The 72,089-nt window shown below is 36.2% G+C and overlaps 1 protein-coding gene across 1 annotated transcript; it reads right to left on the reverse strand.

The window, feature by feature from the left end:
• Nucleotides 1-9,011: 9,011 nt before the first annotated feature.
• Nucleotides 9,012-11,675, reverse strand: LOC149175135 (pectinesterase-like). Its single transcript, XM_089422773.1, has 2 exons — nucleotides 10,624-11,675; nucleotides 9,012-9,861 (listed from the first exon to the last, which is right to left on the reverse strand). The coding sequence occupies exons 1-2, from the start codon at nucleotides 11,636-11,638 to the stop codon at nucleotides 9,176-9,178; spliced, it is 1,701 nt and encodes a 566-aa protein (XP_089278899.1). The 5' UTR covers nucleotides 11,639-11,675; the 3' UTR covers nucleotides 9,012-9,175.
• Between the last annotated feature and the right edge of the window lie 60,414 nt (nucleotides 11,676-72,089).

Genomic DNA, 72,089 nt, shown 5'->3' on the forward strand with positions numbered 1-72,089 from the left:
CTGTCTCTTTCCATTGTTTTTTTGTGGCTATGAACAACTATGGTTTTATATGGACAATGATGGGATAGGGTGGAGGAATGAAATGAATAGGGTGAAGACGAAGGAATATGTGTGAGTATGATGTGTGAACAGGTTTTTAGGGATGAGTACGGTTTTAGGGAGAGTCGGTAGGGTTTGGAGGGTTGATGGAGAGTGTAAGTAGGAATTTAGGGAAAATTTATGAGGGGAATGGGATTTAGGAAATATGATATGTGGGAATGGGGTTTAGAGAATAATTACAAGTAGATAGGGTAAATAAAACACTAGTGAAATGAGGAAATCTAGGGTTTCACCCTAGAAGCTAGGGTTTTAAATTTAAGAATGCAAAACACCAAAATTGGCAAACAAAACCCTAAAACATAAGATATGATAAATGTGCTTACTTGTAAGAGAGAGAAATTGAAGGTTTTGAGGTGAATTTGGCAGCTTTGGAACGATTTTGGCGATTTGGGGCTTGGTTGGGCAGAAGCATAGCGCCTCACATACGTGCGCAATGCCACTCTGAAAGCGCAGCACCCTCCTCAAAATCGCAGCGCTGCTCAAATTTTATCAAAAACGCAACGACTCACTTGTATTTGCCCAATAATGCTTGAAATCGATCCTCAGCTCTCCTTTTGGCACTTAGAACTTCAACATTAACACAATGAAATGATAAATAGAAGGATGGCTTTATACTTTCACTTTTTGATTTATTTTTTTTGTGAAAACCCACTTTTATAATGTTTATCTGCTTTTTCCAATACTTTGTTTTTTGATGCTTGGTTTCTTTGCTTTGATAGGTGGACTAATGCTCAAATTCTTTTGTTTTTTTGCAATGGAAGTATTTAGGCAACATCACCTGATTTCCAGGAGCAGCATGGAACCATTACTACATATGAGAATATTAAAATTACATCAAATTTAAAGATAAAATACAACTTCATTAAGCTTACAAATCAACTAATTATGACTTTTCTTATCATTATTGAACTCCTCATGTCTTTGCTGACCATTATTAGCAATAATCACTGAATTTTGACCATGGCGGAAACCCTAAGACCTAATGAGACCAAACCCTAGGACTTAATAAAATGAACTGCAAAAATGAACATAAACCATGACTGAAAAAGTATGAAAGGAGGTCAGCAGGTATATATCATGAGGGAAAAACTGAAGTAAACCCTATCATCTGTGAATCCATGACTTAATGGAATGCAACCTCATCAGAATGAGACTCCTATTATGAAATGTAAAAGCGCAGATTTTGATCACTGATGGTAGTGTGAAGACACTGACACTAACAGGAATAATGCTTACTCCATCTAGAATGGTTGTACAAAATCACTTATTATGATTTTATCAAAAGTACATCATATGAAGCTATCATGGCTTGAAACATTTACTAGTATATTTATAGTTACCAAGAACTTTTAAGGTTCATGTAGTGGATCACATACTTCCCACTAGAGAAGACAATACATGCATACTTAAGGACAATTTAGTTGTAGCTAAAAGTAGGATGAAGCAACAAGTGAACGAACATCATCTAGATGATTCTATTTTAGAAGAGGATATCGTGTTTCTTCACCTTCAATATTATAAGATAAAGATACCTTCAAGAAAAAACCACCAAAAAATTGCACCAAATTTATATGGACCCTATAACATCATCTAACACATTGGAGAAGTTGTCTACTAACTAACTCTTCAAACCAACTCCAAGATAAATTCAATGTTTTTTGTTCCTTGCCTTAAGAAGGTAGTTCAATTGACTTACAAGGCACAACTTATCCTACCTAAACTTAATGAAGAAGTGGCTATTATCTCTAACTAGAATTAGTATTGGTTAGTAGATATTATTAATTCACATGCCAATGCACAATATGAGAGGTATTAATATAGTGGAAAGCAATACATCTAAAGGACGCCACACTAGAACTAGTAGCAATTTTACAACAATTTTGATGCCTCAAGCCTTGAAGATGATATGTTGGTTTGGGTGGGGCATGTTAGGGCCCTTCCCTCACCTCCCCAGTTTAGGGTGCTTATAAGTTATTCAATTAATGCATGCTACTATCTTCTTTGAATAAGTCCGATCATATAGTTAGTGGATAGTTATTTAATATAAACATGTCTTCCTTATCAAATAAGGTCCATAAGCTATTTGCTACTCATTAATGGTGGGACCATAATTAGTTAGGGTTTTTCTATTGAGAATATATATATTGAGATGAAAGATTATTGAATGTTTTTGTCTTGTGATGTTGTAATTTGACACGGAAAGGTATGTAAACCCTAAGATAAATATTATAAACCCTAAAATAAACATGGTTGATCATGGTTGACCATGGTTCATTTTCATATTGAGACAGTCTTTGTCTTAAAGAAATGTTGGACCGTGGTTGGTCATGGTTGAGCATGATTGATTGTCATATCGAGACAATCTTTGTGACATTGCTATGTCAGACCATGGTTGATTTTGATATTAGAAAATCTATCACAATGTCACATTGAACCATAGTTGACCATGATTATAAACCCAAGGTATTTATATTAAATACAAGGATTTGTATTATAAACCCTATGAATAATATTACATCCTAAGAATATGAGCCCTTAAGATAATAAACCCAACATATTGATATTATAAACCAAATGGAAGAATAAACCCAGGGGAATAATATTAAACCCAAGGGATTAATATAATAAACCCAAGGTATATAAACTCTAAGATAAATATTATAAACCTTAAAATAAACATGGCTGACCATGGTTGATTTTCATATTGAGATGATCTTTGTCATAATGCAGCGTTGGACCATGGATGACCATCGTTGCCACAATGTGATGTTGGACCAGGACGCAATCTTTTTCACAATGTGATCATGATTATTGACCATGCTTGATTTTCATATTAAGACAATATTTGTCACAATGTGAAGTTCAATCGTGCTTGTCCATGGCTAACCATGGCTAACCATGGTTGATTTTCATATCGAGATAATGTTTGTCACAATGAGATGTTAGACGATGGTCAACCATGGTTGACCATGGCTAACCATGATCAAACATGGTTCATCATGATTGACCATAGTTCATCATGATTGGCCATGGTTGAGCATCCATGACCATGGTTGATTTTCATATAGAGACAATATATGTCCCGATGTCACGTTGGACCATGAATGACCATAACTAACCATGGTTAGGGATGGTTGATTTTCATATTGATATCATCTTTGTCACAAACCCAAGGGATTTATACTATAAACCCAAATGATTTAAACCCTAAGAAAAATATCATAAACCCTAAAATTCACATTAAACCCTAATTATTGACCATGACTCACCAAAAATGACTACGATTGACCATGATTGATCATTGCTGATTTTAATATTGAGAAAATCATTTACACAATGTGACATTGGACCATGGTTGAGCATGATTGAACATGGTTGACAATGGTTAATTTTCATATTGAGACAATAGTTGTCACAAACCCCAGGGATCAATATTATAAACCCAAACAATATAAACCCTAAGATAAATATTATAATCCCTAAAATAAATATGAAATTCCAACATTAATTTGATATACCTTAGGATTATTATTATAAAGCAAATGGATTAATAAACCCACAAATTAAACCCTACGGTTAATACTACAAACCGAAAGGGCTAATAAAATTAAGGGACTAATAAACCCTAGGATTAATGCTATAAACTCTTATATTAATCTTATAAACAGTAGGATTAATATTGTAAACCCCTTGACAAATAAACCCTAAGATTAACATTATAAACCTTATGAATAATATTACACCCTAGGAATATGAACTCTTAGATTAATAGAGCCAAGGGATTGCTATTATAAACCAAAAGGACTAATGAACCCAAAGGATTAATACTAAAAACCGAAGGGATTATAAACCCAAGGGAATAATATTAAAACTAAGCGATTAATATTATAAACCCAATGTATATAAGCCATAAGGTAAATATTATAAACACTAAAATATACATTAAACCCTAGGATTAATTTTATAAACCTAAGGGATAAATATTATAAACTACAGGGGTTATAAACCCAAGAGAATAATAATAAACCCTAGGATTAATATTGAAAACCCAATGGATGAATATTAAAAACCCAGGGATTAAGCCCTGGGATTAATATAATAAACCCTATGAATAATATTATACAACAAAAATATGAACCCTTAAATTAATAAGACAAGTGATTGATATTATAAACCCAAAAAACTAAAAACCCAAGGGATTAATATTATACATCCAAGGGATATAAACTGTAAGATAAATATTATAAACCCTAAAATAAACATTAAACCATAAGATTATTTTATAAACCCTAGTACTAATATTATAAACCCAAAGGATAAATAAAATCAAGGGATTAATATTAAAATTCCAAGGGATTATAAACACAATGGGATAACATTAAACCCTAGGATTAATATTAACCTTAAGATTTATGAAACCAAGGGATTATAAAATCAAGGGATTAATATGAAACCTTGCAATTAATATTATAAACTTGTTACTTAATATTAAACCCTAGGAATATAAGCCCTTCAATTAATGTTATTCCCTTGTGTTTGTAATCCCCCGGGTTTTAATATTAATCCCTTGGGTTTATAATATTAATCTAAAGGTTCATATTCCTACGATATAATATTATTCACAGGGTTTATAGATATTTTCATATCAATTTCCTTTGAAAATAGTCCACTTGTTTAGAATCGTAAAATATAAATCATCCACTCTGCTTAATCGAAATGATATGATATTTCATCTTCTATATAGTAAGTAATTATTTTTCTTAAAACATTATAATTCTCACCTTTATTTTATGAAAAAAAAAAAATATTTAATTGTTTAACATAAAAATTAAATTCAAAAAGATTAAATTTATACCAATTTCCTAGTTGTAATTGTAGGGAAATTGAATAATAGATGAATAATATTTTTTAGGAGAAACGATGGCGGGTATTCGAGTATCTAGGGTTTCAGAAGGATCGTTCTATGCCATCGCCGTCCCCAGAGATCAGCTATGTTCGGGATCTGCTTGGCGCTTGACTGCTGGGATCTCAGAATTTGACTCATCAGTTTGGTTTTTTCCCGATTCCTTTGCTGGAAAGGAACCACATGAATCGAATCAAAGTATTCAGGGGCAGGAGGAAATATCTCCCTTTCTGGCGCAGGTTGGCTTTCTCACGACGGATCTGGGCTCCATTCCTCAAAACCCTTGGCGTTTCGCTTCAAATCAACTTGATCCTACCTTGTTCTGGGTATCTGCGTTATCCTGCGCGGGTGTTCCAGCCTGGCTAGGCAGCAATGTCTATGCCTTTTGGAAAGAGATGCAGCTGATGTTTCCTCTTCACCCCTTCGGTCTGCTAAGGGAAGTCTGAATCGCCGCTATATGGATTTCTTTTACAGGTATGGTTGACGCTAAAGCATGGGGAGGGAGATTGGGACCGGGTTTAATGCGGACTGAGGCTCCCCTGTTCACATCCGGGCAGATGTGGATGGCTGACATCTCGGCAGAGAAGACAATTATGCCGTGGACATCCCTCTCGGATACAGAGCTGGATGGCTAAGAACTGACAAGAACCGAGCCACCCTAGATAGCCAGGTCCGGTTTCCAAATTTTTGTAAAGACGCCAAAAGGAAACACAATTGTGATCTGGACTCATGACAGCGACATGGTTTCAGTTTTGAAGAACAATATCACCGATCAGACTGGCTACCCGGCTGAGGAACAACACCTGTTAAATAAGGGCAGATCACTGCAGGAATGCAGAACCCTGCAAGAATACAACATCAAGCTAGGCTCTACAATCATTCTCAATATGAGATTAGGAGGAAGAGCCGAAAATGCTGGAACTAGCTCGCAAAGCAAAGGGTCTTTTAAGGAAGTAGTGAAGGGCAAAGGGAAAAACCCCACAACTGTCACTGAACCTCTGGGGCAGTACATTGTAGATCAAATGTCGGAGAGCCCATCTATCTCCATCAAAATACCAGAGGTAAATAATATATACTCAGATCTACAAAAAAATGCAGTTATTTGTAGATTTAATGGCTTTTGGCCTAGAACTAACGCATTGTATCGATGGATCCACTCGGTTTGGACAAAAAATTGCCAAATTTACCTATACCCTAAGGGGTTTTTTATAGTATGTTTTCACACAGAAGAAGAAAAGGAAACAGTTCTCAACCAAGGGCCATGGTTCTGCGGCAGTGCTGGACTATTTATCACCTCATGGTTTCCTGATTTTGATGCCAACACTATGGTGGTATCAAGGATGCCAGTATGGGTTAGAATGCATAATCTTTCGTTACATTTTTGGCATTTAAAGGAACTAATAGCAATTGGAAATACCTTGGGGAGAATGGTAAAGATATACGTGGAGAGACATATAAAAGGAATATTTACTTTTGCTAGAATATGTGTCAAGGTAGATCTCAGCCAAGGACTACCTGAAAGCATCATCTTGAATTTCAATAATAGACAGTGGAAACAACCTTTGGACTATGAGAATACAGCTTTCAGATGCTGGGAATGTCAACAAACAGGTCATCTGTACAATGCATGTCTAAGCCTCAACAAGAGCAAGCAACAACAAAGGAAGCCGAAAGGATGGCAGAACATAGACGCTGCATATAAGAAGTCAACTACAGCAAAGAAAGAAGAACAAAAGACAACAAAGGATAAAGCTCAGGAAAATAAGGATAAGGAGAATAATGAGGAAAAGGAACAAGAGCTCCAGCTGGAAATAAGTGGTAATAAACGCAGTCACAGTCCAGAAGGATCGGATTCAGATAAGGAGCAACCAATGAATACAATGGAAAACCAGCTAGCCGTTATTGACTCCACTCCCAACAAGGATGGTTGGCGAAAAGTGGAGAAGAAGAAGCGCATGAAGACTTAGGTTAGTTGGGGTTCTTTTTTGGGCGGCACTCCGGATAATAGGAGCAGCACTTTCTTTTTATGCTTTTAGACAAGGCTGTATACTGCGGGCTGCATGATCATCTTTCACACAACCAAATTGAATGCTTAATGCATATACTATGTAACTCTTTATTTTAATAAAAAGTTCGATTTTTTCTTCGAAAAAAAATAAAAAATAAAAAATTAATTAATTAATTAATTAAATTCAAAAAAAATAAAACTTACAAAATCATTATAGATCTATTTTGTTTTATTTTAATATATTTCGAAATATAATAACAAATGATAACAAATGTTTTTAGATGCTTTATATATATATATATAACTTATCTATTATTTTGTTTTATAATTAATAGTATTAATAGTAATAATAATTTAAAATAAAATTATAGCATAATTGACATTTATAAAAAAAATATTATTACGTGAAATGCCAAATTTATTACAAGTTTTTTATTGATAAAAATGATCACCAACAATTTAATTTATATATCTAACATAATAAAATAAATCTAATAAAAAAACCATACTTAAAAATTATTTTCCCCTCGTATAAAAAGATATAATTTAACTTGTTTAAATTAAATTTTGATCTATTTAGATTTAATTCTTATTATAATATTGAAAAAATAACCTTATACATAAAATTTTAATTTAATTATTTAACTTTATTTTTATTCCATTTTCTTAACTAGTTAATTTTGTATATTTCTTCCCAAATTAGTGCCAGAAAGTATATGCTGTAATTCATTATGGGCATTCATATCCAAGAAATTGGCAATGAAATAAATAGGCTTGCCTTATACATCATTGATAAAAACAAGTTAATATATAAACTTTGGAAGGATTTAAGTTAGAAAAAAAGTATTCTAACCATCATATCTTTCTCCTTGCACAGTCATAACGACATTGGAGGAGAAAAGAAACCTACTATGCGAGGCACTTCTTTCATACTTGCCATGCGTTGAAGACCGTATGGGTGTCCGATGTGTGCAATTTTTCATTCTAAAATAGCAGAAAAGAAGCCTATTGGGCCAGGCACTTCTTTCATAATTGCCATGCGTGGAAGACCCTATGAGTATTCTGCCCATTTTTCATTCTAAAATAAAAAGGGATGAATTTAAATTAAATTCTGATCGATTTAAATTAGATTCTCATTGTAATACTGAAAAAGAATGACCTTGTATATGAAAATTTAAATGATTTTTTAGCTGTTTTTTTATCAGACAACAATAGCAATTTTCTAAAAACACCATCAAAATATGAATACATTAACTTCAACGAATGTGTCTTCCAGAACTTTCACTTATCTAGGGCATCGGACAAACACTTTCCCTAGGGCTATGTTAATGTAAATTTATTCACCCTATATCACAGCGTTGAATGCCCTAGATATAGCGTTGAATGTAAAAATTACACATTTATGAAATGAAATGCTCTAAATTTATAAATTTTAATGTGTAACACTAGTAAATGTGTTAAACTTCAGTTTATTTAGGGCATTGTATGTGAGTGGGAGTAAATAAATGTGCTCTAATTTAGAATCACTCTGAAATTGTAAACCCTATTGAGCGGATGTGCTCCTTATCTTTTGTCATCCACACCAACACCTCCTTATGCTCTTCAATCTGCCATTCATCTTCACATGCTCCAATAGAGTTGAATTTCCTTCCTGTAAAAACCGAATAAAGCACAGAATACAGATAATACTAACCTCATGCATGTTATGAAAACACAAGGGCTAACCAAACAGAATAGTAACGTGATTGGTGCACGCACAATGAAGCCTAACTAGTTATCCGTGGAAACAAAGCCAAGCGATTGTTTGGGGGTGCCTTAACGCGTCAGCCGTCGATATCGACTAGACGAAAGATGTACCTTCCTTCGATATGGACATATTCCTTCTAGGATTTATCTGGACCGTCGATTAAAATAAAAAGTAAAAGTCACCGCTTACTTTAATGAATTGGTACGAAAGTCATCGCTTACCTATAATAATACTTATCAAACAAATGCATAACATTACGAGGAAACTTATTATTTACGGTTGCATCGCACTAGAATGGTACATTGAAATCAATAAATAATTCTAAAGAATGCTACACTTGAAATTAAGAAACAATGAACGGAGATAATTCGAATGCTCAGGAATTAGTGACGAATACAACAGGATATTGTCATTCTTGTTAATCTAAGGCTGCATCAAAGGGCACGTCTTCTATCCATGCATCACCAGAAATGAAATTAGCCACTGTGAAATTTTGAGCATCAGAAATATTCATGGTGTGATATCCAGGCCATTGAACTCGCTCTGTAGTTCCTGCTCCGGGTCCCGAATTCATATATTCGCCGTAATAGAGCGTCGTCAAAGCAAAGTCCCCCGACCATTCCAGCCAACCCGCAGGATCGACGACATCATCTATATATGATTCGATATAAACCGTACGAGAGTAATTTTTCCATGGCCTTCCCAAGAATGTTTGGAAAGAGCTATTCACCGGAGCGAGATCAGGCGCAGCAGAGACGTTGCACTTTTGAATAGAGATTCCAGTGTTTTGATTTGGATCATCTCTTCCTTGAGCCGTAAAACAATTCTTTTGGCTATCCATCGGTTTTCTAGCCAATAGATTGCAGTTTTGAAACACGACTGCAGCGTTGCCAAAGATAAAATCAACTGTGCCATAAATGTTGCATTCCCTGTAGAACTGTCGAAGAGAGTGTGCGTAGAGAGTATCTTGGTAGCCTTTAAAGCTGCAGCGGTAGAATGCTGATAGATCCGAACCAACTCGGAGGGCGACAGCCTGATGCTTCTCTGGTCCCGCAGTGTTCTCGAAAGTGATATCCCGAGCGATAAAGCCTTGCCCCACGACAGCTGCGATCACAAATATTTCACAAATGAGCGCGACCATAAAAGAAAACTCCAGCCAAAGGGTCTGTATAGTAATTGATGAAGACAGCGAAGTTGTAATAAATAAAGAAGAAGCTACACTAAGAATGTTTACAAAAGTGGCATATCCTTCTTAATTCCATGATACACAAATTCAAAAATTCCTAACTTTCAACGGATTATGGGAATATTTTAGAATTTGAGAATTTGAAGTTGAGGATAGGTTAATTGTTTGACCCCTAGCGTGCCTATCAAATTCTAGGATATTCATCGAATCTGCAATCTACATATAAATACCCAACTTATCTAGCTTTAAGTGTTTAGACAATTTTTAGGAAAAGACCTCGTTAAACAATTATGACCTCGGAAAATATTCTGGAATCTGAGAGAGGTCAATTGTTTGACCTTTCCAGACTATAAAATTCTAAGAATATCCCAAATTCTAAAAATATCCCAGAATCTGAAATCCACAATTGACCTCTCTAGGCAGTCAGATTCTGAATTATTCTGGGTATCTGCAAGGATGTCCATGATGTTATTGAACATAAGCCAGGTAATTCTCAGAGTGATTAATAAAAAATAGTCAGAACAGAAAACGAGGAAATATAAGCAGGGATTTGTTGGATTCATGCAATATGTACATAACAGATTTGTCAAAATTAGCAATACCTCAACCTCACACGAGGCCTTCATCGCGACAAAGGAAGAACTAAAAACATAACCAGAGAAACGAGTAAAACAACTTACCGACTGTTGCAGAGCGAAATGTTGTCCATCCATCCACAACGCTCCTATTTCCAGTGATCACAGTGGAGTTTATACCATCTCCCACCAACATAATATTTGTTTTGTATTTGGGCACCTCAATGTATTCCTGGTAGACACCCTCTGTAACATGTATCACATATCTATCTGAGCTTTTGTTTGGAGCAGCATTGAGTGCGTCAGTAATTGTGGTATAATTACCACTGCCGTCCTGAGCCACGGTAACGAAATTCTCGTCTAAAGCACCGTCATCTTCTTCAGAGGTTTGAAGAAGGCTCCTTCGGTCTGAAGCGGACAACCATGAAGGGAATCCATCATTGACGACTCCATAATGTGAAAGAAATTCATCATCATCGACTACATCAACTTGATCATGACTCGTTGGATTGGATAACAGGCGTCGGCTGTGCGCAGGAGGACTCTTGGAATCTTTACCAACGACAGAAATGTTTTTGACAAGAGCCAAAGCATTGCTCACAACTCGCGACATATTAAGCACCCACTTAGTCAAAATATTTTGCAGGCTTCCGCTAGCCTCCTCAAGACTTTGGAGGCAGGTGGCCTGATTAGTAAGAGCTGCACTAAGCCAAGTCTGAATGTCAACTGCCTGCCTCCACTTCAAAGAATTGGCAGTAACATTCGACAAGGATTTACTCAGGCCGTCCAACGTTAGATCGTACAACTGCATGCAATCTTCAATAGCATCCAGTTGCCTTCCTTGGAATGCCGAACGTGGCACATGAGAAATTATTTGAAACACTTTTTGTCCTTCGGTAATGCCCAGCCTGAGAGCCATCCTGCCGACATCTATGGAATTTGCTTGCAGTGATCCAGTAAACAGGCTCGACATTGTCGAAACACAGAATTTCGGATCCAATGTCACGTCGCAAGCAGATTTTAGAGAACCTCGATGAGGCAGTTCATCGCTTTCAATCTGGACAAACCTGAGACATATGATAAAGAAAACCAAAGCCTTCAACCTAAATCTAAAAGCCATTGCAGAATGCAGTACTTTTCTTTTAACTGCAATGTAATGTATCAACAAACTGTAGTCTCTCTCTCACAAAACATATATATATATATATATGAGGAGGAGGTGATGTTGGAACAAATAACCTATACCACTTTCACCAACTCCGGATCACTGCACAGATCGATTACCGATACCATATCCAGTGAGGCGGCTGTGTGGTCTTCCACGGCCACATCCATGGCCTCCAGAGAGGGCCCCTCCAAGGGACAGAAATTGCCCCTGCACGCGACAGAATATTTGCTCTTAACGTAGAAGATTGTGACCATATCTATGGCCTCCACACAGGTCCCTCCACGCGCCAGACGCAAGTTGATGGACGTAACTTGCAGCCTGTGGGGAGTATCTTCCACCTCATCCAGTTGATTTCTTTTAACGCTATTCTAGCTCCTTTGAGGTCGTACACTCATAAGTTGATCTTTTAACGCGGCATGGCCAATAGAAATTTCGTGCCTAACGAATTCAATTCAGTACATGTTTTAGAAGGCAGAAATTGCCAAAACCAGACATGAAAATGCAGGGAAGGGAAAGGGTATCTGTGCAAGTAGTCGCCAACCTACTTTGAAATCTGGCGTTCCCCAAAGCACTCTCTAAAGCGACATTAGCCTACCATTTTTCACCAAATACTTTTATAATAACATGTTGACCACCGTTTTAACCCACCCACGAAAGGGGCCACCGAAACATCCGGGAACGATAATGAAAAGTCAAAGAACGCGGAATTGGCGATCACTACCGGTAGATACTGGCTCACATGTTAGTCTTTGATCCTACCTTGCCATAAGCATTTTCAAAGATACGAAGATCTAAGTAATGGAAATAAATTAAGTAATAGTAGTTTGGTGCTTACACAAAACTACAAAAAGATATTTTGTGCTTTTTTCTTATTTTCACATATATCTTGTATTTGAAAATATATTTTCTTTGAGATTTGTTTTCGCATTAATCACTTCAAATAATGTTATGCTTAATATTTTGAGCTTACAAATGACATTCATATTTAGGACCAATATTTCGAACTTACCAGTGAGGTTCATTTCAAATATCATTATGGATCACAAAAGTCAGAGATCAAAAATATATTTTGTATTTCATGTTCCACAAACGATAAATTTCATATCCATCTTATATATGATTATTTTATTATATTTTGTGTTTCAAGTTTGGCAAATGATAGATTTCATATAGATGTTATATGTGATTATTTTACTTGTATTTGCGCCAAAAGGTATGTCAATAGTGTTTTTGGCTGGGTTATTTTGACCCTAGGAATATATATACAATAGAATTTGAAATAGAGGCAGAATATATATGAACTCTCGACTTGATATGAGATGAATGGTTGAGTTCATCCTTGAAATTGCATGTTGATTTCCAATCTATTGTATTGATTTTAGAAACATCTACTCCTGCAACATTTTTTCCTCTGTAACTATGGATATGGAATCGGAAAACAGAAAGCCTTATCTTGCCATTTATAGACTTTACTCCAATGAAACCACCCACTCATTAAGCAAAATGATTTTCCATGTTCAATCCCAAACCAAAATATCCATGGTTCAAATCTTGCCCTCATGTTAATGAGTACGAATCAAACCACTTTCACTGATTCTGCAAAAAGGTTCCTGAAATTGTAGTATTTCATTAAAACTTGGTAATGCATCATGAAACTAAAAGCTAGAGATAGGGCATTGCGGATGATCTTCATGGATAATATAATCACAAACTTTCCATGTGTAATACTAAAATCTATTAAAGCTTATTACTTTGGCAAATGAAATGCTTCAAGAATTCTTTGCATGTTCCTTTATTATTAGCTTACCTATGGAAAATTCCTTCATAGTAAGCATAATTTTGGCAACTTTATGTTTCATGCCAACACCATTATTAGGAAACATCAAAGAGTGTTGCAAAATTTGCAATGGCGCTGCTAGTTGGAAGCATGACTAGTGTCATAAATCAGTGGTTGCAATCTCCACAATCTCTTTACACTTTACTCCAAGCTCTATCCTTCCCCCAGTTGGAGTAAATTGTGCAACATTGCTTAGAAATATTCATGTGTAACATATGCCATGAAACCCTTCAACAAATTTCACTCAAGCTAAACATTGCAATTATGCCAATCAAGATAGAAAACGTCAATAAGAAAAGATGGCATTCTAATAGTACCTAATCTTTGAACAACCTTGTGCTTCTCCCCAATTACGTGGTATGTCATAAGAAGGTTCTCAACTGTATGTTCAATATTCATGTTAAACGAGATTTTATTGTGGAATAAGAGATCCTTCAAATTCCATACCCAAAAATTCACAACTTGTAGTAAATCAAAATCTTACATATGGAGTTGCAATGACCCATCTTCCCCTTCACCTACAATCATTCACAAGTGCATCAAATCATCAAGAAAAATTTTAACACTTCCTCCTCCAAATTATTTTACATGTCATTGCACAATTTTTCTAAGATGATATCGTCTAATTGGCCCATCAATTAGCCACTTGGAATGGGTATTTGACTATGGATGTTAATGGATCACCTCTATTACACATTTTTTCTTATAATTTCTCAAAAATAGGTGACATGATCTTATATATTATGTCAATAATTCTCTGTATCTCTTAATCATGGGAGTGGCACTAATAAGAGGGAAATTTTTTGAATACAATCTCAATCAACATGTTCATGGCCTTAAATTTATCTCAGCATTAGGGCAACCAAATGTTTGTTTGCATGAATTCTTGAGTTAGTTAGAATCTATGGTAATTGTCACTAATGCTCACTCCAAAACCCTATAGTATGTATAGATGTTTGGCCCTTTACATGAAGGGGACCTCCCATCTCCACTCTCCCTCTCTCTTGATGCAAAGTGGGCCATATATCATCACTATTGTATTTCAAGAGCAAGATTTAAAGTTATTTACTTGTTTATACTTTTGTTGAAACTTTAGCAGAGTACATGACCACAAAGGAGCGAAATGGTATAATTAAAAGAAATAAAAATAAATATATAATTAAAAAATTGTTAATGAATATGTGTTAAATAAAATGCATTCTATAATAAAAGATACAATGGGACAAGAAGGAAAATATATATTTCCTATCATTTAGCTTTTTCCTTTTCTTGAATTTTGCAATGTAAAACATTGAAAAAGAAATGATAGACCCCCATAAGAACTTTGTGGTAATGAGAATTATGATGTGGAAGCATTTTAACAATATTACTTAATCAACCTACGGAAAACAATAATCTCTAGCACAGAAGTGACACTAAGAATTATGTTTTATGAACTTAGCTTATATTCCAAGAATTGTGATTTCCCAAAATGTCTACTGGGGAGTTCAAAGGTTACTGACGCCTTTTACCAATGCCTTTAATGCGATAATATATATATATATATATATATATATATATATAGTAAATGAATATTTAATATAATTGTGTCATTACTGATCAGAACTATTCAAAAGCATGAAAACACTCCATGAGAGATTCAAATTTTGGCGGGAAACCCCATGTATTTAGAAGGTACATGCCTTAATCACTTGACCAAAACGACCGTGACATGTTCATGTTAGATAAATAATTTCTATCATGACACCCCTCATATACTTCCTAAATTAATTTGAAAAAAGAGATAGTAGAGTCTTTTAATGCTAATAATAAATCATTAATGCTCATTAATGTGTTTTTTACACATCATGTGGCACATGAAAGTGAAATTCATGTGAATTAATATGTATGTGCTCATAATAAAACATTTATACACTATACAAATAAAAAACTTCCTAGATCACTTTGGAAGAAAGGTATAGTAGAATCTTCTAATGCTAATAAGTAAATCGTTAATGCTCGTTAATGTGTTTTTTACAGATCATGTGGCACATGAAAGTGAAGTTCATATGAATTAATATCTATGTGCTCATAATAAAACATTTATATAATATACAAATCAGAAAGGAATGTGAGAAGAAGGGAAGAAAAGTTATTTCACACTAGCAAAATTATTTATGTGCTTCCATTTCTACGTTGTATGTTAAATCTGTTGTATATATTCCATACGCATACATGTTGAGATATAAGTTAAACTTAGATCTGCCATGTGATGTTATTATTTTAATCAATTCTTTAACTAACACATTGATTACGAGATCTGAGGATTGTAATTTCATCCCATATCACACGTGAACTGATATCATTGCGAGGTAGTTTCAATCTAACAAAGTAAAATAAATCCTATTTGGTTCATCAATCTTAACCTATTTCATGACATTTCTCTAAAAGTTTATCATTTAAATGAGTGAAATAGCCTTCCTCATTGCAAATTTCTCTTGAAATTTCAACGGAACTACGTGTCTATGGTTCCTGTCGTTGTGAAGATATGATTGCATTGGATTAATTTATTTAACAATGTATGAAAATTTGTGAACATTCATCAACTCCTTTAATGTCGTCAAAGTATAGGAAATTCCTGAACGGCAGAAGGTTTTTATTATTTGATTTGGGTTTGCGAATACATTAAATGTTTATGGGATAAATTGTTGGCCAGAATGGTTGCGGTGGACTTCTTGCATGGTTGGGCTTTGCGTGAGGCCCACATGCCTCTCGCTCACTTAACCAACCCTAATTGAGCCAACAACCAACTTTTGAACACCATTTCAATTCTTTGCAGACATATATTGCTCCTTGCGGACACTAGAGAATTTCGGTTATGGTATATCTCTTAGGTGTTAATGTTGGGATGTTACTCCGTAGTTCTATGCATGGGTTGAGTTCCTCCAAAAATAATATTTGTTTGGACCACCGGTATTGGATTTTGTTCATAAATACTTCAGCCCACCAATATTTTTTTCATTCATAAATACTCCAATATTTCCACAAGAGCAACTCATATAAATTTGTCTGTGGAGCATGCATAATGGAGAAGACAGAGGTAGTATTTAGTTTCTTTTTTATTGATATCAACTATTGATACCAACCATGTTGTTTTGAAAATGCCATGATTATTTGAATTAAAATCCAGTGTGAATATGTATTATAGGTTTCAAATCTCAGCATAGTTGCAACAAAAGAGAATGGAGAACTATATGGCTTTACACACCCTTACCCTTATGTGTACGTTTTTGTTTTTATTTTGTGGTGATTATCTCTACAAGCATATATGGTATGGATTATTTGCCAATTCTTGTGGATGGGCTCTCATGAGCACTTTACAAATATACTTTCCCTCACTTGGAGTCCATAGTTATCATGACACTTCAAGAGGTGCTAGAGGACCATATAACTCAAGTTGCAGGCTTTCTGAGGCTGCATTTTCACGATTGTTTTGTGCAGTTATGGAGATATTTAGTTTCGTGCCAAACTCGGGTGCTTTTGAGGCTTTCACCTAGAGATTTTGGTTACATCGTGTCCCTTTTGTTTAGGTTACGAACCTTGCTTTTGTTTAAAAACAAGATGAACAAAAATTCAGATGGTGAGAGTGTTTGAAGAATACTATTGTATTCATTGTTTTAGTAATGAGGCACAAAGTTGCACTTGAAAATTGTTATCACCGATAAATGATCACCTAGCCATTTCTAACTAGGAGGATTGAAATGCACCATGTAGGATTAATTTTACCATTGTAAAATCACTTTCACTCTGAAAAATAGTTTAGTAAACCACTTTTATTAAATTATTTTCTGATTTAAATAAAAAAGCAATGAGAAGAAATAGATAAATCATTATTTATTTGATTTTTTGTAAGAATAATTATTAAATCATTATTTAAACGATTATTCCTTGTTAGATTTTGACTAAATCCCTTAGGAATAATCAAATAGATCACTATTTATTTAATATTCCTTATTTCTATTATTGTAATAATTATTAAATCACAATTTAATAATTATTTTGATTTCACGCAATTCTTAGTTCTTGCAAAATAATTAATAAATAATTTTATTTGTTAATTATTTCTAAATAAAGATATGTAACCATTTTATATATCTTTTGCCTCTCCATTAAATATAATAATGTATTCCAAATAGTTAGATCTTGATTTGATTAATATTATTTTATTATTCTCCATTTTCGAGATTAGCTCAATACTTTGTTATAAATAGGAGGGTTTTTCAATTCATTCTTCACCATGATCATAATCATCATCATCATTATCATCTTTTTTCACATATTTAAAGAGAAGGTCCTTTTCTGAAACATCAAGGACATCAAACGATCCATCTCGTGGAGGGGGACTTACAGACCCTTTTTTAGATCTCCTTCACGAGGCGTTTTTAATAAAGATTTTATTTAGTTAAAGTATTTCCATTTGGGTTATTGCATTAGATAACTTTACTCTTGCTTTCTATTCTCAATTGTCTATACTTTCGTTGCAAGTCTTTCATTTTTATTGCAGAACTGAATCACAAGCAGCCATCAACTTGTTGTTAGGGACACTTGTCACCTAGTGACTTAAGTGAAGTAGTTTTGGTACACCTTCCAAGAAGTTTCACAATAAAAAATGATGACTCCATTAGGTTTTTAACTACATTTGTTGTCAAAAAATGGACTCCATTGGTATAATAAAAACGTTCTTCGGCGACTCAAGTTTAAAAAAAAAATCAGGGTTTTCTACAACTAGTTTTGGCCTCTCAATTTATATTTATATTATTTTTCCCCTTTTTGTCAAATTTTTATATTTTGCTGGTCTTTTGGTTCTTTTCGCAAATCACAGGTACCAGCCGAGTAGACGATGACAAATTTGTGCACAATATGCCAACCAAGAGTCACAGGAGAAAAAATCACCTCTCATCCCCTAACGTGTGTTCCCAAGCACACTATTTGGGCCAAAAACTATGTTTTTTCCACCATTCCAGGTCCAATACCTGCGTTTTGGAATTTTTCCCGAAAATTTTCAGAATTGCCGAGAGTGTTGTCTGTAGACTGGATTGGGTACTTCACCTTTGTTTTCAGTCTCCACTAGGAATAGATACACTTGATTTGTCTCTTTGAGGAAGGAAATACCCCCCTAGGGTTTAGAGTACACCTCCACATTGTTAGGAATAGATTTGTTAAGTGCGTAGTCTAGGGTTTTCAACAATTTCAGCCACTGGTTTTCAGAGCCTGATCCTTTACTTTTCAACTATTTTGGATAGTTTTTTTTTACCTTTTCTCCCTTTAGATTTTTTGTTTTCCTTTCCCCCTTAGGACCCCCATGAGCATGCTACATTTTAGAGCTTCACACCCATCTTTTGCAACATTTTTTAGCTCCGATTTTTGTTGGTTGTTTGCAACATTTATAGCAGATTAGTGCCTTTAGATATCAGTCCCTTGAAATTAGATCGTTTAGCCATTTTTATGTGTCTTTGAGTAGTTTTTTTTCCCTCTCTTTCTTAGTTTCTTATAGCCTTTGTAGGTGGGGTTTTGTGTGCTTGATTAACTATTTATTTTCTGTGAATTTTCTATTTGTTTATAGTATTTTAGCAATTTACTTTCAGCAACACATGGCATCATGAAACATGATTAATTAACTATTCCACTTGACACATTATGTTCACACACTCACACGCTAAGCGAACGTGAGCTTGGTTAACACCACCAAGCCAAGACTTGAAACACTACACCTTAATAAATCAACACACATAGATTAAGCCCACTTGGGCACCAGGTACAAACATTATTTGTAGTGTAGGTGTAGGGTCAGATGGATAGGCTTCCAATAACACCCATTGACTGAATTCAAAGAGACATAGAAGTTGGCATATTGGGTATCTTAAAATCTTTCACCATCCCACAGTCCATAGTCGAAGTGTGTGAGAAACCAGATTCAGAGTGGGTTAGGCTAGGTCATTGTGCGAGTAGTTCTCCTCGGGGCTATCCAACCCATGGTAGGGAGTCTCATGCATTGGATGACTATTAAGAAGATCAAGACTCGACCACCCTTGTGGGAAGAAGGTTATCGTAGTGAACAATCTTAGGAAAATGCCCTATAGGACTAGCTATGTGAAGTAGTTGCTTCTCTACCCCACCTTTCCTTAAACAACTCTTCTTGCAAGGATCAGATTCCGTCAAGTAAGAAGCTCTTTAGAAGGCCATCTGAAACAACATATTGATATTATAAGCCTAAGGGAATAAGAAACCCGAGGGATTAATACTAAAAAGCCAAGGGATTATAAACCCAAGGGAATAATATTAAACCCGAGGTATTAATATTATAAACCCAAGGTATATAAACTCTAAGATAAATATTATAAACCCTAAAATAAACATGGTTGACTATGGTTAATTTTAATATTGAGACAATCTTTGTCACAATGCAATGTTGGACCATGGCTGACCATGGATTATCATGATTGATTTAGATATCAAGACAATATTTGTCACAATGAGACATTGGATGAGAAAGGTTTATTTTCATATTGAGACAATATTTTCCATAATGCGATGGTGGACCATGGCTATTACAATGCAACATTGGACCTTGAGACAATATTTCTCACAATGTGACCATGTTTATTGACCATGGTTGAGCATGATTGACCATTGTTGTCGTAATATGATGTTGGACCAAGAGACAATCCTAAACCATATGAATATTAAACCCCGACATTAATATTAAACCATACGAACCCCACCAATAATATTAAACCATATGAATATAAACCCTAAGATTCATAAATGCAAGGGATTATTATTATAAACCTAAGGTATTTCAAACTTAAGGGTTTAATATTAAACCCTGGATTACTATTATAAACCACGGGCTTAATATTAAACACTCAGAATAAAACCCGATGATTAATATTAGAAACCCTAGGATCATTATTATAAACCGAAGGATGATTATTATGATTAATATTTTAAACCCTATAAATAATATAATACCCTAGGAATATGAACCCTTAGGTTAATAAAACCAAAGGATTGATATTATAAACGTAAGATATTTATACTAAAAACCCAATGAAATAATATTAAACCGAATGAATTAATATTATAAAACCAAGTTATATAAACCCTAAGATAAATATTATAAACCTATTGAGACAATCTTTGTCACAACACGATGGTGGCCCATGGTTAACCATGATTGACCATTGTTGTCAGAATGCGACATTAGACCTTAAGAAATTATTTGTGACAATGTGACCATGGTTGACCATGGTGGACCATGATTGATTTTCATATTTAGACAATATTTCTCACAATGTGATGTTGCACCATGGTCGACCATGGTTGATTTTCATATTGAGACAATCTTTGCCACAATGTTACGTCGGACCATGGTTGACCATGGATGACCATGGTTGTCACTATGTGATGTCGTACCATGGTTGTCACAACTCAACATTGGACCAAGAGACAATGTTTGTCATAATGTCATCATGATTATTGACCATGGTTTATTTTCATATTGAGACAAACTTTGTCACAATGCGATGTTGGTCAATAGTTTTCCATGGTTGACCATGGTTAACCATGGTTGATTTTCATATTAAGACAATCTTTGTCACAATGAGATGTTAGACCATGGATGACCATGATCAACCATGGTTCATCTTGATTGACCATAGTTGAGCATCGATGACCATTTGAGACCATTGTTGATTTTTATAGAAGACAATATGTTTCATAATGTCACGTTGGACTATGAATGACCATAATTGACCATGGTTGATGATGGTTGATTTTCATAATGATATCATCTTTGTCACAAACCCAAGGGATTTATACTGTAAGACTAGGTGATGTAAACCCTAAGGCAAATATAATAAACCCTAATGATTGACCATGATTTACGAAAAATGACTATGGTAGACCATGATTGATCATTATTGATTTTCATATTGAGACATAGTTGACCATAATTTACCATGGTTTATCATATTTTACCATAGTTTACCATGGTTGACCATAGTTTACCATGATTTACCATGGTTGACCATAGTTTACTATGGTTTACCATGGTTGACCATGGTTTACCATAGTTTACCATGGTAGATTTTCATATTGAGTCAAACATTGTTACTATGTGACGTTGGACCATGATTGGCCATGGTTGACAATGGTTGATTTTGATATGCAGACAATATTTGTCACAAACCCAAGGGATAAATATTATAAACCCAAGGGATATAAAGCCTAAGATAAATATTATAATCCCTAAAATAAATATTAAACTCTAACATTAATATGATATACCTTAGGATTAATACTATAAACCAAAGGGATTAATAAACCCAAGGGATTAAATCCTACTATTTATATTATAAACCCAAAGGACTAATAAAACTAAGGGAATAATAAACCCTAGGATTAATGTTATAAACCCTTATATTAATATTACAAACCCTAGGATTAATATTATAAACTAAGAGGACTAATAAACCCTAAGATTAACATTATAAACCTTATGAATAATATTATACCCTAGGAATATGAACTCTTAGATTAATAGGGGCAAGGGATTGATATTATAAACCCAAAGGACTAATACTAAAAATCGAATGGATTATAAACCCAAGGGAATAATATTAAATCTAAGGGATTAATATTATAAACCCAAGGGATATAAAGCATAAGGTAAATATTATAAACCATAAAATAAACGTTAAACCTTAAGATTAAATTTATAAACCTTGAGATTATTATTATTATAAACCCAAGGGATTAATATTAAAAATCGAAGTGATTATAAACCCAAGGGAATAACATTAAACCCTAGGATTAATATTAAATTCATGGGATTAAGATTGAAAACCCAAAGGATTAATATTAAACCCCCAGTGGATTAAACCCTATGAATAATATTATACCCAAACAATGTGAACCCTTAAATTAATAAGTCAAGGGATTGATATTATAAACCCAAAGGACTAATAAACCAAAGGGATTAATATTATAAATCCAAGGGATATAAACCGTAAGGTAAATATTATAAACCCTAAAAAAATACATTAAACCATAAGACTAATTTTATAAACCTTAAGAATAACATTATAAATCCAAAATATAAATAAAACGAAGGTATTAATATTAAAAACCTAATCGATTATAATCATAATGGAATAACATTAAACCCTACGATTAATATTAAACTCTAGGAATAACCTTAAGATTTATGACCCTAAGGGATTATAAACTTAAGGGATTAATAGTAAACCCTACAATTAATATTATAAACCCTTTAATTAATATTATACCCTAGGAATATAAACCTTGCAATTAATGTTATTCCCTTGGGTATATAATCCCTTCAGTTATAATATTAATCCATTGGGCTTACAATACTAATTGCAAGGATGATAAAAATAATCTCAGGGTTTATAATATTTATGTTACAATTTATATCCCTTGGATTTATAACAATAATCCGTTGGATTTATAATAATAATCCCTTGGATTTAATATTATTCCCTTGCACTTATAATCCCTTGGGTTTATTCGTTGTTTAGGTTTATAACATCAATCCCTTAGATCTATTAATCTAAAGGTTCATATTTCTAAGATATAATAACATTAATAGGGTTTATAATATCAATCCTAGGGTCGATTAGTCTTTTGGGTTTATAATATTAATCATAGGGTTTATTAGTCATTTGAGTTTATAATATCAATCCCTTGGCTTTATTAATCTGAGGGTTCATAATAATAATCCTATGGTTTACAATAATAATCTAAGATTTATAATATTAATCTAAAAGTTCATATTACTAGGATATAATATTACTCATAGTGTTTATAGATATTTTCATATCAATTTCCTTTGAAAAATAGTCCCCTTGGTTTAGAAGCGTAAAATGTAAATCATCCACTTCACTTAATTAGAAGGATATGATATTTCATCTTCTATATAATCATAATAATTAATTTTTAAAAACATTATACTTCTCACTTTTATTTTTTAAAAACATTATACTTCTCACTTTTATTTGGGAAAAATAATATTATAATTTAATAGTTTAACATAAAAAATAAATTGAAATAAAATTATAAAAATTACAAAATTATGATAAATTTATTTTATTTTATTTTAATATATTTCAAAATATAATATAAATTAATTAATTTTTCCGAGGAAAAAATCTGTAACTTTTTATTAAAAGAAATGAAAAGTTACAATTGCAGATGCATGATGCATTTCCGTAAGCTGCCCAGTGGGCTCGAGTGCCATGGCACCCTACGCAACGTTACTGGAGTAACGTGCAAAAAATGATGAGAAAAGAAGAGAGAGAAAAGGAGAAAAAAGAGAGAGGGAGGGAGGGAAGAGAGGTGAAGGCAAAACTGAATTACATATGTGAGTGAAACTCACGCTTCAGGTTTTCCTTCCTTTTTTCTTTTCGACCTTGCGCCATCCTCCTTGAGTGGGCTCGATCGAGGCTATGACTATCTGTGTTTCTGCTTTCTGCATGCCTAATTCCTTGTCTGAATCTGATGTGTCTGAATGGTGGTGCCGCTTTATCCCTCCCATGTTCTGTTCATCATTTGTCTTCTCTGCCTGATTTGGGTGGTGCTGTGGAACCTTGGTATCTGTTGTGGTTTCCTTCTGTTTCCCCATTTCTTGGGGAACCTCAGCTGTCTCTGCGGTAGTATCTTCCTCTTCGGCTTCTGATTCTTCATCTTCTGAGACCGGGGGGGAAAAGAGCCATCCTTTCTTCTGCTTCCCTTTCTGCTTTCTTTTGGTGTTTACTTTTTTGGCTTCTGGACATGTGCTTTGCAGGTGTCCTGTTTGTCTGCATAGCCTACACCTAAAGGCAGTATTTTCATAGTCTAGTGCTTGCAACCAGTTTTGTTGTTTATAGATCAGCCTTATGTTGTCAGGCAGCCCTTTACTTAAATCCACTTCCACACAGATTCGTGCGAAAGTGAAAATCCTCTCATCAATCCTTTCCATATCTGTTTTGATGTATTTCCCGATGCTGTTCCCGATTCCTTCCAGGACTCGTTCACTCCAGAAATGTAGGGGGAGGTTGTAAAGACGAACCCATACCGGCATTTTGGAGACTGTCATTTTGTTTGGGTCGAAGTCTGTAAACCATGGGGTTATAAACAGCCCTGCCGTTCCCCAGAACCAAGGCCCAGCATTGATAATTATATCTCTGACTTCCCTGGATGCAAATCTGACTATGAAAAACCCTTTAGAGCATAAGTGTATTTCGCATTCCATGGTCCAATTTTTGAAGATCCAGTGGAATAGATTCGTTGGTGTTGGCCAAAAGCTGTTGAATCGGCATATGAGGGCCTGCGATTCATATGACTTAACATAGTCATCCAGCCCTGTGGAGTCAAAATTAAGGGCTGGAGTTTGCCCTAGCTGTTCAACTATGTATGGCCGAGGTGTGTATCCGCCTTGATCTGGGGAGGAGCCTGATTCTCTGTTTCCTTGGAGAATGTTTTTATATGATGAAGCTCCCTTGGGTTTTTGCTGGGGTACTGATTTCCCCTTTTCCCCTCCTAAACTGCTTGGCTGTCCCTGAGATGGTGCCCCTCCTCTCAGCCTGAGATTCAAGACAATGGTTTCTCCTGGGCTGATCTCGTAGCTTTCCAGGGTTCTGTGGTCCTGGAGAGACCACCTACCACTGACTAGGTGTTGGATCTGGCCTGGATAGCCAGTCAGAGCACAAATTTGCTGCTTTAGCAGCGAAACAGAACTATCTCCACTTACCCATACTAAGAAAGATTTCTTCTCAGGGGTTTTGATAAAAATCTGAAAACTATTTTTGGTTACCTGATGTATGCGCTCTGGCTGAGCTCTGCCAGATCCGCCTGAGCCATTGTCGCTACTGATCCGCCGGTGCTCTGCTTGTGAGTAGTCTTCCAGATCTGGCCTCTTTGTGGGTTGTTTTACCATTTGCATGTCGATGTCTGTAAGAACTCTGCTCGATCTAGGTATCTGGACCCCTATCTGCTGCCTGGGTTTGCTTGTTCTATGCATTTTCCCTTCATTCCGCTGCCTAGGTTCTGGATGGACTTGAGGCTTGCTCAGATCTGGCAGATCCGGCCTGCAGCTGCAGAGTTTGGGCCGTGCAGTTTTGTGTTGGAGCAGATCTGCTGCATGCCGACCCATATCCATACATACAAGAGGCGTCAGCAGGGAGGTAAGCCGAATGGACGGCAGGCTGTCTAATCCTGCGTAAATCGAGCCAAAACCTATCGATTTTCCGCCGCCGAGATGGGATCTAAACCCTGAAACGCAAGTAGACCGCGGATCTCTGATTTCATGCAACTTCTCGGACTTCGCCTTCTGATCCTTCTTTACTGTGTTTGGCCCTTCCAGTAAAATTTCTTTGCCGTGGGCGTCGAGTATTTTCCTGGCGTCGGGCCATGAGATCATAGCCATACCGGCTGCTTGAAAGGATTCAGTAAGTTCCAGCGTCTCTTTCTTGAGGCCGCTCCTGCTGAGATCTCTGGCTACGGCCGGCCCTGCCTCGCCTCCTCCGGCGCCCCTATTTCCGTTGGAACCATTTCCATTGCAGGAGGAAATCGCTGCGGTGGCCATCTTCAGAAACCCTCGGCTCCATTCAATATCTGTCCCTATAAATTAATTAATTAATTTAAAATAATTAATATATATATATATATATATATATATATATATATATATTTCAAAATTATTGGTATTTCCTTATAAATAAAATCATATCAATTAAATTAATAACACTATGTATCAACAATATGTAGAAGAATTGAGTTGTCAAAAGAATGATAACTAATGTTTTTACATGAGTTTTAAAATGTATATATATGTTTAACTTATCTATTATTTTTACTTTAATTAATAGTAAAAATAATAATAATTAAAATAAAATTATAACCTAGTTGATTTTTATGATTTTTTTTAATATTTGAAATGCCAAATCTATCATAGATTAAGTTGTTTACTGCTTAATAAGGGTTTGATGACTATAGATGGGGATGATCACCAACAATTTAATTTATATAACTACGATAATAAAATAAATTTAATGAAAAAACAATACTTAAAAATTGTTTTTTCCTTGTATAAAAATATATAATTTATCAATTTAAATTAAATTCTGATGGATTCAAATTTAGTTCTCATTATTATAATAAAAAGAGAATGATCTTGTACATCAAAAAATTTAGTTAATTATTTCATTTTAACATTGTTCCATTTTCTTAACTAGTTAATTTTGGGCATTTAATCCAAGAAATTAGCAATCGAAGAGGTAGATTTGCATTATACATCATTTGATAAAAACAATTTAATATATCAATTTTGGAAGGAATTTAAGATTAAAAAAATAATTTATATGTCATATCTACACAAGATAATAATAAAATCATCACGCATAGTCCCAATAACAATGGAGGAGACAAGAAGCCGACTATGCGAGACACTTTTTTCCTACTTGCCATGCATAGAAGCCCCTATGAGTGTCTCATATTCCAAATTTTTCATTCTAAAATAAAAAATAAAAAGGTTTGCTCTAAAATTTCATTATGTAACAATATATAATTTATCCATTTAAATTAAATTCTGACCGATTTAAATTAAATTATTATTGTAATATTGAAAATAATGTCATGGTACATGAAAATCTATTTTTTTTTTTTTTCGCTTTTATCAGACATCAATAACAATGTTCTAAAAACCATCTAAATATGAATACATTCACTTCAACAAATTCGTCTTGGATAACTTTGGTTTTTCTAGGGCATTGGACAAACACTTGCCCTAGGGCTATGTTAATGTAATTTTATTCACCCTATATCATAGCGTTGGATGCCATAGATATAGTGTTAAGTGTAAAAGTTACACATTTATGAATATAATCAAATGCTCTAAATGTATAATTTTTAATGTGCAACACTAGTAAATGTGTTAGATTTTTGTTTATTTAGGGCATTGTGTCTAAGTGGCAGTAAATAAATGTGCTCTAATTTAGAAACACGGACAAATTGTAAACCCTATTGAGCAGATGTTCCCTTTTTTCATTGACACCAACACCTCCTTATGCTCTACAATCTTCCCTTCATCTTCGCATACATAATATTTTTAACAGTAACCTTATTCATGTTATGAAAACACAAGGGCTAACTAAACAAAATTGTAACGCGATTGGTGCATGCAGAATGAAACCTAATTAGGTTATCTGTCGAAACAAAGCCAAGCGATTGTGCTGAAAAGGTCAAGAGATGCTTCGAGACCTCGTGCCGTTTTATAATGAGCAATACCCTAGTAATATCTCTATATCTTAAGCGTTGCCTCACCGTCCTTCTGTACAGGATATGCATCGACAAGGCGTAGACGAGTGCAGGCATTTAATGGACATTGTGCATCACAGATAGGTGTTGCAAAATTGGAGGTGGGAGCCTTGTGGTCTCTTCCACTTCCAATTACCGACTCGCTTATCAATTAAAAAATATTTACTGTCCAACGTGGAGATGATGTTGGAACAAATAACCTATACAACTTTCACCAACTCCGGATCACTGCACTGCACGGATCGATTACCGATGCCATATCCACTGAGGCCGCACGTATCTTGCACAGCCTTGGGCGTCTTCCACAGAGGGTCCCCCCAAGGGACAGAAATTGTGGCATCCACATAGGGCCCCTCCACGTGACAGAATATTTGCTCTCAAAGTAGAGGATTCTGGCCATATCCACGGCCTTGACGCAAGTGGATGAATGGACGTAACTTGCAGCCTGTGGGGAGTATCTTCCGCCTCATCCAGTTGACCTCTTTTACCTCAACCAAATATGGATTGCGCAGTCTACCTATTCTACTTCCCTTGCGGTCGTACACTCATCCTTTGACGTTTTAACGCGGCATCACCAATAGAAATTTCGCGTCGAACGAATTCAATTATAAAATAAATTTTATAACACAATGCAGTACATAGTTTAGAAGGCAGAATTTGCCAAAACGAGGCATGGAAATGCAGGGAAAGGGTATCTGTACAAGTAGCCGCCAACCTGCGTTGAATTCTCTCATTCCCTAAAGAACTCTCTAAAGCGACATTAGCCTGCCATTTATTCACCAAATACTTTTATAATAACATGTTGACCACAGTTTTAACCTGCCGATAATCAAAAGTAAAAGAACGCGGAATTTGCGATCACTCCCGGTAGATATTGAGTCACATGGTAGTCTTTGATCCTACCTTGCCATAAGCCTTTTCAAAGATACATAATGGAAAGACATTAATTAAGTGTATCTTGTATTTCATGTTCAAGCAATGATAGATTTCATATGGATGTTATATGTGGTTATTTTATTAGCATTTGCACTAAAAGATTTAACGACACGTCCATAGTGCTTTGGGGTCATTTTGACCCTTGGAATATATATACAATAGCATTTGAAATATAGGCAGAATATATATGAACTCTCTTCTTCATATGAGATGAACTGTTGAGTCCATTTTTGAAATTGCAGGTTGATTTCCAATCTGTTGTATTGAGTTTATAAACATCTACTCCTGTAACATTTGTTCCTCTGCAATTATGAATATGGAATCGGAAAATAAAAAATCTTATCATTGCCATTTATAGACTTGACCCCAATGCAACCACCCACTCATTTATCAAAACGCTCTTCCATGTTCAATCGCAAACCAAAATATCCATGGTTTGGGTCCTTCCCTGATGCTATTGAGTAGAAATCAAACTACTTTGACTGATCCTACAAAGAGATTCCTGAAATTGTAGTATTTCATTAAAGCTTGGTAATGCATCATCATACTACAAACCAGAGATAACGCATTGGGGATGACTTTCATAGATAATATGACTACAAACTTTCCATTTGTAATACTGAAATCTATTGAAGCTTATTATTTTGGCAAAGAAAATGTTTTGGAAATTCTATGCATGTTCCTTTATTGTTAGCTTACCTATTGCAAATCCCTTCATAGGAAGCACAATTTTGGCAACATTATGTTTCATTCAACCACCATTATAAGGAAACATCACAGAGTGCTGCAAATTTTCCAATGGCGTTGCTAATTGGAAACATGACTATTGCAATAAATTAGTTGTCGCAATCTCCACAATCTCCTCACACTTTACCAATGCCTTTTACCAATTGTATTAATGTGATATATACTATATATAAATAAATAATAAATAAATATTTAATATAATTGTGTCATTACTGATCTGAACTATTTAAAAGCATGAAAACAATGGCTGAGATATTCAAATTCTGGCGAGGAAACCCCATGTACTTAGCAAACACATGCCTTAACCACTCGACCAAAGAGACCTTGAAATGTTCATGTTATATAAATACTTTCTTTGATGACACCCCTCCTATATTTCTTAAATTGATGTAGAAAAAAGTATAGTAGAGTCTTCTAATGCTAATAAATAAATCATTAATGCTCATTAATGTGTCTTTTACACATCATGTGGCACATGAAAGGGATATTCATGTGAACTAATATGTATTTTCTTATAATAAAACATTTATACACTATAAAAATCAAAAACTTCTAAATTAATTTGGAAAAAAATATATTAGAGTCTTCTAATGCTAATAAGTATATTGTTAATGCTCATTAATGTGTTTTCTACCGATCATGTGCATGTGGCACATGAAAGTGAAATTCATGTGAATTAATATGTATGTGATCATAATAAAACATTTAGATAATATACATATAAAAAACGAATGTATGAATAAGGGAAGAAAATCTATTTCACACTAGTAGAATTATTTATGTTCTTCCACTTCTAGGTTGTATGCTAAACCTGTTATATATATCCCATATGCATAAATGCTTAGATATAATTTAAAATTAGATCTGTTATGTGATGTTATAATTTTAATCAATTCTTTAAATAACACTTGGATTATGAGATCCAAGGATTGTAATTTCATCCCATATCATAGGTGAATCAATAACACTGTGAGGTAGTTTCAATCTAACAAAGTAAAATAAATCTTGTTTGCTTCATTGATCATGTTGCAGCTAAATTTCAAACCTGTAGCAGGAGACAAAGAAAACTCCCTAGAGACATGCTCTAGATTGATTATAGACTAGTACCTAGGACATTTTAAATAGAGGAGTGCTTGTAAGGTTATATGTGAGGGGTTATCAACACTCCAATTGTCACAGAAAAATGTAATAGGAGGGGCTTGGTTCAATAAGCCTTCATTAAGGTAGATTCAAGCCAAATCATGGATCCAAATGTTGGGTGTATATTGGGGTGATCTCTAAGAGAAATGGCATCTTCCTCTCGTGGTCGACACACGGAAATGGGACAACTTAAAAATGAAGTTGTAGTAATGGTGGAGAGAAGGAGAGGAAGGAAGGAAATAGATGCATAGGGTTGTAACAAATAGAATCCTAGGCATCAATGTTCCAGTAGAAAGTGGAATTCAATGGATAGGGTAACAACACAGTATCCTAAACCATGGTTTTCCAGTGAAATGATAGAAATAGAGGAGTGCAGAGGAATGTTTCAGATCAAACATGACATGGGTATCATTCTTTGCCAAAAGCTAATGTAGGGTTGGTATGGTTGGTAGTCATAGGAGTGCTAGGGTATTTATCATCTCTCCTTTGGAAAATGACATATTCAAATAAAAACTTTTGAACTTAACATTTAATATCTTTCTAGAAGAATACCTTCTTAATACAATGATAAGTCTTGAAGAACCGTGAATGTCCTCTTGCTGTAAAAATGTGCAATTCCAAAAGGACCTTCTATTTAAGTTGGAATTCTTGCATAATTATATGTGGTCATGATACAACAACAAATCATTCCTCCACATGAATTTACCTAACACACTCAGATCCTCCTATAGCTGTAAAGTGATTTTGAATTTCTTCTAACATTACTTCCATTTTGTGCTTACTATTTCCACCTAGTCTAATTATGGAATGGAAATAGTGGATAACAAACCCTCTATGTCTTCCTCTTTTTCTTAAAGTGCATATTTCAGAGTCTTTTATTTTCCTTGTTTTAGATAAATTTAAAGTCATAACCTAGCATCTTTGCAATTCCTTTTTGTTTTAGTTCAAAAGATAATTGTTATTCTAAGAAGTACTTCACACTATCATGATCTATTTTTACTTTCGAGTATCTCCCTATTAGGTATGTATGTTATTTCTTAACAAAGTATGGTTGTTAGCTTAATTGTTTTTGAATTCCTTTCACCTAATTATTAAATAGAATCATAATATTCTGAAGTAACATTATCTGTGTAGGATGTAGTTATTTCTAAAGGCTAATTACTCAATGGTAACTTTTAAAATAATAGGATAACATGCTAGAAGAGTTAATCAAACTTTTCATGTACATAATTACTTAGTTTAACATCCCATGACAACTTTTAATCATAAAATACAAATGATGATTTATGTTACAATAACAAAATAGTAATTTTTCAATTGCAACCATATATAAACTTTCTTGTACCTCTCCTAAAAACATGAAACAATATTGAAATACAAGATTTGTAAAGATTCATCAAATCAATTTGTAAACAATAAATACATCAAAGCTACAACATGAACACAAACTTCAACATAAGTCAATAATTAAGTAAAATTCAATTAAGAAATGAGTATCATTACATAGAGGTCCCTCCCCATTCAGGTTTCATTGTAAGAAACATTATAAACCCAACTTAACGCACTTCTTCAGAATTGAAACATATGAAAAACATGAATCATTGTGTTTGTACTAAATTATTCAGGAAACAAATTAAATAATTTTAACAATACTTAAAATGAATTCTTAGATAGATATATTACCATTAATGTTTAATAATATTTTTCATAAAGCATTAAAGTTCTTTCTAAACAGATCTATCAATGTCATGGTCATCCCAAACCCTACAAATTACAAACTAAACACAGATATAGAACAAAGTATTTCTAAAAATAGAGAAAAATATTTCTTCAATTTCCTTCATAATTGCACAAAAACATTACCTCTATTATGAAATTTATGATTGGTTGATTCAAATCCATAGATAAATCTTTGAGGTGATTCTATAATCAGATCTATTCAGATGTCATACATTGTATTTCCTTAAATTCCCATTGATTTAGGCTACACGCAACCATAGAATATAATGAATCTGCCACAGATTATGCTATAAAATAGATGACCACTAGAGAATCACATATTACTGTAGTGACTTACTAGTAATTTTATAACCTAAATTATACATTAAAATATGAAAAATGTATGCAAATAGACAATTCACCTTGTAATTATTTATTGGTATCTTATCTTGTAAATGGAAGGCATGATGACAAAATGGAGTGAAAATGTGGTATGAAACATTAAATGTTATGGGTTCATAAGACAAAATTGTGGAAAAAAGAGTGATGAAAGTGTTGAAAATGAGGACCCAACATCTCCACCACATGGAAGGTGTTTAATTTCCTCATACAACAAAATTTCTTATTTTGTCCCAAAAATACTTTGTCTTTCTCTACAAAACTTTCAAAAATTCATTGTATCAAGACTTCAAACATGTTCTGAAGAATTAACTATAATTTCCAAGCAAGATGTTTCAACTTTTTTCTTATGTTTTTTTATATTCACCTTAATCTTAAGTTTCTTGTTTCCTATCTTTATTTTTTGGATTTTCTTGTACCATTTATTGGCTTATTTACATAATGATTTCATTTATTCTTCCAGTTTTTCCTTCTCTCTTTGTAACATTTCAACATTACTTTTGAGCATTGTGTTTTGATTCTTTAAGTACATGTGTGGTAATTCTAGCTCCTAAGTCTATATTTTGAGTCATTTAATTTTACTTTTGTTATTTACCTCTCATGCAGTGCATAAAAAGTGTTCTTGCTAAATAGGTTCTTCAACTGGAGAATCTCCAATGGGTCCTCATTTGCAAATTTTTCTAGAAGGTCTACTACTATAAAATATTAGGTTCTATTACTCTATTTTCATGAATATGTTAGGTCCCTATAATATTAGTGATCCCCCCATTACTATTGTCATTGTATCCATTTTTGTTATTATTGTGCCCCTATTGTCCCCATATTGTTATTATTGTGTCCCATAGAATCGCTCTATTGTTATTTTTATGCCTTTATATTATTATTGTTAGGTCGGCTTGGCTATATTGTGACCTCATAGACTCTTATATATAGAAAGGAGGTTTTTTCATTTGAATCATCCAAGAATTGTTCATTTGTGTAATGTAAAGGAGGTTTCCCCTTCGAAGAGGATTATTCTTAAGGCGTTGATCTATCTTTTCTATCTTTTTATGAGCTAGTTTCATAGCATTTGGTATCAGAGCTTTGGATTCTAAGCTTTCGCTGCTCCAAATAGGTCATCATGGAATTTTCACCATAAACTTTTGTCTGCAATGTTTCAGAAGCTAAAAAAAAAACCCATTTGAGAAGAAATCTTGCTAAAGCTCGGGTTCAAATTTCAGATCTTATCTCATGTTCTTTTTGGAGATATGATCTGAGGATGTTAGGGTTTTTGCAAGCTCCAGAATTTCATCTAAAACAGGTCATCGTGGAAGTTTCACTATAACTTGTTCACTACAAATTTTCAGAAGAAAAAAAAAAACCATTTGAGAAGAAAGCAGTCTGAACCTCGGGTCCGAATTTCAGATCTTATCTTGCTATATTTGCGGAGATATAATCTGAGATATTTATAGTTTTTGTAGGCTCTCAAATTACATCCTAAACAAGTGACCATGGGAAAATTTTCATAACTTGCTCTCTAAACATCAAATTGAAATTTCGTTAGAAGTTGTAGAATGAGGACAGACTGTAGTTTTATGTGTATCAATTTCAGGTCCTAAGGTTGAAATAGTGACACGTGGCACGTCGTACAAGTTCGCTCTACTGAACTAGTCTATAATCAGGTTATCGTGGGAGATTTGGAATAACTATTCCTTGGAGAATCCAATTTTTATCAGACTGGTGGTATTGGAAAGAGGACATAGAGGGCTACTGCAGGTCATAATTTCATAACTGGGAGACCCAAAATTATAGAGGTACATCAGATTCAATATCGAGCTCCTACAATGAAAAAAAAAGGTGTGTATTTTTTTAAAATTTTTGTATAAGCTTGGTTTGAAAAATTAGTTTGAAGAAATTCAAGGGGCATAGTGAAGCATTATTATTGGTAATTGATGCACCAAAGGAAGAAAATGGAAACACCTAGTAAGCAACCTGAAAGCTCTAGCATGACTCATGAAGAAGAGGAAGAAATGCAACATGATATATCAATATTACGAAACCAAGTGCAACAAATTTCACTTGCACAAAAGGTAATAGAAAATAAGATGGATGGTTTAAAGAAAGACATAGAAACTAAGATGGATGGTTTAAAGAAAGGCATAGAAGCTAAGATGAATGACTTGGAAGCTAAGATGGACGGCGTGGGGGCTATGATGGATGGCATGAAAACTAAGATGGATAGCATGGGAGCTAAGATGGATGTCATGGAAGCTAAGATGAATGATTTAAAGAAAGGCATGGAAGATTTGTAGACAAATTTGACAAAGTTTCTACAAGGAATGCTTACCAATGGTGAAAGGGTAGTAAAGGAAACTCAGGATGAGAACAAAATAAATGTTAATCATGATTTCATAGACTCTAATGTTGGATTGAAGAACCACCATGTTCCAAAGATTGATATGAGGAAGTTTGATGGTAAGGATCTCGAAATATGGATACTACAGATGGAGCAATTTTTCGATCTCCAAAATGTGAAAAACACACAAAAAGGTACGCATTGCAACTTCATATTTGGAATCAAATCAGTTTGTATGGTATCGATGGCTTTGCTCTCATAAATAAATTGACACTTGGGCTATTTTTATGGATGAAATGATAGCACATTATCAGGATACAAAAAGCAACACTTTTCTTAGCCAATTGATAAATATCAAACAAAAGGGTGCAATGATGGAGCACATTGAGGAAGTCCAAAAATTTAATATAAGGGTAAAAGATATTCCAGAGGAGCAAAGGATTGATGTGTTCGTAGGTACTTTAAAATATAACATGTAACATGACGTTTTCCTTTGGGAACCAGATTCATTGGAGAAGGTATTCAAGTTGGAAAGAAAAATGGAAAGCAAAATTATGGCAACAAGGAAGCCTACCACTCACAATCATAACGATGGAAGTGTTACTTCCCCTAGCCATCCAAAACCTATAAGGTTGACACCACAACAATGGGAAGAATAAAGAGCAAAAGGGCTTTGTTACAGTTGTGATAACAAATACACTAAAGGTCATAAGTGTGCCGAGAAGAAATTATTTTACATAGATTGTGAAGAGGAGGAATAAAAGGAACAAGAAACATCAAAAGAAAAGGATATGCACCAGAAAAAAACCATTGAAAAAGAAGAAATGAATCTGACCATATCTTGTAATGCATTGGTTGTAATTACCACTCCTCAAACTATAAAGATAGAAGGGCATATCAAGAAGAAAAAGATAATAGTGTTGATTGATTCGGGAAGTACCTGTTAGCTTTGCTACAAATTTCCACATTTGAGGGTCAAAGACAGCTTGGCCATGTTGTTGATGCTAAAAGAGAGCTTGCAGCAGTCTTTTCTTCCCTCCTCCTTCAACTTCCTCATTTTCTCTTAGCCCTCTGTATATTTATTTTTCTCTTAAAACCTCTTCATTCCTCGCTTTCCCCATTCTCCTACAAAACTCTACGCAATCCTGTGTTTCCTCTAACCCCAAGCGTTAAGCTTTAGGCACCATTTGACTCCGCGCCCATATAACCCCAGCCGCATTCGCAGCGGTTGATCTGCCACATTTTGATCTAACGGTCACCATTTTTTTTCCCGCATGATAAACCTTGTGCACATTCCCATCCATCTGATCGTCTGTCACATGATCCGATGGTGATCGCTCCTCCCGCCACCGAAACTTGCTTGCGTGTTAACTCGTGATATCGACGGTTTTCGCCACGTCTTGTCGGCCACACGTCAACCGATAAATGGGATTGCTGGCTATTGTACATAAACCATTGGACCCTCGTAGGCGGTGTGGGGAATACTACTTACCGCCTACTGATACGTCCCCCGCCCGTTATCTCCTGCTTACTTTCGCCTCCCGATCACTGTCGGATTTTCCCGACTGCGATTCGACAGCCCATGGTCACCTGTCTATGTTACCTCCCGATACTCCTCATCAAATGATCTCTACCATTGATCTGTGTGATCCGACGGTTGAGCTTCATTCCTCCATTCAGTTTGCCCTCGCCATACTCTCTGTACTACCCTCAGTTGTTCTTTAATCCTCAAAAATTGTATTTAAGGAAGGGGATGGCTGAGAAGAAAAGGACGACGTCGAGCAGTCAAAGGCATTTACCAGTTATGGAGTTTCACTCATACAGTACTCCACCTGCTCACAGAAGGACTGCAGAACACCAGAGAACGTTAAATTCATGCGCAGACACAGTCAAATCGTAGTAGAGACTCCATCAGAGAGTTAAGGTGGTTGGTGGCCCATTATGACCCCTCTACGCATAGCACAATCGAATATCTTTGTAAACATACTCTATATATACCCCGAAAACAGATGTAATCGATGTTGATGGATATTGTTTTGATGTAAAGTTCATCTTCTGGAGACTATAACTACTGTGATACCTGCAGCGTCTGGTCTTAATTTTCAACTAATGCAAGCTTCTTTTGGAATTAATTGCTTACTTTCCACTTCTTCTTTGTTCCAGGATGTGCCTGTTATGCATTTTTCATGTGCTCTTGATGTTTAGCATTAGAGGGGCTGTCATCCCACCTCTGTGTTAAAATCTAGTATGTATCATTGAGAGTGTATGCAGGTGTCTATTATTTTAATGCCAGAGAGCTATCATCATGTTTGTGCATTAGGAAATAGAATTACAGACCTTTTAACTATTTGCAGCCGGCCATCACAAGGTCCTGTGCATTTGCTGGTGTGGTCAGTATTCTCCATCTTCACCTGTTCCTCAAACTGTGAGTAATTGGTCGTCTAAGGCCTTGTAGTCTGGGGGTGTTCACCCATGTCTTGTGTTAAGCATAGTAGAAGTGGTTATATGGCTTGAATATGCATCATTCCTTCCATTCATCCACCATTTTCCAACATTTTTGTTGAGTTTGTAATGTTCATGAGCATCTCTGATATACAACCTAGGAGAGTTTCTTGGGGTGATAACATTAATTGGTGCCGTTGCTGGGGAGAGGAGTTTGAAGCTCAGCTTCCCTGGGAGAACGACACAGTTCCAGATTTTGATAATAGACAAGGTTTGGACACATTTCCGGTTGTAATCATCTATCTGGGGACTCCTCTGGAGGAAGACCGACCTTTGGCGACCCCACATTGAAGTTCTGGCTTAGTTTGTGAGGAATGCTTGGAGAAATCTTTAGAAATCACCAGCTGTCCCAGTGCCTGACCCTGAAAGATTGATAAGCAGAAGAAAAATTTGCAGAAAGGAGCATCAAGATCAGGTAAGCCTTAGAAATTCCATGTATCTCTGCTAGTGAAAGTCACCTTCAGAGATTCATATAGCTACTTGTTCATTCATTTCCCTTTCGAATCTCTGTCCAAAAATGCATCCATGTTGTCCATCTTATTCCTTTGTCTCTGTCATCCTTTTCATTGATCCATTCCACTTAGTCTACTAGTACCCTTTCATATACCCCAGTCATGCCAGGTCAGCAAGCTCTCACAAAGATAGAAAGAATTGTTGCTACTAGGTATGGACCCTTGGTCTTGCCTATTCCTTTAAATGCCATGCCTGCTGGAGATTATCAAGAATATATGCCTAAGTTTACTAGTACAGAAGGAGTAACAGCTAAAGAGAACCTTGAAGCTTTTTATAGTTATGCTGATAACCTAGATATCAGTGAAGAGGATGTCTAGATAATGGTTTTCGTCCAAAGCCTAGATGGGGAAGCTAGAAAATGGTTTAGAGAATTGCCCCTTAGGTCTATTGCAGATATTGAGGCCTTAGATGATGTGTTCCTAAAGCACTGGGGGAATAATAAAGATCTTCTCTATTATCATAGTGAATCTGGGAACTTGCAGAGAGAAGATGGTGAGCTGCTGTCAGATTTCAACAAGAGATTCAACCATATGTACAGAAGAATACCATGTGAAATAAATCCTAACCCTATTCTACTATGATTACTTATGCCAATGCCTTTAATTCTCAGTTCTGCCTGCTGTTAAGAGAAAGGAGATGTGCTTCTCTGTCTATATGCAAGATGCAGTTTTTGAAGTAGAATCAAGCATTCTAGTTGCATAGAGACTTGAAGGTGATGCTGAAAGAAGAAGACAGGGAGGTGAGTCCTCGTCATCCTTTGATCCTAAGATCGATAAATTAGTCAGGATGATAGAGCTATTAGCCTTCGAAGTTTCCAGATTGGAGGCTGAGCAGTATTTTGAAAAAGCAGGAGCTCCTTGTTCCTTTATTCTTTCAAAGGAAAATCCATATAGAGGAGCACACGAGCATATGCACATTTTATAGAGAAGCAAAGATGCAAATGAAGACAAAAGGGTGAAAACAATTTTTAAGAATATAGTCATGGAAGAAGAGCAGCCTGAAGAGGAGGAGGTCCATGGTTTGGAAGACAAGGGAAGTGCCCCTTTCCTAACCAAAGTTGCCTATGAAGAAGCATTATCCAAAGGTACTGCTCATCAATTTGTTGTACCTGCAGAACAACAAGCTCATCAGCAGAAGAAAGTAGCAGCACATCCCTTCATCCTTGAAGAATCTGAGCCTGAAGCCAACCCATCTTCCCATGATTATGTAGATCTGCAAATTAGCCATCCTGCTATCATCCCCAGCCTAGTGATCAATAAGGGAGAAGGAAGCTCCCTATCATCTTCTGTTTCTCTGTCTCAAAGTTGCCCCTTGAACACTGAGGCAGGCCATGATTCAAAGCCTAAGGCTGATACTGATCATCTCAGTCTTGATATTCTGATACCTGCTCAGTTGGCCTCCACAGAGCTTGAAAGGGCAGCTTGTCAGATGACAAAGGAAGAGGATGCTCAGTTTTGGGACTCTTACTTGGATGTGGACTATCCTAAGCAAGATGCAGGAGCAGATGATGTTTGTGAGTCCTCCACACAAGAATACATTGGTTTGCCATTCATATTAATTGTGTAGGCCACAGCTGACAAAGACAAGTACACAACAACCATTGTTATTCATCAGGTGTACCAAGGCTCCCATGAAGAACATCCAAGGATGAGAGAACACAGAGAGGCGATGAAATTTGATCCATATCTGCCTATTAAGGTCAAATGCCCCAAACTTTTTGAGGTAGAGGATCAAATCAATCCAGTTTTGCAGCTTTATGATGAACCGTCCAAGAGGAGGAGAAATAATTTTTATGGCGCATCAGTTGGCCAGTTTTTGAATATTTATGTTGTTTAAGGTCCTCAGGCCTTAATGATTGTAAGCAGTTTCTTTTTCAGGTTTTAGTGTGGACTTGGTTTGACTCCATGCCCAATGGATACTAAGCAATGTTTTTAAGCTGGGTTTTGTATGAAGGCATTGGTCTATAGTTCTTGAGACCTCATAGGGAGGATCTCATCCTCAGAAGGAGCCAGTGTTTGCTCTGCTACAAATTTCCACATTTGAGGGTCAAAGACACCTTGTCCGTGTTGTTGATGCTTAAAGAGAGCTTGCAACAGTCTTTCTTCCCTCCTTCTTTAGCTTCCTCATTTTCTCTTAGCCCTCTACATCTCTGTTTTTCTCCCAAAACCTCTTCATTCCTCGCTTTCCCCATTCTCCTACAAAACTCTGCACAATCCTGTGTTTGCTCTAATCCCTAGCATTAAGCTTTAGCCACCATTTGACTTCGTGCCCATATAACCCCAGCCACATTCGTAGCCATTGATCTGCTGCGTTCTGATCTAACGGTCACCGTTGTTTTTTCCCACACAATAAACCTCGTGCATGTTCCCCTCCATCTGACCGTCTGTCGCATGATCCGATGGTGATCGCTCCTCCCGCCACTGAAACTTGCCCACGCGTTAACTCGTGATATCGACATTTTTCACCACGTCCCATCAGCCACGTGTCAACTGATAAATGGGATCACTGGCCATTGTATGTAAACCACCGGACCCTGTAGGCGGTGTAGGGAATACCACTTATCGCCTACCTGTACGTCCCCCGCGCGTTACCTCCCGCGTAATTTCGCCTCCCGATCACCGTCGGATCTACTTGACTATGATCCGATGGCCCATGTTTGCCTGTCTATGTTACCTCCCGATACTCCTCATCAAGCGATCTCCGCCATTGATTTGTGTGATCCGACGGCTGAGCTTCGTTCCTCCATTCAGTCTGCCCTCGCCATACTATTTGTACTACCCTCGACTGTTCTTTAATCCTCAACAACTATATTTAAGGAAGGCGATGGCCGAGAAGAAAGGGATGGCCTCGAGCAGTCAAAGGCATTTACCAGTTATGGAGTTTCACTCATACAACACTCCACCTAGTCATAGAAGGACTGCAGAACACCAAAGAACATCAAATTCATGCGCAGACACAGTCAAATCATAGCAAAGACTCCATCAGGGAGTTAAGGTGGTTGGTGGCCCATTATGACCCCTCCACGCATAGCATAGTAGAATATATTTGTAAACCAAATCTATATATACCCCGAAAATAGATGTAATCAGGGTTGATGGATATTGTTTTGATGTAAAGTTCAACTTCTGGAGATTGTAAATACTGTGATACCTGCAACATCTGGTCTTCATTTTCAACTAATGCAAGCTTCTTTTGCTGTTAATTGCTCACTTTCCACTTCTTCTTTGTTCTAGGCTATGCCTGTTATGCATTTTTCATGTGCTCTTGATGTTTAGCATTAGAGGGGCTGCCATCCCACCTCTATGTTAAAATCTAGTATGTATCATTGAGAGTGTATGCAGCTTTCTGTTATTTTAATGCCAAAGAGCTGTCATCATGTCTGTTCATTAGGAAATAGATTTGTAGACCTTTTAACTGGTTGTAGTCGGCCATTACAGGGTCCTTTGCATCTGCTGGTGTGGTCAATATTCTCCACCTTCACCTGTTCCTCAAACTGTGAGTAATTGGTGGTCTAGAGCCTTGTAGTCTGGGGGTGTTCACCCATGTCTTGGGTTAAGCATAGTAGAAGTGGTTATCTGGCTTGAATATGCATCATTCCTTCCATTCATCCACCATTTTCCAACATTTTTGTTGAGTTTGTAATGTTCCCGAGCATCTCTGATATACAACCTAGGAGAGTTTCTTGGGGTGATAACAGTACCCATAATTTTATTCATTGTAAGATAGCCAAGGAATTAAATTGCTTCTTATAACTAACACCAGAGTGTCAAGTGATGGTTTCAAGTGAAGGAACCATAAATTGCTTAGGAAAGTGCCATAATATAAAGCTATCCATGGGAGAATATATATTGAATAGCTCAATGATTTCCATTCCAATGTGTGGTGCTGATGTTGTACTAGGAGTCCAATGGCTACAATCCTTGGGTACAATAGCTTTTAATTTTCAAGAAATTTTCATGAAATTATTTTTAGAAGGAAAGGAAGTTGAATTAAGGGGTATCACAAGGAAACCGGGAAAGATAATAAGCTCTAACAGAATGACAAAGCTTCTAAAGAAAGAACAACAAGGCATAATTGCATAATTATGTTCACTAGAGGTTCCCACATTGAAATCATTCATTTCTCCAGATAGCCAAAAAGTCTTGGACAATCATTCCAAGGTATTTGAGACTCCCAATGGCCTCCAACCTATTCGTGATCATGATCATGCTATTAATTTAATTCCTGGAAGTATTCCTCCAAACATCAGGTCTTACAAATATCCCTATATCCAAAAGAGTGAAATTGAATGTATGGTTGCAGAAATGCTAGAGGCTGGTATAATTCAACCTAGTCAAAGTTCTTTCTCTACTCCAGTAGTATTAGTTCACAAGAAGGATGGATCATGGTGCATGTGTCCAGATTATAGGGAGCTCAACAAGCTCACTATTAATGATAAATTTCCCATTCTTGTCATTGATGAATTATTGGATCAATTTCATGGATCAATTTACTTCACCAAGTTGGATCTTCATTCAGGATATCATCAAATCAAAATTAAGACTGAAGACATTCCAAAAACAACATTTAGAACTCATGAGGGTCATTATGAATTTTTGGCCATGCCTTTTGGCCTTACTAATTCACCTTCTACATTTCAAGTTTGATGAATTCCATTATCAAACCCTTCCTTAGAGAATTTATGTTAGTATTTTTTGATGATATACTAATCTACATCAAGTCTTGGAAAGATCATGTCCAACATGTTGACATGGTGCTCAAACTATTGGAGGAGAAACACTTATATGCAAAAATTTCCAAATGTTTCTTTTGAGTATAAGAGGTGGAATATATGGGTCATATTATATCTCACGAAGGTGTGAAGGTATACCCTAGAAAAATTAAAACCATTAATGAATGGAAAATCCCCACATCCATAAATCATCTACGAGGATTTCTCGGGTTGACAGGGTATTATCGCAAGTTTGTTAAGAATCATGGGAGAATAGTAGCAGCTCTAACAACATTATTGAAGAAAGATGCATTTTCATGGACTCCAGAAGCAACAAAGGCCATTGAACATATTAAAGAGGCAATGTACCAAGCACCAGTCTTAGCTGCACCGGACTTCACAAAAACCTTTATTGTGGAATGTGATGCCTCAGGAAATGGAATTGGTGCTGTTTTAATGCAAGAAGAAAGACCCATTTATTTTGAAAGTCGTCCAATCAAAGGAAAATATTTACACAAAGCTATTTATGTGAAGGAAATGTTGACAATACTACATGCACTTAAGAAATGGTGACCCTACCTATTGGGAAGACACTTCAAGGTAAAAACAGATCATGATAGTCTTAAATACTTTTTAGAACAAAGATTATCTTTAGAAGAGTAGAAAAAATGGGTCACAAAGATGTTTGGTATTGACATTGAAATCATCTAAAAGAAGGGAAGCAAAATGTTGTGGCAGATGCACTGTCAAGAAAGGATGAGAATGTGGAAGCATTTCTTTGTGCCATTTCTATTATCCAACGAGATTGGATAAATGAAGCAAGGGATGAATGGAAGAATGACGAGGAAGTGTGGGAACTCATTCAAAACATACAACAAGATCCCAGTACATCTGGTACATTTATCTGGAAAAATGATTCGTTATGGTACAAGGATCGGTTATACCTATGTAAGAATTGCCAACTCAAACAAAAGATTCTTACGGAATTGCACACCTCTCCCTTAGGAGGGCACTCAAGATTTCTAAAAACATACCACAAGGTTAAGAAGGATTTTTTTGGATGGCCTTAAATCAGATATTCAAAAGTTTGTAGTGGAATGTTTGGCTTTCCAACAAAATAAAGTTGAAACAATTAAGACTCAAGGAATATTACAACCTTTATCCACTCCAAGCCAACGTTGAGGGGAGGTTTCAATGGATTTTATCACAGGTTTACCCAAGTCTGAAGGAAAGAGTGCTATCATGGTGGTAGTGGACAGACTTACCAAGTATGCACACTTTTGTGCATTATCTCATCCATTTAAGGCAAGTATAGTTTCTACTGCATTTATGGAAACAATTCAAAAGCTACATGGAAATCCAAAGATTATTATAAGTGAGAGAGATCCCATTTTCACTCGAAATGTTTGGACATAATTATTTTCTTGTCTTGCTACTCAGTGAGCTCATAGCTCATCTTATCACCCTCAATCTGATGGACAAACTGAGATAGTAAACAAATGTTTGGAAGTATATCTTCATTGCTTTGTATATGATAAACATACATAATGGGTCAAATGGTTGCCTCTAGCTGAATGGTGGTATAACACTTCCTTCCATACTGCAACAAATATGGACCCATTTATGGCACTTTATGGCTATCATCCACCATCCATCACATCAGATTTAAGAGAAAATTCTAAGGTTAAAGCAATGTAAGATCACATCGAGCATCAACAAGAATTTCTCCAACTCTTAGAGGATAACCTCACCTTGGGACATAATAGAATGAAACAATAGACATATCAATATTGCAGCGAAAAAAGTTTTAAGGTAGGTGATTGGGTATTCCTACGGCTAGAGCCATATAAACAAATGTCCCTCAAGAAAGCTAAGAAGGATAAAAGAATATCACCAAAGTATTATGGCCTGTACAAGGTGTTGCAAAAGATAGGTACTATGGAATACAAATTGGAGCTTCCTGCAGTTTCTCGAGTGCACCCATTTTTCCATGTTTCATGCTTAGAGAAGGTTATAGGTGGCAAGCTTCCAGTTTAGACAATATTGCTAGAACTTGATGAGGAAGGAAAAATCATATTGGAACCTGAAGCAGTCAAAGAAATAAGAACTCAACAGCTATGAAATCAATCAATTTTAGAGTATCTCATCAAGTGTAAGAACTTACGCATTGAAGATTCCACATGGGAGTATGAGAATTTTAAACAGAAGCATCCAGAACTACTCAAGCGTTGAGGACAACACTTTCAGAAGAAGAGGGTCATGTTAGGTCCCTATAATATTAGTGATACCCCCATTACTATTATCGTTGTATCCCTTATTGTTATTATTGTGGCCCTATTGTCCCCATATTGTTATTATTGTGCCCCATAGAATCCCTCTATTGTTATTTTTGTGCCTTTATATTATTATTGTTAGGTCGGCTTGGTTATATTGTGACCCCGTAGACTCCTATATATAGAAAGGAGGTTTTTTCATTTGAATCATCCAAGAATTCTTCATTTGTGTAATGTAAAGGAGGTTGTCCCCTTGAAGAGGCTTATTCCTAAGGTGTTGATCTATCTTTTCTATCTTTTTGTGAGCTGGTTTCATAACATAATATCTATTGTCATATATTTATCAAATCCTCATGAAGTGGTTGAAGTAGACTTTGTCGTGAATTTATTCACTAAGATTTTCATAAATTTATCACCCTTTTATGTCTTTATGCTCAATTACTTTGAAAAACCTTCAATATCATTACCCTAGTTATATTAGACATACCTTTCATCATTCTTCTGTTTTCCCCTATTTCAAATCCTTGGCCTTTTCCTTTTTGACTTATAGTTTTTCAAATATTTGAAACATTTATCTCCTCCTTAGGTTTCAAATCATCGTTCTCATTTTTTGGTTCAATTTTTTAACTTTTCCTTTTGTGACACTTTGTTGCTTTGATTTTTTGGTTTTGAAATGTCAAATATATTAAAACAAGGAGTCCCATCTTGTCACTATGTTTCAACAAGAGTTTTTTTTAAATTGAATTCTTACAAAAAAAATCCTCCCATGTATAACTTTTTCTATGTAAATCATGTTCAATTATGACTTTTACTAAGCCAAAATGATATTAAATTATTTTTCGATTCCTAAGGTTTCTTTGAATTCCTTTAGCAATTTTCTATAGATTACTCAACAAATAAAATAAAAAATGGATCTTCTTGTTTTCTTAAAAGTGCGTCAATAAGCTCACATGGTAAAAGAAAATAAGGCCATGCCTTCTTTCACAAGTTATTCTTTTGGAAGATGAACTTGATGAATCACCATTTCCTCTTCAACAATTTCCCTAGAATTCCCTTTATATATCTAATTGCTTGATCTTGGTTTTTTAACAATTATTTCCAATAGTATTCCTTTATTCTCTGGTTATTAAACAAATTTCCCCCTATTTTTAAAAATTATGTAGCTCCAACTATACATATTTTGTCACTTGTAACCTTAAATGACCAACCTGTGCCCAATTCCATTAAAGCAATTGTGAATTCTAGCATGACTTTATCATTACCACCTATGAATTTATGGAAAAATGGAAAGCATCCTATATTCTTAAATATTTAGCCTCTCTTTGGATATTCCTGTAATACCTTGAAGTCATCTAGCTCATATCCATCATTGGACCCATCTTTGTGACCTAGAGTGCAAGAGGAGATACTTAGTCTTGTAATTTTATCCCTTTCCACAACTTATCGAAACAATTTTTGAAGTCTTGAATTAGAATGGTGTTAAGAGGATAAGACATCTCTCAATTTTTATGGATCCAATTTTCTATGTTGAAAACTAGAACCTATGGAAGATGATAATGTAGGGGCATCACATGAGCTTAGGTGTTGATTTATTCTCTACTGTGGTATCTAGATATGGTGTTCCTCATGCTCTTTTGTCATATGCTGATGAAAAGAAGAATTGTCAAAACAATGCCAAAGCCAGAAATGACAACATTGCAGCACTTAGTGACAATGAGCTGATACAAGTCATGCATTGCAAATAAGCTAGAGGAGTTTGGGACAAAATTGAAAATAGCTATGAAGGTGATAAGAAGGTGAATAAAGTGAAACTCCAAACCTATAGGATGCGGTTTGAGAGCTTGAAAATGAAAGAAGATGAAATTATTGCAGAATATTTTCAAAGAGTTGAAACAGTGAACAATCTAATCAAGAGCATTAATGAAAAATTGGAAGAGGAACTCATTATTCAAAAAATCTTGAGGTATTTGTTGGGGTTCAGGTATGAACAATCTATTCACCCTTTTTCCTACATTAATTTATAATCCAGGTGCGTATCCTTTTCAAGGCAACACGATAAGTATATGTAGGGGTAAGGTTACCATCTTTCACCGACCAAGGGTTCGTGATTAATACTTAAAGCATTTCTATAAAACTAAATTTAACTGGAGTACTCAAGAACAACAATTACAAGAAATAACAATCTGAAACATCAACCATAATATGATAAATGACACACAACAGGAACTACGCAGCACTTGATCAGAAGAGCGGGCCCAGCTCTTAGATGAAGGTCACGTTAATCACAGCGAAGAGAGGAGTAGCAAAATGAGTGGTATATTATTATCTGGAAGAAAACTATTACAATATTGATGGGGAGCCTCCCCTTTTACAAGAATAATCTGTCTTTTATACAAAGTGAAGGAGAACAAAATCCTTCCCCAAAACCTAGTAACTGTATACCTAGAAATATACATTGGTTCAGAACAACACCAACACCGGATGAATAAGATCAGAGAATGGTTCAAAAATGGTCCAGGGACATTTGTGACTCTAGCTACACAGCTTCTTTATGGCTGGTTGTTGCTGTGAATTGCAGATCTATTGTGGGACGTTGAAAGATCGATACCTACTCTCCAGAAGCTGTGGTAAAACATGTGTTTTAGTGTTGTAAATAGGCAAAACCCCATGACTTTACTTCATTAATAAAATATTCCAATAGACAGGAAAGGGGTAATTACCTTGCAGATTTAGCATAGTAAATATAGATGAATAAGTGCAAAAAGGAAAAAAATAGGAATGGAAATGTAGTAGAAAGATAGCTCGATTTGGTGCCCAACATCTCCCCCCAACTAGCCTTCTACATGTCCTCATGTAGCTCGCTGCCTCCACAAGTCTGGGTTATGTAGACTGTTGGCTTCATAGAGTTTAGAGAGAGCGAGATCATACTCTTTGGCCATCTCTATCCCTGGAACTTTAAAACCTTATGAGAGGAGGATTTCCTTCCACCAATCACTCGGAACATTAAATGCTAAGTGTAATTTTCCACTAGCAACTAGATGGTGGGGAACTGGAACCAGATCCCCATCCACTGGATCCTGCATGTTTAGATGCACGCCACATACCTTGGCACTTTGCTGAGTGATCATGTAAAATTCTGTGACCCAAACGGTTCCCTATTCCGGATAGCTGTAGGTGACATCATCCATCTCTTCTGACAGCAATCAAGGGCTTCATCTTGAAATGTAACTAATTGTTTGACAAAAAGATCAAGGAACCATTTTTGTGTTCTTAGCATTCTTTCCTTGTTCCCCATAATTCCCAAAATGGTGTTGTGTTTATTGAACATGGTTATTGACCTTTCATGTTCTCCTCTTACTATAAAGGGCTTTGTAACCTGATTGGACTTAAATGTATTAAAAACCTTCTTCCAACTGATCTGATTAAAAGTGTAAGAGGTGAGATCCATTAATTGAATGTCTCACACATATGGGACCGGGTTGAATCCTCTATCCGTGCGTAGTAGACACCCATGCATGTAAAACTCACACATAAAATGCTGAGTTGGAAAGTCTTGGCTCCTCAATATGCAGAGGAATTGCACACCGTCCTCTATTTCATAACTAATTTCATTCTTGATGCTCTCCATGCAGAAGAAAATTAAATGCTCATGAAAGAATAAAGAATAACAAGAAGCATGGGAACGACATGCCATCACCTCTTGTGCTAAGTTAAACATCTGCTCCTTGTCAGCTTTCAATTCTTCCACTTTCCTTTCCAACTGCTCCATCTTGAGTTTTTGCTTCGCATGCCTCAACCTCATGACATCTATATGCTCCACATATTCAAAAATGATTATGGAGGCTCGTTCTTGAGTTCTTTTTACCTCTCTTTGATGCCGTACTACAGTGGATTTCCAGGTCTGCACTTTGGCTATTAGGGCATATTCATGGTCTTCAAACAGTTTCTCGACTGGGTCTGTTTGAGTGGTAGCAGGAGTTGTAACTATTTTCTCCACCTGAGTCCTTGCTTCAACTACTGTGTCTTTGGACTTTTTGGCCTACTGCTTGTATTTCTTCACCCACTTCTGCAATTTATGTACCTTTTTTCTCAAATTCCTAACCTCTCTCTTGAGTCACATTGTTTCTCTGAATTTCAGCTGGTATTTTTGTCTAATAGGTAGTCTTCGTTTTTCACACAACTCCACCCATTTTTGGTTAACCAAAACCTCTTCAGCTTCTGCAACTAGTTCAACTGGAGATAAATCTCCTGGGAAAGCTTTTTCTACACTGACTGCCGGGTTTCCTTCCATTGCTCATTCTTCCTCAATTATTTCTTGTTTTATGGCCTTCTCACTTAGCGTTACAACTGGCTCATTTGTCGGGACTGCTTCGCTTGGTCCCTCCTCTTTTCAAACAATCGCCTCCTTTTGCTATGTGATCACTACGACTGGTGGTGCCCTTGTGAGATGATCACCTGTTAATATTTCTACTGCAACCCCTCCAGGTTCTGCTACCATAAGGATATCTTCCTCTTCTCCCCTTTCAGGCTCTGAGATGCTTGTTTTATGGGCAACACCTATCCCACTCAGTTGTGGTATTTGTGATGTTTTAGGCTCTTTTTCTCCGAGTGATCCTTCAAAAGTGTCTTGATGGGAATCCTCAGTCAACAATCCTCCAACACCTCTTCTTCTAGTCGACTCATCAAATTTCAAAGCAGGGGGAACAACGATATCTTCTTTTGTGCGCCGGGGGGAACGAGATATCCTCGCTCCTCTTGGAATAGAAGAGAGAAAGGAAAATTGGCAAGGATCTTCATTCTGGCCTTTGAAAATTCTGTTCTGGGCCACATTCCTTGCTTGTACAGTGTTTCGTCCTGAGGTTGATGTTGGTTCTTGTGGAGCAGTGCTAGCCTCATGCCTTAGTTCTCCTAGAACTTCCTCCGTAGTTTCCATGGTTCTCCCAGCTTCGAGATCTTCTCATCCTGGTTCGTCCTCTTCCATTGGTTCTATGGTCAGGGTGGCCACGACCTCTTCTTCATTCAGGATGTCTTCCTCCATTGGTTCCACGGTGGTGGGAAGTTCTTGTGGGGTACCTTCAGCCGCAATATCAACCAATTCTCCCATCCTTGCCTGTCGTTTTACCTCTTATGTTATTGTCGTGTTGTCAATTTTCTCTGCTAGCTCCATAGTCGAGGTTGGTTCTTGTGCAACAGCCTCGGCCATGGTACTAGTGGGCCTTTCTATGTCAACTCCTCCATCTTCCATTGGTTCCACAATTGTGGCTTGCTCTTGGGGAACAACCTCTTCTTCAAGTTCATTAGATCCCATTTCCATCTCCTTTGGCTCCTCATAGTAATCTCCTTCTCCATATTATTCCTCCATTGCTTCTGGTTCTTCTTCCCTGGTGGCCATAACGACTAATATCTCTTCCTCCTTGGATTCCCAAAATAGCTCCCACGGAATTGGAATTCAACTAATTGCATTCATCACTAGTAGCTGGACTAGCCCGTGGCGGGTAATGACCACTAACACCTGCCGCGACCATTGAGCAGACTGTGCCACTAGCTGAAGACTCCTTAGTAGGAAATAAGGCACATTTAATGAGAAGGCCTCTGCTTGGGGGAATTGGAGGTGAGCTAATATCCAGAGATGATATTTTAACATAATGGAGTACCTTCCCTCACAAGTTATATATTTTACTACAAACTCTGCTACCTCTTCCCATGGACGTGGTAACGAGTTTCGGTTGTATCCTTGCCCCTTCTGGGCAATGCTTTCTCCAGCCTACAAAAAGGCTTCAGGAGACTTTGGGAGGGAAGTTCTCCTTGAAAACCATCTCTGTCCATATTGAGGGAGCCCGCTAAATTCTGCAATGGCTTCCTCCATAATAGGGACTTCTATCTTGTAGACCCAAGAACTTTCTTCTTCCAGATTGAGTGCAAATTCAATTGCAATTGCCACATTGAACCCCCTCAACCTATGAAAGTAGACATCCCATCCTGCATTTTCAACGACCTGCCATACTTCTTGACTATTTCAAACTCTTGTTGTGTCTTCTGGCTCATGTTAGCTGGTAGGGAAAATGAAAAGGACCCAAACCGTTGGTAACAATAATAATGTCATGGTTGCCTCAAGAAAAATGATGGTAACAGTACTGGTACATCTAAAGAAATCTTAGAGAATGATGGATAGTTATGGCAGTATGGTTGGATGTTTTCAATGGTTCAATGCGGCTTGTTGGGGAAGTGATTGATTGTACTATTTGCGTATGAACACGAATTCCAATGTGTCAGGGTCGTGATTACGAAATCATTGTAATCTTTTGATTCCCATTCACATTAGATTTAGTTTGGTGTGAATCATACAACATGAATGCATTTTTGTTCATACACTGTCGTTTATTATGACAGGACCGCCCCCCCAACTTAATTATCGTTGTCCATGACACGTATTGGTGTCATTTGGAATATTTTAATTAAATCCGTAAAAGTCAGCAGAGATATACCTAGGGACCTACCTTGTGGCGGAGTAACAACAAAATGCCTGATGGAGTAGTAGCAGTGATGAAGTAACAACAATGACAGAGAAACGGCATTGGTGGAGTAACAACATCGTCAGAGTAACAGCAATGGCAGAGTAAAAGAAACGGTGGAGTAATAGGAGCGACAGAGTAACAACAATGGATGAGTAACAACACCATCGGACTAACAACACTGACCGAGTAATAGCACCAATGGAGTAACAACACAGGTGGAGTAACAACAATGGTAGAGTAACAGCACTATCAGAGTAATAGTAGCGGCGGTGTAACAACAACCGCAGAGTAATAGCATTGGTGAAGTAACAACAATGGCGGAGTAACAACACCGACGAAGTAACAACACCAGTAGAGTAACAACATCGATGGAGTAACAAAATCGGTGGAGTAACAACAACAGTGGAGTAACAACACTGAGTGTTACATTTCTCCTAGCTATCTTCCTTTGTTATTCTTGCAAAATACAAACAAGTAAGTAATAACAGTTTGTTTTATATATATATATATAGATATTTAGGGCAGAGTGAGAGTGTCCTTTATACCAACAACCATTAAACTAGATGAATCAAAAAGATGTTTGATGAAGGCATCTCTAGAGGCTAGATGGTGGCATAGCTTTAGACAAAGTATGATTCCCATCTATTGTAATTAGTATAATTGTTCCAATGTCAAACACTACGTCCACTTCATATGGTCCCATTCAATGAGTGCGAAGCTTTCCTTTGAAATCTTTAAACTAAGAGTCATAAAGTAATGCCCAATCCCCTGCAAGAAACACCTTGCTATTGATAAATTTATCATGCCATTTCATTCTCTATTGTTGAACAATAGTAGTTTTCTGGACAGCTACCGATCGAATCTAGTCCAACTCATTAAGTTGTTCCAGTCGATGTTTTTGTGCTTCTAATAAGTCTAGGCTTACTTCCAAAGCTGTTCTAAGCATGCTCATCTTGAATTCTACTAGAAACAAGGGGGCTTTCCCATAGAAAAACTCAAATGGAGAAAACTTGGTTGTGTTCTGCCATGTTGTTCTATACACCCATAAAGCTTTTGGAAGTTTCTGTGACTAGTCTCGGTGATGACTTGCTACTTTTTTTGTCAAGATGTTTTCCAATACTTTATACCTATCCATTTGCCTGGGGATGATAAGGGGTTCTCACTCTATGTTTAACCTTGTATTTCTGCATTAGCTTCCCTATCATGTGTGATGTGAACTGCGCCCCTCCATCTAAAACAATTTCCCTTGGAGTACCATATCAAGCAAAGATTTCTTTAAAAATAAATTTTTCCACTAGTTGCTCTATTGCTCTTGCGACTGCTCTGGCTTCCACCCATTTAGTCACATAATCAATGCAGACCAAGATGTGAGCTTTCTGATGAGAAGGTGGGTTGAAAGGTCAAAAAAAATTGATGACCCATTTCTTGAAAGGTTTGAGGACTATCTGGGGCTGTAGAGGCATTTCATCTTCTTTATGAGGTTGTCCCATCCGTTGGCAACGATCACATCTATGGACATAATCCCGAGCATCCTGAAAGATGGAAGGCCAGTCGTATCCCATCTGCAGCATTTTGTGCCCTGTTCTCTTATCTGCAAAATGTCCTCCATAGGGTCCATCATGGGCGGTGTTTAATATGTCATAGATGTCATCCTCTGCCACACAATGCTGAATTTGTTGATCAACACTTGTATGAAAGAGATACCCTACAATCCATGAATGTCGAGTACTATGATGAATAATCTTTCTCTGATCCTTATATGACAAACAATGAGGCACCTTCCCTGTAGCAAGATAGTTAACAATATCTGTATACCACAGAGTGTTAGCAGAAACTGTAAAAAGATGCTCATCTAGAAAATTATCTTCAATGGGTGTATTCTTACCATCATTTTTATCCTAGATAGGAAATCAGCGACCACATTGTCCTTCCCTGGTTTATCTATTATAGTAATGTCAAATTTTGTAGTAGCAAAAGCCATATTGTAATGCAACTAGGGGTAACATGTTTATTCACTAAATACCTGATAGTTGCATGATCAATATGTACAAAGGTAGGATACCCAGTAATGTAATGCTAGAATTTGTTGATGGAATAGATGACAACAAGGGAATCTTTTTCAGTCACTATGTAATTTAATTCGGCAGGGGCCAAATTATTACTCACATAGTAAACTACATATGGTACCCTATCCTCTTGCTATCCCAATACTACACCAACCACTGTGTGGGAAGCATCCATGTGAATATGGAATGTTAATGCCCAATCTGACCCTCTAAAGATCGGAGCGCTACAGACCAATTCCTTGATTTTCGTGAAGGCTACATCACAGTCATCTGTCCACACAAAATCTACATCTTTTGTCAGCGATTGAAAAAGTGGATGTGCTACTTTAGCAAAATTTTCTATAAAGTGCCTATAATAACCGGCACAACAAATAAAGATATGTACCTGTGTGGGTGTTTTGGGTATCAGAAAGTGCAAAATTACCTTTATTTTAGCTGGGTCCATCCAAATTCCTTCGGCCGCAAGAAAATGTCCAAGAAAAATTCCTTCCTTCATCATCATATGGCACTTTACTGTACTTAAGGATACGCATGCCTATATGCACCTTTCAAGAACTTTCTCTAAATTTCTCAACGCTTCTATGAATGAATCCCTGTATGGAGTAAATTCATCCATGTAAACTTCAACACTATCGTCCACCAAATCAGAGAAGATCCCCAAAATTTCCCTCTGGAACGTTGCAAGTGCATTACATAGGCCAAAAGGAAGGACCCGGTATACAAATGTTCCCCAGGGGCATGTGAAGTAGTTTTGTCCTGATCTTCAGGAGCTATCTGGATCTGGTTATACCCACTAAATCCGTCGAGGAAAGAGAAAAACTTTTTTCCAGCCAATGTGTCCAGAATTTGGTCAATAAATGTTAAAGGAAAATGGTTTTTCTGCGTTGCCTTATTTAATTCTCTATAATCCATGCATATCTGCCATTTACCATTTTTCTTAGGGACCATTACTAACAGAGAAACCCATTGGCTGTCTGAAATGGGGTAAATAAAACCTACGTCCAATAATTTTTGAAGTTCTTCTTTAACAACATTTTTCAATGCAAGGTTCATCCTTCCTTGAGGCTATCTCACAGGACGAAAATCTTCCTTAATATATATATATATATATGGTGGGTATATAAATTAGCAGGAATCCCCTTCATGTCCAAGTAATCCCAGGCAAAGGCTTATTTATGTTTCTGAAGGACATATAAAAGTTGTTTATTCGGGATTCTGATAGGTTTGGGTTAATGTTTAGGGTCTTTCCTGGTTCTAATTCCACTAGGATACTTCCATGGGGTGCAACTACGGGTAGCTCCTCATTTGATCCCTCTGATGTTTCAATAGTCTCCTATATTTCACAGCTTAAGATGGATTCTAGGATTTGTTGATTTGGTTCTGAAATGGAACAAGGATCATTCATAAAGGATGTGATTACATCATCCTCTGATTCCATTTTTAACTAGAGGGCCTGTCCAATAGGAAGCACTGGTCATAATTCCTCATTTTCTGATTCAGGTTCCTTCCTGGATAAGATTTCCTTCTTACCTACTAGTTTTGTCGATGGGTTTGGTTCTGTAGGTGGGTATAACACTAGTTTCTTAGTGTTGTGCCCATTAGAAATGACCATGTGCCCTGAACGACACCCAATGTAAGCATCTACAATAGCCAACCACGGCCTACCTAAAGTCAGTGAATGGTTGCTGACTGAAGATTGCATTTGTAATACTAGGAAATCTATGCAATAGTGCTATGAATCCACTGAAATCTTTAGATCTTCTAACTTTCCTACAGGTTTTACTGTAGATCAATCTACCAGTTCTAACATTGTAGGTGTGTGCTTCAAGTTACAAAGACCTAACGTATGCTTGGTTTCAGTGGTGATAACATTGATGGCAGCACCCAGATCTACCAGCACATTCGAAATTTCTATCCCATTAATTTTCACTATCAGAATTGGGTTCCATAGATGTCCATACTTTACAAGCATTGAATTTCCCATCATAAAATCTAATAATTTTCCCATGACGTGAATAGTAAGGGGGTCTTTGGATTTCTTTGTTGGCTTCTTCGAATAGTATTCCATAAGAGTCTTTGCATATATCAGTACATCCTTCATAGCTTGTAATAGGGGAATTTTGACAAATAAATTCTGTAACTCACCTAATAAGTCAAATTTAGCCTGAGGGCTTGATTTACTCAAATTCAACCTTTCTAAATAGGGTATTTCAACTTGATGTTCTTTTGTAGGAGGCGCCTGATTTCTACTAATTTGTTCTAGTTCCTTGTTAATTAATTCTAATTCTTTACGCTCACTATCAAGTTGTTCAATGATAACTGCCAGAGGTTAAGCATCGACTGTCCGTCCTAATCATAAATTCATTTCATACAATTCCGTGGTTGAAATGCTATATGAAGGTAGGTTGAGGATGTCGGTTTGATGAACTCCTTTATTATTAGGATTCAGGTTAGATTCGATGGGAAGTTGGGGACAAATAGGTTGACTACTAGGAGGCACATTAGAGGGTAGTTGGAGTTGCTGTTGTGCCATTAGTTGAGGAAACTGCCCAGGAGAAGGTCCTCGCCAAGTTGGAGCCCATGGGGAGCTCAAACCAGCTTGAGGGCTCCATTGCTGCCAAGGTGAAAACTGGTATTGTGACCACATGGGTGGATAGGGCATAGACTGAGGATTCATATTGAAATTACTAAAACATTGAGATGGGTCCAAGTACATACCTTGATTTCCCATTGGTGGTCGAGGTTGCCATGGCTTTTTAGATCCCATCAGGTAGAGTTGCTCCATGTCTTCTCTTGTCCCTTGAAACACTTATTTTAGGCCTGGAAAGGAGGGGCATGAGCTTGTTGCATGATTTAATTCACATATTGTGCATTCCTCTATGGAGTTCAAAGGACATTCCCTCTTTGGATGCTTCTTTCTACACTTTGGGCAGAATATAGCCATGGTCCTCTCCAAGTCCAGTTACTTCTATTTCACTTGTAGCATGTCCATCTGTGCTGAGAGAGTACTCAGTATATCAGTTCTCAAGTTGTCCAATAGGTTTCCAATCTCCGCCTTCGTAACACCTCTGCCTGATGCCCTTGCTGAGCAAATCCCTTGTCTCTTTCTTGCAAGTCCCCTTGAGCACTGGATGCATAGTTCACATATAACATCGAAGCTTTCCTTCGATATATCTCCCTTTCCTACGATGTTCAATAATTCCAAAGAGTCCTGAAAAAAAGCCCAGAGGAGGATAATTTTCAAAATATCCCTATCCAGGTTGGAGTAACCTGACCTCTGTAATGTGTACTTAAATCATTCCACATAATCTTCCAAGCTCTCGTCTTCCTTTTGTGTGAACTTAAAAAGTTCCTCTTTGATGTTTTTCGATTTGCAGTAATCTTGGTATTTTTGCAAGAAAGTTGTTCGCATATCATCTGACGTGGAAATAGACCTTCCTCCAAGGCCCATAAACCATTGCAAAGCTGTCCCTTTTAGTGTGGTAGGAAATTTTTTTAACTTCCAGGTGTCTGTCATGTAGTCATACCCCAGCACACTATGTCAAACTTGAACAAAAATGTGTCAGGGTATTCTGAAATAAGCCCATGAAAGCTTGGTAAGGTTGCTAAGGGAATGGCCTTCTTGGGCGTGCCAGCCTCTAGATCCCCGATCAAGAAATCGATAGTGGAGGTTGTAGGTGCCATAAATATCCTCCAATGCCCACTTGGTATTTCAACAGGCATTATAGAAGATGGTCGAGGGTTCCTTACCACTCGGGTCCGAGTCACTTTAACGACACTTCCCCGGTCCCTTGGTGATGCAAATGCCGCTATAATTCCTTCTCCTGCATCGTAATGACTTGATCCCTCGACTACGACCTCCTTTCCCTTGTTGGAGTGGCCTGACCCTATCAATGTTCTACTTGAAACCTCTTCCCTTTCTATTACTAGCGCAGGGTTCCCTTGATCAGGTATATTGTTGGATGTCTCTTCAACTGTTGGAAGGTGTTGTTGTGTCGAATCGCCCAAGAATACTATGGATGGCGCTGGTTGATCTACCGATTGTCCCTTCGATTTTATTCTCTATGCACGTTGTCTCACGGCTACACGAGAGGATGTTCTAATTCAGCTTTTGCTATAATTTGCTGGATGTAAGTCTTTCTTCCCAACTCTCGTCCTCCCCTATTTGGGGCCATCCCTTTGCCCCTCTTATTTGGTTCTCTGTTCATACAAATATTGATATGAGAGAAGGTCTTCTTGTCGACTTACAACGCTCTTAGAATTGAAGTAAGGTGTCAAAAGACCATTCTTCCCCAAGATAAAAGAGCTTATGAAAAGAGCGAGACAACTAAAAAAATGAAACAGGAATCTAAGGTTCAGGGCCTGGAGCATGGTGTCAAAGGACTCCTCCCTCCCCAAGACAAGAAACAGAAACAAAAAACACCCCTCCCAGAAGACCTAATACTTCCAAATCTGAAGTAAGGCGTCAAAAGACTCCTCCCTCCCTAGGGTAAAAGATAGGGTTTCTCGAAATTAAAACACAAAAGGGTTTGAAAAATAAATCTAACTCAGGGCCTGGAGTAGGGTGCCAAAAGACTCCTCCCTCCCCTAGACAAGAGGTTAGCCCTATGAAAGTAGGAAAGAAAAAAAAAAAACACTTACACTCAAGACCTGGAGTAGAGTGAGAAAACTCGTTCTCTCCCTAGGACAAAAGATTGACCCTCTGGCTGGTCTGGATCGTGTCTTGTACCTTGTTAGCCTCCCCGGCAACAATGCCAAAATGTTGGGGTCTAGGTATGAACAATCTATTCACCCTTTTTCCTACATTAATTTATCAATCTGAGTGTGTATCCTTTTCAAGGCAACACATAAAGCATATTCAGGGGCAAGGTTACCATCCGTCACTGAACAAGGGTTCGTGATTAATAATTGCTATAAAACTGAATTTGACTATAGTACTCAAGAACAACAATTACAAGAAATAACAATCTGCAACAACAACCATAATATGATAAATGACACACAATAGGAACTACGTAGCAGCTAATCAGAAGAGTGGGCCCAACTTTCTGATCAGGGTTGCATTAATCATAGCAAAGAGTGGAGAAGCAAAAGGAGTGGTATATTATTATATGGAAGAAAAATATTACAATATCGAAGGGAAGCCTCTCCTTTTACATGAATAACCTGTCTTTTATACAGATTGAAGGACAAAAACATCCTTCCCCAAAACCTGGTAACCGTATACCAGAAATATACATCGGTTTATCATGGTGCCAGCACCGAATGAACAAGATCAAAGAATGGTCCAAAAATGGTTCAAGGACATCTACGACTCCAGCTACACGGCTTCCTTATAGCTGGTCATTGCTGTGCATTGTGGATTTTTTGCGAGACACTGAAATATCGGTACCTGTTCTTCAGAAGCTGTGGCCAAATATGCATTTTAGTGTTGTGAATAGGCAAAACCCTGTGACTTTACTTCATTAATAAAATATTCCAATAGAGAGGAAAGGGGTAATTACCTTGCAGATATAACATAGTAAATACAGATGAATAAGTCCAAAAAGGACAAAAAGAGGGACGAAAATGTAGTAGAAAGATAGCCTAATTTGGTTCCCAACGATATTTCCTAGCAAGATTTAACCCCAAGGTCTCTTCTATTTAGGAAATATTTGAATTGAGTACTCTCACTATGGAGCAATTTCTTGGAATTCTTACCACTTATGAGATGTGTATTGTAGAAGAGAAATTTGAATCTAGGGAAGCTAAATTCAAGGCCTATAAGAAGGTCAAGGGTATTATGACACCTTAGACTCCTATATATAGAAAGGAGGTCTGGTCATTTGTATCATCCAAGAATTGTTCTTTTGTGTAAGGTAAAGGAGGTTTCCCCCTCAAAGAGGCTGAATTCTAAGGCGTTAAACTATATTTTCTATCTTTTTGTGAGCTGGTTTCATAACATTTGGTATCAGAGCTTTGGATTCTAGGGTTTTGCTACTCCAAATAGGTCATTGTGGCATTTTCTCTATAACTTTTTTGTCTGCGATGTTTTAGAAGAAAAAAAAGCCTATTTGAGAAGAAATCGCACTGAACCTCAGGTCTGAATTTCGGAGATTTTTTCACTATATTTGCAGAGATATAATCTGAGGAAGTTGGCCTTTTGCAGACTCCTGAATTACATTCCAAACAGGTGACCTGGGGAAAATCATCATAACTTTCTCTCTGAGCATTGGATTGAAATTTCATAAGAAGGTATAGAAAGAGGACAGACTGTAGTTTCCTGTATATATTTTTTAGAGCCAAAGGTCGAAACAGTGACACATGGCACATCATACAATTTCGCTCTATTGAACTAATTTGATAACTTAAATATCTAAAAGTATACAGTTACAGTCATTTCAAGATCGAGCTCCTAAAATCAAGAAAAAGCAAGATGAGGAAGTTTGATGGCAAGGATCCAGTAAATTGGATACTTCAGATGGAACAATATTTTGATCTACATGGTGTACCACTGTTACAAAAGGTATGTATTACATCTTCATATTTAGAACCAAATCAATTTTTATGGTATAAAGGGCTTTGTTATTGTAAACAACTTGTTACGTGGTCAATTTTCATAGAGGAAATGATAGCACATTATGAGGATATAAAGAGCAAAACCTTCTTTGGAGCAACACCACAACAATTGGAAAGAGTAAAAGGGATTTGTTACATAGTGGAAAGTAAAATTATGGCAACAAGGAATTCTACCCCTCACAACTATAAAGACGGAAGTGTTGTTTCTTCTAGGCTTCCACAACTTACAAGGGTTACGCCACAACAATTGGAGGAAAAAAGAGAAAAAGGGCTTTGTTACAATTGTGATAGAAAATGCACTAAAGGTCATAAGTGTGCTGAGAAGAAATTATTTTACATAGAGTATGAAGAGGAGGAAGAAAAGGATCAAGAAACATCAAAAGAAGAGGATATACACAACGACCGAATCCCAGAGAAAGAAGAAATGAATCAAACCATATCTTGTAAAGCATTGGCAAGAATTACCACTCCTCAAACTCTCAAGATAGAAGGACATATCAAGAAGAAAAAGGTGCAAGAAGTGAAAGATCACATCGAGAAAGAAGAAATGAATCAAACCATATCTTGTAATGCATTGGCTGGAATTACTACTCAAGCTATCAAGATAGAAGGACATACTAAGAAGAAAAATGCTCAAGAAGTGAAAGATCACATCGAGCACTAAGAAATGAATCCAACCATATCTGGTAGAGCGTTAGAAGAAATTACCACTCTTCAAACTCTAAAGATAGAAGGACATATCAAGAAGGAAAAGGTTCAAGCAGTGAAAGATCACATCGAGCATCAACAACAAGTTCTCCAACTTTTAAAGGATAATGCCACTTTGGTGCAGAATCGAATGAAAAAACATGTAGATCACAATCACAGTGAAAAATGTTTTGATGTAGGTGATTGGGTATTTTTACGGCTACATCTCAAGCAAGCTATTTATGAGAAAGAAATGTTGGCAATACTGCATGCACTTAAGAAATGGTGACCTTACCCAATGGGAAGACATTTCAAGGTAAAAATTTATCATGATAGTCTTAAAGACTTTTTTAGAACAAACATTATCTTTAGAAGAACAGAAAAAATGGGTCACAAGTCTATTGGGTTATGAATTTGACATCATCTATAGAAAAGGGAAGCAAAATTTTGTTGCAGATGCACTGTGAAGAAAGGATGAGGATTTGGAAGCATTGTTTGTGTTATTTCTATTATCCTAATAGATTCGATAAATGAAGTAAGAGATGAATGGAAGAAAGACGAAGAAGTGTGGCCACCCATTCAAAATTTTCAAAAGATCCCAATTCAAACAATATTGCCAGAACTTGAAGAGGAAGGAAAAATCATATTGGAACCTGGAGCAGTCACATAAACAAGAACCTAATAGCTACGAAATCGATCAATTTCAGAGTATCTCATCAAGTGGAAGAACTTACCTGCTGAAGGACAAGAATTTTATATAGAAGCATCAAGAACTACTCAAGTGTTGACGACAAAATATTTTGAAGGAGAGGGGCATGTTAAGCCCCTATACTACTAGTGTAACCCTTTATTATTATTAGTACAGCCCCCTTATTATATTGTTGTACCCATGTAGTCCCCATATTGTTACTATTGTGCCCCATAGAAGCCCACTATTGTTATTATTGTGCCCTTACATAGAATGAAGAAAGAAAGGTATACACAGGTTCACCTTGACCAATCCGCATATACACGTAGGTTCATTGAACAAAAGGAGCATCTATGTACACATGCACTTTCATTGAAGGAAGGGCACATATATCTTGGGAAAAAACGTTTTTGGGTCCAAGGTATCTGAACCAAGGTATTTAGTCTGTGGTATTAGTCTGAGGTATTTGGTCCAAGGTATTGGTCCTAAGTGGTTTTGGTCCATGGTATTGAGAAAGGCCTAAAACTATATAAGGAGGAGAAGATGATTAAGCCAATAAACACAAGTATTGAATATCTGATGAAGTGTGAGATCAAGTATGCAGGTTATGGGTTTATGATGCTCTGCTTGATCTGAACCAAGGAGGAGCCTTAATAGTTGATGGAGGACAAGATCCAATGATGGATTGTGATCTTAAGGCTTGGAATGAATAATATTTATATGGTTTCATCATGTTTATTCTAGATCTGTATAATGATGCATGTGCTGATCTGTAATTTTTATGATCTTGTTATAACTGAAGTCTGGCAAAGCTGCAAAATTATGAATGAATATTTACAGATGTATACGGTGGTTGACCTTGGTAAACACACGTATACATGCAGGTTTGACACATCGAAGTAGCGTATACCTTGTGATCTATGATTTTTGAAGTTGCAATTGGTTCTGGTTGTTGATGCAGAGGTCTGGGCTTTATATTGTGTTTTGGTGGCTGTTTTCTAGTGACAGTATTCTGCATATTCAGATTGGTTGATTATGATTAGCTTCAGTGTTGATGGATGAAATCTAATGATGGATCAGGATCATAATGACTTATCATTATGTGATCTGATAATGGATGGGCTAGATCTGATCACTAACACATGTTCTATCCTCTATGTGTGATTATGTCTTAAGTCTAGAAGTGCAACAAAGTGTTCACAGATCTACACGCAAGTTTGCTTCAGGGAAGCTATGTATACACGTAGGTTGGCTTCTACCAAATAATGTATACCCTATGAAGCATGGTTTTAAGATTACAACTGAATGATAATGTAACTCAGATATGTGTATTGGTTATAAATGATCTATCTGTTGCAGTTGATTGGTTAAAGTATGAATGATTGATTGATTTAGTTGTGTCAAAGGTTCAGAGGTTGTCAGTGATTGATTGATTTTGGTTGATTCAGATTGAGTTTCAGTGATTGGGTAATGTAGATATAATTGATGGATGTATTGCAGTGGTGACTGATTTTGAGCTTCTATGTTGATGATGGGTCCAGTATGAAAATTGGATGAAATGTGGCCTTCATATATTGGTGTTGTGTTGTAGGAGTATCCAGTTTGAAAATTTATGAAATGAGGTCCCTGGAGGAAGAGAGAAGGTTGTAGCCTTCTATAGGTTGGCGCCTACATACTAGTAAACATATCAGCTAGTACAAGAGCTAGGGGATTGTAGCTCCCTTCTAGTAGAAGCTGGAGAAGGAGAGAAGGTTGTAGCCTTATGCAGGTAGAAGCCTGCGTACTGGTATGAGTTTGCGCTGATATAATGTTAGAAACAAATTTTATTATTATTAAAAGAAGAGAGAGATGACAATAGTAGGTGGCTTTCACCCACATTTGGTTTCCACATTAAATCTTGGTGTTCATGTGTGTTGCTTATGTGTGATGGTTTACTTTGTTATTAACTGCATATGGTTACTGTTTAATGTCTAATAAAGTACTGATGCACAGATTAAAAGATCAACATATGATGAATTAACTGAATTATTAGTTTGCTAGATATATGCTTGTTTCCTTAATCAGGGTCGCATGTACACGTGAGTTACACACATGGAACTAGCATATAAAAATTTGAGTATGAAAAGAAAAATATTATTGACTTAACTAATATTGATTCACCCCCTTCGCCCCCGCGCCACCCGCCCCCCCCCCCCCCCCCCCCCCTCTAAGTATTATTTCCAACACCTTGTAATTGGATTTTTGTCAAGGATTTATCATGTAATAAATAATGTGTTGTACTTAGTATCCACATAATGTTCTCTTAGTTCATCCATAAAAATGAATCATGAGAGACCAAGACATTTTTTTTATATAAAAATCCATTGGTACAAAACAAATTGATTAGGTTCCAAATACAAGGCTACAATAGTTATGTTTTGTAAATTTGTCACCTCGTGTGGATCAAATAATTGTTCCATCTAGAATATCCGTGCCATAGGATCTTTACCATCAAATTTTGTCATATTAATCATGGGATTTAAGTAGTTCCTTACTCCTGCGTGGAACCTATAAACTCTCAGATAAATATTATAAACCCTAAAATAAACATGATTGAGCATGGCCAATTTTCATTTTGAGACAATCTTTATCACAAGGTGATGTTGGATCATGATTGATTTTCATATCAAGATAATATTTTTCACAATGAGACATTGGACCATGGTTGAGCATGGGTAGTTTTCATATTGAGACAATTTTTGTCATATGTGACGGTGGACGATGGCGATCACAATGCAACATTAGACCTTGAGACAATATTTCATATAATGTGACCGTGATTATTGACCATGGTTGACCATGATTGATTTTCATATTTAGACAATCTCTCACACAATTCAATGTTAGACCACAGTTGACCATGGTTGATTTTCATATTGAGGCAATATTTGCCACAATGTGATATCGAACCATGGTTATCCATTGTTGTCACAATGTGACGTTGGATGAAGAGACAATCTTAAACCATATGAATATTAAACCTCACAATTAGTATTAAAACATATGAACCCCACCATTAATATTAAACCATACGAATATAAACCCTCTAAGGTTCATAAATCCAAGGGATTATTATTAAATACCTAAGGTATTTTAAACTTAAGGTTTTAATATTAAACCCGAAGATTAATATTATAAACAATGGGCTTAAAATTAAACCCTAGGAACAAAAACCTATGATCAAAGAAACCCTAGGATCATTATTATAAATCCAAGGATCATTATTATGATTAATATTTTAAACCTTATAAATAATATTATACCCTAGGAATATGAACCCTTAGGTTAATAAACTCGAGGAATTGATATTATAACCCCAAGGGACCTATACTAAAAAGAAAAGGAAATAATATTGAACTGAAGGGATTAATATTATAAACCCAAGTTATATAAACCCTAAGATAAATATTATAAACCTATTGAGACAATATTTGTCACAATGCGACGGTGGTCCATTGTTAACCATGGTTGTCACAATGCGAAATTAGACCTTGAGATAATATTTCTCACAATGTGACCATGGTTGACCATGATTCACCATGGTGGACCATGATTGCTTTTCATATTTAGATGATCTTTCTTAAAATTTGATGTTGGAGCATGGTCAACCATGGTTGACTGTGGTTGATTTTCATATTGAGACAATATTTTCCGCAATGTGATGTGAGACCATGGTTGACCATAGATGACCATCATTGTTACAATGCAACATTAGGCCAAGAGACAATCTTTGTCACAATGTGATCATGATTATTGACTAGGTTGATTTTCATATTGAGAAAATATTTGTCACAATGTGAAGTTGGACCATGGTTGTCCATGGTTGACCATGACTAACCATGGTTGATTCTCATATCAAGACAATCTTTGTCACAATGAGATGTTAGACCATGGTCGATCATGGTCAACCCTAGTCGAACATGGTCAACCATGGTTCATCATGATTGACCATGGTTCATCATGATTGGCCATGGTTGAGAATCGATGACCATGGTTGACCATGGTTTATTTTTCATATAGACAATATCTGTCACAATCTCATGTTGGACCATGAACGACCATAATTGACCATTGTTGACCTTGATCGACCATGGTTCACCTTGATTGACCATAGTTGATGATGGTTGATTTTATATTGATATCATCCTTGACACGAACCCAAGGGATTTATACTATAAAACCAAAGGATTTAAACCCTAAGAAAAATATTATAAACTCGATAATTAACATTAAACCCTAATGAGTGACCATGACTCACCAAAAATGGCTACGGTTGACCATGATTAATCGTTGTTGATTTTAATATTGAAACAATAATTGTCACAATGTGACATAGGATCATGGTTGAGCATGCTTGAACATGATTGAGAATTGTTGATTTTCATATTGAGACAGTATTTTCCACAAACCCGAGGGATCAATATTATAAACCCAAGGGATATAAACCCTATGATAAATATTATAATACCTAAAATAAACATTAAATTCTAACATTAATTTGATATACCTTAGGATTAATATTGTAAACCAAATAGATTAATAAATCCAAGGATTAAACCATACAGTTAACCAAAAGACTAATAAAATTAAGGGACTAATAAACGCTATGATTAATGCCATAAACCCTTATATTAATATTATAAACCCCGGGATTAATATTATAAACCTAACGGACAAATAAACCTTAAGATTAATATTATAAACCTTATGAATAATATTATACCCTAGGAATAGGAACTATTAGATTAATATAGCCAAAAAATTGATATTTTAAATCCAAAAGATAACATTACCACAAGAAACTTAATTTTCAAAAAAATTGTATAGAGTGTAGCACAACGATCATGGAATTAGGCTAAGGTTTCAACCAAGAGAGCTTGTACGAATAGACTTGAATCAAAGGCTTTAACGTAGATTATTTACATCACAATCAAAATAAATAATTCTACAGTTGAACTGATAAATAATGCTACACTTGAAATTAAGAAACAATGAACAGATAATTTGAATGCTAGTCTTGTTGTTGCTGAATTTTTCTTGAATCTTGCCAACCATCTCTTAGTGACGAATACACTAGTGACAAATTCAATAGGATATTGTCATTCTTGTTAAACTAAGGCTACATCGAAGATCACGTCTTTTATCCATGCATCATCTGAAATGAAATCAGCCACTGTGAAATTTTGAGCATAAAAAATATTCATGGTGTGATATCTAGGCCATTGAACTCGATATGTAGTTCTTGCTTCAGGTCCTGAATTCATATATTCGCCATAATAGAGCATCATCCAAGCAAATTCCCCCAACCATAGTCACCATAATAGACCATCATCAAAGAAAAGTCCCCCAACCATTCCAGCCAACCCACAGGATCGATGACATCATCTATATATGATTCCATATAAACCGTACAAGAGTAGTTTTTCCATGGCCTTCCCAAGAATGTTTGGAAAGAGCTATTCACCTAAGCGATATCACGCGCAACAGAGACGGTGTAGTTTTGAATAGAGATGCTAGTTTTTTGATTTGGATCATCTCTTCCTTGAGCCATAAAACAATTCTTTTGATTATCCATTGGTTTTCTAGCCAATAGATTGAAGTTTTGAAACACAACTGCAGTGTTGCCGAAGATAAAATCAACTGTGACATAAATGTCACATTCCCTATAGAACTATCGAAGAGAGTGTTCGTAGAGAGTATCTTGGTAGCCTTTAAAGAAGAAGCGGTAGAATGCTGATAGATCCGACCCAACTCGGAGGGCGACAACCTGATGCTTCTTTGGTCCCGTAGTGTTCTCGAAAGTGATATCCCAAGCGATAAAGCCTTGCCCCATGACGGCTACGATCACAAATATTTCACAATCAATGCAACCATTAAAGAACAATACAGCTAAAGGGACTGTATAGTAACCGATGAAGACAAAAAAGTTGTAATAAATAAACAAGAACCTTACGAAGCTACACTAAGAATGTTCATAAGTTCCATGATACACAAATTCAAAAATCCTTAACTTTGAACGGATTATGGGAATATTTTAGAATTTGAGAATTTGAAATTCACGATAGGTTAATTGTTTGAACTCTAGTGTGACCATTAAATTATAGGATATTAATTGAATTTGAAATCTACATATAAATACCCAACTTATCTAGCTCTACATATAAATTCTCAACTTATCTAGTTTTAAGTGTTTAGACATTTTTTAGGAAAATATGATCTATGAAAATATTCTGGAATATTCTTTGAACTTTCCAGATTCAATTGACCTTTCTAGGCTATCAGATTCTAAGAATATCCCAAATTCTAAAAATATCCCAGAATCTGCAATCCACAATTGACCTCTATAGATAGTCAGATTCTGAATTGTTTTGGGAATTTGCCTTATAACATAAGTATGTTAAAGTGGTTAATAAAAAATAGTCAGAACAGAAAAAGAGGAAATGTAAGCAGGGATTTTTTGGTTTCATGAAATATATAGATAACAAATTTCTCAAAATTAGCATTACCTCAACCTCACACGAGGTCTTGATCACCACAAAGGAAGAACTAAAAACGTAATGAGAAAAATGAGTAAAACAACTTACCGACTGTTGCAGAGTGAAATGTTGTCCATCCATCCACAACGCTCCTATTTCCAGTGATCACAATGGATTTTATGCCATCTACCACCAACATAATATTTGTTTTGTATTTGGGCACCTCAATGTATTCTTGATAAACTCCCTCTGTAACATGTATCACATATCTATCTCAACTTTTGTTTGCAGCAACATTGAGTGCATCAGTAATTGTGGTATAATTATCATTGTCGTCTTGAGCCACGGTGAAAAATTCTCATCTAAAGCACCATCATCTTCTTTAGAGGTTTGAGGAAGGCTCCTTCAATCTGAAGCAGACAATGATGAAGGTGTTGGAAATAATAATCCCAACCACCACAATAAACAACCTGACAGCAACCATACTTGTCAGACGTATTTTTGTAGGTTGCGTCTCTATTTGAAGACTGAAGGAATGAAGCCAGACATTAACCATTCTGAAATGTAGAAAGGAATTTAAAGTGGTCAATGTACTTTGGTGAAGATATATGGGCAAGCATTCATTCAGAAACTATTACGCACACTCCAGAAACAGCTGCACGATGCTGATCACACTCAACAACAACATCATATTAATTTCGCTATGTCATGAATTAAATGAAAAATTGTATTTTGAGTTATATATGAATGTAAAATACATTTTGTAACATGTTAGAGAGTAAAAAGAAAAAAAGAGCGCAAGTCTCTGTGGAGAAATTGTTGGAGCAAATTTTGGTGGGCGCGTGAAAACAATAGTTACTCTGTTTTACTGTGTGTTATTCAACATAAGTTTAAATAACTGTAAAACTTTTATTTTACCTGGTGAATGAGCCACAGTCTCATGTAAATGTATTTTCATGTTTAAGAAATGAATACTAAGTTTTAGTGTGTTTCTCCAAACCTATCTTGTTATTTTTGTTGTGAGTATTCATTAAGTCTCTAGAGTAGTTCCACGGTGCGAAAAATTCAAGTGCATGAAATTAGCTTCGCGGTGCGCAAAGATAGGTGCGTGAAATAAGCTCCGCAATGCATGAACCTAGCTTCACGAAATTCAAAATACCTCTGCCCCTCTGCGAAAATTAAATTTCCCAAAATTTTTTAACATGGTATTAGAGTGGGTTAAATATTGTTAGTGTAAAAACAAGTGTTTTTACTAACAGTGAAAATTGTTTGGAGCGCGGATTGTTTTTTAGCATATTTACCAGCAGGTAGAAAGTCTTTTTTACTCTCAGAAATGGAAACATCAAGCACAAGCTTGAATAATCCTCAAATACCTCAGCTTAATGACAAAAATTATGATTATTGGGCTATTACAATGAAGGCCCTGTTTTCTTCTCAAGACATTTGGGATTTGGTGGAGAATGGTCTTCAAGAACTAGCAGATGCAGCAGCATACAATTCCTTATCTAAACAAGAAAAAGATGTGTTAAGGGACAACAGGAAGAAGGATTCAAAAGCCCTATTTTATATTTTCCAAGCTGTTCATGAAAGTATTTTCCCAAGGGTTGTAGCAGCAACGAAGTCCAAGCAACCATGGGACACTGTCCAGACAACCTACCAAGGTATGGAAAAATTCAAGACAACAAAGTTGCAAATGTTGAGAAGAGATTTTGAAACACTTTGTATGAAAGAGTCTGAGGATATAGAATCATTTCTTACACATGTAAGTGGGTTGGTTACTCAAATTAGGTCTCATGGTGAGACACTTGAGGAAAGAAGAATATTTGAGAAAGTTTTGAGAAGTTTTCCAGCAAGGTTTGAGGCCATTTTTGTGGCCATAGAAGAGACAAAGGATCTCTCACAGTTCTCAGTGGATGAGCTTAATTCATCACTGATTTCTCATGAACATAGACTGAGTAGAGCAGCAAGCTCCTCACTGGAGCATGCCTTCAAGACATAAGTATCATTTGGTCAAGGTCGAGGCAAAGGAAGATCATATGCTATAGGAAGAGGAAGAAGCCCACACAAAGGTGGAAGAAGAAACCCTTCAAGCTAAAATGGAACAGGCAGCAATCAAAATCCAAGTCAAGGCCCAAACCAAAATCAAGCACAAGGTCAGAGGTATGATAAATCTCAAGTTCAATGTCATTACTATAAAAAGTATGGTCATTATGCAAATGAATGTAGAAAGAAGCAATATGACATTAGTAACAAACCAAGTGTAAATTTCACAAGAGAAAATCAGAACCATGATATCATGTTTTTAGCTTGTAATGTAGCACAAGAAAAATAGAGTGATATATGGTATCTAGATTCAGGGTCTAGCATCCACATGTTAGGAAACATGGAAATGCTTTCTAATCTACATGAAAGTGTGAAATCTGAAGTGACATTAGGGACTGATAGAAAAGTTTCTGTCATGGGAAAAGGAAGAGTTAATATCCTAGCAAATAAGGGGGAGAAGAAATACATCTCTGATGTTTACTTTGTCCCCGGTCTGAAACATAATCTCATGAGTGTTGGAGATCTCATGCAGAAAGGCTACAGTGTCTTCTTCAAATTATGTGTGCACAATTTTGGATAGGCCTCTAAGCAGACAGCTGATTGCAAAGGTTCAGATGACAAACAATATAATGTTTCCCATAAAAATAATATTAGATTTGCAGAAAGAAGGTGCACAAGCACAACTATCTATGAACTCACAAGAAGATGGAAGAAGAAAGGCAACAGTCACACAAGTAAACTTTCAAGTAGAGGTAAAAGATGAAAACTGGTTATGGCACTTGAGATTTTGACGTCTCAACTTTGGAGGTTTTAATTTTCTGCATAGGAAAGACATGCTGAAGGGTTTACCACTCATAGAAAAACCAAATAGCATATGTGAACGATGTATCTTGGGCAAGCAACATAGAGAGACATTTCCAGTAGGAAAGTTAGTGAGGGCAAATGCACCTTTGGAGATTGTCCACTTAGATTTATGTGGACCAATGTAGACACCACCAATTGGTGGCAGTCAGTATGTACTGACCTTCATTGATGACTACACAAGGAAGACATGGGCCTTTCTCCTAAACTAGAAAAGTGAAGTGTTTGAGTGATGTTTCTGAGAAAAATAGTGTCTTTTCGATCTATTAGTCCCATTAGGATTGGCAGCTATCCTAGAAACAAACAATCAGAGAAATTTTTGATTTCCTTTATGTATGATAGATAAGAGAGAAGCAAAGGGGCCAACCTGGATCTTTCACTTGACTCCTTGCTTGATTTCTCTCCCCCTTGATAGAGCTCGCAACTCCTCTCCTACTTGTCCTGCTTAGAGAGTACCTGTAGAAACAAAGTAACAAAACACCATCAAAGCATCTCGATCTTTTATATCATAAACAATGCAAAATCAGAAATACATTGAATATACAATGGCATTCACAAATAACAAGATTGACAAGTACACAATTGTATGGAGGAAAACTCGAAGAACTTTATTAATAATAGAAGAGAGGATTACAACCTAGTTGTGTGATCTAGCATCATCCTCCTAGAATCAAAGCCCTCTTCACCTCATGAAAATCAATATCACTCAACAATACAATGTTCTCTCTCAAAGAAAAACTATCAAAACTTCCTTACAAATTACAAAATTCCAGCCTCCAGATCTCTCAGATGAGGGATCCATTTATAGATGTTTGCAAGGGTGTGAGTCATATCTAGGTTTTTGATTAGTGTCATTCCACTTGTAGTTCTTGGTTCCACTTGGAGATTTCTTGGATCTCTTACTCATCCCTGGGCGAATTCAGAGAGGAAAGTGTCATAGGAGAAGTTTCTAGAAGATCCATGAGTATCCACTTAGCAAATTGTCTCAGAAATTTGTCCATTC

This window comes from Pinus tabuliformis, chromosome 4_1, assembly GCF_031772625.1.
Source record: "Pinus tabuliformis cultivar Carrire ecotype Pingquan chromosome 4_1, CPIR1, whole genome shotgun sequence".
In the NCBI taxonomy this organism is placed as follows: domain Eukaryota; kingdom Viridiplantae; phylum Streptophyta; class Pinopsida; order Pinales; family Pinaceae; genus Pinus; species Pinus tabuliformis.

Coding starts and splice junctions, on each gene's coding strand:
- LOC149175135 (XM_089422773.1), bottom strand. CDS start 11,638: ATGGCTTTTAGATTTAGGTTGAAGGCTTTGGTTTTCTTTATCATATGT. Junction 9,862..10,623: donor ATTTCGCTCTGCAACAGTCG/GTAAGTTGTTTT, acceptor TTGTGATCGCAG/CTGTCGTGGGGCAAGGCTTT.